The following is a 72,089-nucleotide window of genomic DNA, read 5'->3' on the forward strand; positions in this document are numbered from 1 at the left end:
GAGCCCCGCACACCAACCCTGGTGCCACAGCCAGACCAGCATCTTCAACGCTGGGCCTGGGAGTTGAGGGGGGGTTTCGGGCACCTCAGCCCCCCATGCTGGACCAGACAAGAAGTGGCATCTGCCAGCGCCTCGGCTGCAGAGCACCTTGATGCAGAGCAGGACTCCAGCTAAGGGCTTCCCAAACTGGGGCAAGCTGAGCTGCTGGTTGCTTGGGGAGACTGCCTGGCGCAGGGGCATAGTACTGAGCACCCATCAGACAGCTGCAGGGTGGAACCAGCACTGGGACACAACACAAAGGAAGTGCAGTCCTAGCTGGGCATGGACCACAGCGTTTGGTACAGGTGGGGCAACTTCGTAGCATGTCATACTTTCAGGAGGTGAGGGGGACTGTCGGAGCGAGAAGCTGCTCTCAGTTCACAGGGTGCTGACAGACACAGGGAGGACCACGGCACATAATACATCCACGCACAGCCACAAGGTGCAGTCTCTGGGGCTGCCGAGAGCGCCTAGATGTGGGGCTCGCCGATAGCCGCGTTCCTCTTCTCAAACCTCATTTTGAGCTCTGACACCAGGGCATTGTGGGCGCTGCTGTGACCTCGCTTCTTCAGCTGCTTATTGATGAACTTGGGGGTGAGGGAGCCGGACACGGTTGGCACCCGCCACCCTGGGGCATCCCCGCTGGAAGCCAGGGCAGGGGGTGGCGGGGGCATGGGGGCGGCTGGTGGCATGGGGGCAACCTGGACGTTGTTGTTGCTGTTCTCGTTCTGCAGGCTCTGTGCATCATCCTCGACGACAAACTTCTCTGCGGCATTGCTGGGCCTCTTGAACTTCAGCCACTCCATCCTCACCGTGCGGGATGGCTGGGGCTGCCTCTTTTTTATGATCCTTCTTACCGGCATGATTTTGTTGGAGCGCTTATTGCGCCAGAACATGGCAGTAGAGATCATGATAGTTATCAGCACCATTATGCCCATGACACCAGCTAGCACTCCTAAGGCTTTCATGGGGTTATCTTTAGTTTGCATCAAAAAGGCGGCCATAGGCCCTTTGTGAAGAGTCTGTAAAAGAGTACAAAGAAAACACATGACTTACTCTGTGGGACAGACAGCGACCTAGAAATTTCATTTGTCCAAAATATGTGACAAGCAGGGGCCACTACTGGAAGTTGTCTCTAAAGAAAAGTGAGAGTCAAAGAGCCAGTCCAGCTTTGCACAATTTGGAGCAGGAGATTGGGCAAGCACTGCAGTGTTGAGAGAAGGATGGTGGTCAAACACAAAAGCTTACAGGAGTTTTACTGCCAAATTAGGGCAGATTCCTGCTTATCACCACAGTGTTTGTTTAACTTGCAAGAACTGAGCAAGAAAATAATTGGCTCCGGGATCTGCAGCTGTATTGTTGTACTATATGTCAGAAATAATTTCCTAGGAATAATAGCATTGAACCCAAACAGAAGTTTATGAGTAGAAAATGATCTTTTGAAAACAGCCGCAGGTGATACGGTGATGCAGTTTATAGGACCATTACTGAAAATGGCATTTAAAAGATTATGAGAAAACTACGCTTTATAAAATTACAGTGTACAAATGAGTAGTTAGCAGGTATGTGCTGCATTCTGTTTTCAAGTACTCTTTTACAGACATAACAAAACTCTTTGAGGTAAGGGACATGATTAGAGCTAAAGAGCTTTGTTTTCAGAAATACGAAAAATAAGCAGTGACGTAAGCTACATATGGCATATTAAGGACAAATGAATGACCAGTTCACTATGCAGCTTAGCACACTGTGCGTCTCGGAGGTCCCCGTATAATTTTGCGGATTTTGCCCTGCGGGTAGAGCTTGGATCTTTTCACACTTTTCCAGTATATGATGGTGGAGATCACCATTGTTACAGAAATGGTGGAAAGGACGCCACTCATGCAAATTCCAAATATCGTCCATGGACGCTTCTTGAGGCCTAAAATATAGGATTTTACCCTGGACTTGATCTGGAAATGTCAAAAATAAGAGAAACGGTCAACCCATGCGTGGTTGTATTTGAAAGAGGTGAGTATCTGTTATATATACAACTAGGGAGCTAGGGTGAGACGCTTATGGAACGGATAGCATGGAAAATAAAGGGAGCTGAGTGTCTTCACTTCTGTATTTTCACAACCTACCTCAGGCACATTATACAAGACCGTTGTTCCCATAATCTGAATGTTTCCTATTGGCAAAGACAAATGGGCAAATACGTGCTATTGGAAGTCATGGACCACTTTACCTTACAAGTAGGGACCGATTTTTTTTTTGTTGTTGTGCAAAGTTTTCCCATTATTCAACGAGCAACAGACCTGAGCTAGAAAAAGCAAAGCAGCCCACGACTGTCAGAGTTTGGATTCAACATCAGCTTTGCTGTTGTGCATTACATAGATATTGTGTACTTAAATTCCATCAGATGGCAGAAATTCTATCCTAGCTTACCTTAACTTCATGTGAAAATCTGATGAATTAAGTGTCAGACAAACCCTGCTAAGTAGTACATGACCTGAAATGAGTCCACTTATAATTATGAGTGTTGTCGAGATCTATTCTGTAGCGTGCCACAGATGGCTACATAATATAGAACTGACATGAGAAAGATGACATATACTTAAGATGATGCTATATAGATCAGTAATAATTATTTGACTAGCTATTTGCAAATCTTGAATAAATGAGGTTAGACAGAAGTACGTGTCCCATGTTGTCAGTGTACAGCAGTTCCAGGTTTGAGAACTGATGAAGATCATATGGTGAGTTTCAGAACACGGTTTCATTCAACTGCCCCTCATCTAACTAAGTTTGATACTTGTTCAGAACTTCCAGGTATGAAGAGATGATTAATACTGAAGCTAAACCCATTAATAGTTAGCTGATTCAGCCTATGTTCTAATTACTGGGATGCTACTATACAAGCGTTGCCTAGAATAAGCCTTGAATGAGAACTGCTCAGTGATGTTTGCATAAAAACATGCGGCATTTTGTAAGCATACAGTGGTAAAATTGCTGTTTGTTGTGGGCATGACATTTGCAGGATAAATGGGAAGAGTGATTTGCAAAACAAGCCTGGAACGTCATCATCTTAGCTGTCCTGCAGACAGGCTTATGGTAAGTGCATTTGTCACCAAAAAGCTACAATATCCTGTGTCATCCCCGTGACCCAGTCAGGTAATGCAGAGTCCAGGTCTGAGAGCGGTTTGAGCACCCTCTTACAGTCAAAGCGTGGGAGCATTTGGACACTGAAGTTTAAGTACCTTGTCTCTGAGCACTTCCCTGCACAACCAACGCACCTCCAAGGCACTGCACCATTACCAGCAGTGCGTCAGAACTGGGCCATCAAATAGCGCTGCTTGGTAATTTATGTAGCCGGTATTTTTTCCCTAGGAGGCACGTTGCATTTTGGAAAGTGCTGATTTTTCTTGAACAGATTAAACAATGGCAGATGCACAATGAAATTAAAGCTGTAATGGGAAACACTGTCATATTTCTGGGCCTAAACACGGAAGAAATGCTCTGTTTCACAACAGCCATCAGAGGAGTTAAAAATACCACTGCTCACAACAGATAATGTTCTGATGGTTCTTCTGCTGCGATTTCACAGCTATAATGAGAACCAGAGAAGGGTTGGCAGACAGTTCAGAACTGTGGCAGAAGTTTGGAAGTAGCTAAGCTGTGTATCAGCTTTGAGAAAGGGGATGTCCAATCCTGGGACAAGAATGCAATTAAAGAGATTAAAGCAACCGTTTGGAATAAAACATGCCATGAGCTATTCATCATTTAACACACACGTGTGGTCCTGGGCTTCTCATGCAGAAGCCTTGCAGCCATCTGTCCCCTGCAGGGAAGCTCCTCAGCCAGCATCCCTTCAGTGTGATGATTTGCCCGGCTCTGCACCCCTGGGACTTGCCAGCTTTTGAGGGGCCGGTCTCCAACACTGACACGTGCCTTTGAAGCTGGTTTCATGGACTCTGCACTGTGCAGCTTCAGGACAGGTATGACTCTGTGACATGGACCTTATTCTCACCATCCTTCCTTCACAGTGGCTTTCTCCTCAAAACCCCAAGTTTACCGAAGAAGATGCTCGTGTCTCCTTTTGCTACTGAAAGGGCGACTTCCTTCCTTCACTTTTTACTCTTTGCTACAACAGCCTGCAGCGTGCAGACATCCACACCTTCTGGCAGCTTCTCAAGAGCCTTTCATAGTGCGTGGGCTGCAGCACGCAGAACGAGTGGGCAGTGCATCGTCCTGAAGTTGGACCCAACAGGAGCATGTGGCTGAGCTGTTTAAGCATGGGAGCAGCTAAGGCTCCTCAGCTATATTTAGAAGTCTCAGTAAGCAGGCGAAGCTGTTAAGAGCCCAAGCCATCACGGATTATAGACAAATCAGGTTGTGTCAACTTGAGCAAGTGCATCTGTAAAACAAACCACTGGTTGTGAGGAGCCCACTTCCACGTTTTTAGCGTTTCTTGGGTTTTGCCTCAGATTAGACCTAGCCTTGTTGCAGGGATGGTTGCAGAGTGTGTAAGAGAGAAGGAAATATACCTTCTGTGAGTTTGTTGAACCTTTAAATCAGGGGAATGTACTCATCAGGTATATTTAGAAGTCTAAATCAGTGGCCAAAGCTATTAAGAACCAAAGGTGTCACAGATTATACTCTCTAAATGTGGACTAAAGCTCTGGGCTGTGAAGAGCTGTAAATAAACGCCCCTCTATCCTAGCAGGACCTCAGCAGAGTCACGAGGAGGCAGGGGGATCCCCCATCAGGCCAACCCTCAGGATCAGGACTGGGGGATCAGCTACCAGTGAAAATTGCGTGCAGCAGGAATAGATTTTTTGAGTGACATTAGGGTGCAAAAACCATGGCTTTTTCAGCATATGCTTCTTACTCTGTTGAGAAAGGATAGGAGATTAACAAATGCCATTCAATACCAATTTCCATAAAAACAGACTCGGTTAAATTAAAAGGCCTCTGGAATTTTTTATTGCTATATTGTTCCAACAGCAAAAGGTCCTTTTGATGTGCAATACTGCTGAACTTAGCCACAAGGCATCTATCTCGAAGGGCACAGCCTCGCGCTAATTGCAGTGGTAAATGTTAATCAGAAAATATGCCTGTTTAATTACTTGGTGTGATTAACACTGCGGGAAACCTCTGGAGGATGCATTCAAAAATATCTTCCTTATCCAAAATCAGTAATACATAAATACCCACCAAACAGCTAACTAAGAGAGACTTTGTGCAGCTGGAGCATGAAGGATGACATGTAGATTCGTAACAGTCAGAGAGAGGGAGGGAAAGAGAGCGCACACAACGTGCCTCTACCAAGAGACTGCTTCCTGCACAGAGCGCTAGCAGTGGCTGTTGTGCCTGGGACACTGGGAACAAGCAAGAGCTTCCTGCACCACCACGGTAACTCACCCACACGGAAGCTGGAACTTCAGTGCTTTTTCAAGGAGGTGTGATGCTCTTGGGTAAAACAAACAAACAAAAAAACCACAATGCAAATCATTACAATCAATGAAAGAAGTAGTGGAGAATTGTGCAGAAGCTTACAGAGGACATGAAGTGAGATTAGTGCTGCAGGTCCTGCTGAAGAGACATACTCAAGTGCAGAGAGGATACTTTTGTTATTTCAGCATACGTGCTAGGAATTGGCAGGGAGAAGAGCATGGGAAGGAGGAATAGCTGTGTCTGAGAAGAATCCAGGTCTTCAGAGCCCTCTCTATTTCCCGTTTACACTTTATTAAGGGGGAGCTCCCTCACTTCATGCACACCCAGGACAAAAAGGAGCAGAGAGATGGAGAAGACAACTTCTTTTCATCATGTGCTTATGTTACTTCACACACTAGAAGGAAATCCAAGAAACTCTTCATCCCAATGCACAAGGTGCTCTTTTTTTTTTCTTCTAGATATCCTTCATCAGCCCGTATAGAAGGAGGAAGCCCCGGTTCAGGGACATAACTCCCGCAGCAGCAGAAGTGTGGGTACTCCCACTCTCCTTGACATCCCTCAGCCCTAGCCCCACACTAACAGATTGGTAAACAGCTCGTCTGTGTACCCCGGAGAGGGGAGGGAGAGCTGGGGGATATGGGGAACCTCCATTTCCATCTCACCTGCACTCTGGGGCCAACAGCTGGGGATAGTGCCTGAGGCCACCTGGTGCCCCTTGTGAGCCACTTATGGTGCAGGGCGAGCCTGGAAGGCAGGCAGTGAGGGTGTGCTTTCCTGCTGTTGGCTGCGAGTAGAGATTCTTATTTGTTGCATAAAACCCACCAAGACTTATGGTTTCCATTGGAGAAAGAGAAAAAAAGAGAGAAAGCCAGCTGCTGTCTGCAGGAAGAGATTTGCATCTTTGCCCAGTACGCATCTGGTCCAGAGACCATCACTCTAATGATGTGTTTCTCATCTACCATTTCCTTCCTGCTGGTACCTACTTAAAGGCATAGCAAGGCAGTTACGATAAATAAAAATCACACAAGCATGCACTGCTCAGCATAAATTGCTGCCTGTCCTTTGGTGGATGAAGAAGTTGGACTACCAGGACACTCTCAACATATGTTTGCTATCTTTTAGAGTGGTCTTTTGTCTGCTAATAATACTGCAATTATTAAACTCACATCCAAATTTCTATTTACTTAAAGCACTTCAATAAAGTTTGCTCACTTTTCCTATGTCACTCATTTGACTTGCAAAAAAAGGTCTAATATAGTTCACTCTGGCCCCAGTTACTTTCTATTAAATTTTGGCAAGGGGGAAAAAAAAGATTGTTTTCTCCTGAATGTAAACAAAAGATCAGAGATTTACCTCTACTCTCGGGAGCCTATAGTCCTTAATTCATATCTGTCTCCAACAACCAAATGCAAGAAACTCATCATTAAAGGTCTGCAAGGCATGTCCTGTGAGGAGCAGCTGAGGACACTGGGTTTGTTAAACTTAGAGAAGAGGAGGTTGAGGGGTGACCTCATTGCTCTCTATAACTTCCTGAAGAGGGGAAGTGGGGAGAGGGAGGTGCTCATCTTTTCTCCCTGGTATCTACTGAGAAGATGCACGTGAATGGCTCAAGGCTGCGTAGCAGAGGTTCAGACTAGACATTTAGAAAAATTTGTTTACCAAGAGGGCAGTTAGACGTGGGAACAGGTTTCCTAGAGAGGTGGTTGATGCCCTGTGGGTGTGTTTAAGATGCATTTTGATACTGCTTTTAATGATAGAGTTTAACATTGGGTCAGCCCCAAAGTACTCTGATAGCTGTTCTTGATCAAGAATCATCCCAGCACTGTTTAGGATTTTTCTAAAATATTTGCTTACCTCCTCTGTGATATCAATCTTCAGAACTGCTGTGGTACTGAAGGAAGGGGAGCCTCGGTCTTTGGCCTGCACCACCACTGACCATATACAGTCCTTGTTCTTTGTAATGTTGTGGATGATGTCCAGAGAACGGATATAGGATTTCAACTTGATTTCCCCAGTGCTTTGGTCTATATCAAACACGTTGGCTGGGTCTGCTTGCATGATGGAATAATCAACAATGTTGTTGGGTTCTTCTGCATCTTGATCTATAGCCTGGTTGGGGAAACGTAAAGAACAAAGATGTTATTGCTTTGCCTGAAGATAAAACTCTAAAAGTTTTTGAGCATTCACTTCTGACAACATCCATGTGGTAATTTTTACTGACTGTTTTTGTCTAGTCGTGGAAACAAACTACCCTTTCATGGTACCAGCTATGCACCATTTTCTAATGACAAATAGCAGGGCTAGAGTTCTTTTTGTATAAATGATTTCTATTCAAGATTAAAGGGAAGAAGATGAAAAGCAGAATCATAACCTATCTGGAGACCGTAAACAGCCTATCGCTAGGGACTTTCTCCCACAGCAGCGGGGACAAATGTTGAAATTAATAGAGAACAATGGGATTAGCTCCACACTCACTAAGCTATAGCTGCCTTAAGTTTTTTGCTGTGGTATTTATTCTGCTAGTGTTGGGTGTTGCATAATCAGGCTTGACTATATGCATTCAAATATGTGTAACATCGGATACATCGGATGTTCTGCTCCTTTGCCTGCAAATTGCTATTGCAATGTTTTTTAACCTCCTGTTCTGCACTGGATCGCTATATATAGTTCTACAAAGCGAAGGGAATGAAGTTGTGCGGTTGAGCAAAATGGCAGGAAGGTTAAGCATTCAAAACCCTGTACTTTCATTCATTCATCGTGCTTGGGCTTCTTATGATCACTGTATAATCCAGAATCCTCCACCAGTTAATGGTTCAAATACTGTAACGGAACTTTATCTTCTGCCTATAGAATTTATTTCTCTTTCTCAGCAGTCTGTAAATACTACTGTTCCATGCTTTAATCCATTTGTTACGTACAAATGGATGTGCAGAATAAAGCCTCAGGAAAAGCCAACTTTCAGGCATTCATCGTGTTCCCTGAGCAATAAACTGCATAGCTGGGGCTTTTCCAAAGCACTCTGCTTTGTGACACGCTGTGTTGTTTCTCACCTCTATCTTCACTGGTGACCCGATGATCATCGTCTTTTCCTGGATGTTTTCATTGAACTCTGGAGAGTGATCATTGACATCTAGCACAGTGATGAACACTTCAGCCAGGCTGTACTTCCCATCTGTGTCCTCTGCTTTCACATAGAAATTATACTTTGAGTTCACTTCAGCATCTAATACAGCCCAGGGCTGGGTGTAAATTATACCTGTTGATGGGTGGATTAGGAACCTGAAAAAAAAGAAGCACGGAGAGATTTTGAGGTTTATTTATTTATTTTTTTTTGGTAACCTAACATATGTTTATAGCCTGGGGCAAAAGGTGGGTTCTAAACACTGAAATACTGTGCTCAAAGATCAAAGACTGGTATTCTTCACCTTCCTTCTGTCAGGCTGATGTTTCTGAATCATTCACTCTACCTATCTTTGGTTTGTTCCTTTAGGCTTGAAAACCACAGACTGCGATGTGAACACCACACTGTCTGGTGTTTTTCTATTCATTGTGCACTAGCCATTTTAGCTGCATTTTCTGTTAAAGGCTTTGTCCTAAATAAATGCCCAGCTCGATGGCCTTCCTCCAGAATAATTTCTTCATGTTAAAAAATTAAGGAACTGCCTATTTGTTCAGTTTATAAGTACAACGTATTTGATAATGTCCTGAATAAATTAAAAACGATTGATATCTCCTCAACAGCTAAAGGAAGGTTGCTGAATATCATGTTTAAACTCTTTGCTTCTCAGAACGGGTAAGAAAAATGGCTGCTCTCAAATCCCCAGAAGTGCAGGGCACATTATGTCCTCCAAAACTAATCACTTTTCCACAGACTGGCACTGGGATGGAGAGGGTGTTCAGATTTATCTGTAGCAAATTCACTTCTACACATTTGTAATTACTGAGACACTATCAAAAGCGACGTGCGAAAGCTCAGATTTACAGAGAAGATACCAATGCAGTGTCTTTTGTTAAAGGACTACCAACATAGGCTCCAAACAGTAGGGTTTTTAACAAATGAGAGGTTTTGTATATCTCCTTTAATTAGTTTAAAGGATGACAAAATATTTTCTGTATCTCAACTGTGAGCGTAATTGAGAGTGATTATAAAACATGCACTTAGTAATCCAGAATCATCAATTGTTAGCATTACTCTGTTAAATACAAATACAAGTCTTGATGAAAGCCAGGACCTGGAGGTGGAAAGAGCTGTGCAAACTCTTGGTAGGAGGCAGTGCCTGTGCTGAGTGCCTCTTTAGTGCCCAACCCAGTCTCACCACACAGACAGAACTCTCATCATTGCCATTTTAGTGGAAGAACAGAAGCAGTGAGATGTGAAGAGACTGTAGCAGTGCACCCCACTCCCAGCGTCACTTTGGATGGAGAATTACTGACGTAATGGCTATGTCTTCAACAGCTAACACTATTCCTCTTACTCAGGTAAAACTCATCTTTCTGCTAATGCAACTGCATTTCCACTGATGCAACCCTGTGATGAAAAAACATGCTCCTAATTGAAAACCTCAAATCTATGTTCAGCATATCTGGAGGTTCAATGCTTAAGAAATCAATCCAGCCTTGGAGCGCCATGCCAATCTGGCACAAGCAAAAGAAAAAAAAAAATGTATTTAAGAAGGGAAAAAGTGCCTTTGCATCCTTATTTCCTCATTCAGTAGCATAAGAAGAGTGAGCCTGAACATCCTCACAACTCCAATCAGAAGAAAGTTGCACCTACTTTTTTTTTTTTTTTCTTCTTTAATCCTTTGTCAACAACCTTCACAAGCTTCTTTGCACCAGCAGCTACACTTTAAATCAGAGAGGTCTGTCTCTATGACATGACCTTTGCCTGCTTGCCTCTATGCAGTCTGCAGATAGCTTAAAGACTTACTGAGCAGCTCAGAATAATCCATCCTGGAAATGCTCCCCTATGTGTACCCTTCTAGCTACAGAAGAAGTTCACCCTTAACATCTTGGATTTTGGACTTTGATTGTGCCTCCTAAATGGCTTTCACCCTAACAAGAGGAGTTCAGCTTTAACTCCAGGGGATAATGTAAAGAGAAAAATAGATTCTGGAGCTGAGTGCCTGAACAGCTTATTCATTTCCAACTTCTGCCCTGCAGCCCCATCACGTCCAGGAGATGCAGCTTCCAGCAGCAATGTCTGTGATGGCTGGTGCTAGGCATGGCTGGGAGCCCCAACTGATGGACCACAGGAACTGCTGGGATGGAAGCAGTGTAGGCAAAAACAACACACCAGGAACTTCTTACCCCCACACTGTTCCCAAGGCAAGGAGAAGCCAGGCATCGTTACAAAATCAAACAAGTAATGGATTCCCTTCTTCTCTGATGTAGGGCTGCAAGTTTTACATATATATGATGCTTTGAACATCCAGTGCAACTGGCCTTGAAAACTAAAGTTTATATCTTTGGAAGTCTTGACGTCTTTGATTTATTTTGGCAAGAGTTCAAACCAAACTATTTGTACAACTGTATAGAATGGTAGGCGAAAGAGCAAGGAATTTTTTTTTCTCCCAGAATTGACTTTTGACAGCTAGACCAAAATCTCCCATTTCGCTTAGAAGCATTTTTCAGATGGTGATTGAACAGATCCTGTGTACTGGTACTTCAGCTGCCTTATATCTCTTTGGGGGCTTGTGGGTAAAATTCCATGGGTTGATGAAGCAGATGTTTAATGATCACATTTTTTCTGTTTTGTTCTTTTTTTTCTTTTTTTTCCTTTTTTTTTTTCCCCCCACAAAGCTCAAAGAACATGGCATAAACGTCCTTGGAAATGAGCAGATCAAGAACAAGCCTGCTCTTTTAAATTCTTTTTAATACTCTGCTTAAAGGTTATTTAATTTTATTTTTTACTCACAGATCTGCTCCTGTTCCATAGATAGAGTACTTGACTTCTCCCCAAAGCCCTGAATCTGGATCTGTAGCCTTAAGAAAAGAAAATAAGAGAGTCATCCTTTATGAAATTGCAAAAAGATGTGTGGCCATTTTTCTTTGAAAAACAAGTCACTTAAAAACCCAAGCTCCCTCCTTTTGTCAGAACATTTTTAGGGGGAAGCCACACAATTATGCACCTAGAAAACAGCAAAATCTAACACACAGAAATGTCACTGGGTGTCCCAATTAAGCTGCTAAGACGTTGCCAGTCTCCTGGCCAGGCTGGTGCCCAGAGGCTCTAGCAGGGAGAAAGCCACTAGATGGCTCTATTCATTGACATTTAACACATCTTTCCTTTAAAAGAAAAGGAGCCAATCCCAATGACACAAGCTGCCCACTCTCAAGCCTTCCTAATTATCAGTTTAGTATTAATGTATATTCCCTGGCCAAAATTACTTACTGTACATAGAGGATTTTTTTTAATATTCTGCTCTTTTAATCAATTCTGTTTAAAGTAACACGTAACAAATACTGAAAACTATCCATAATATTTTAGCTTTGCTTATAAGATAATCACTCTTGTTCCTGTGTGACTTTTAGTAATGCAGATGGCTACAACTGTTGATATCTTTGTTCAGGATTCTTGTTGGCTTCCAGTCTTAGCTCAGGATTTGGAAAGCTACTGATTTGGTGATAGTCATTGCCATAAGCCCGTTCCTTTGATAGCTCTGAGATGCTATACTGTACCATTGTATCTGGCCATCTAAATTCCTGGTGGTCGTGGTTAGCTCACTCATCTTTCTGATTAAACATTTGTTACTTCTTTTGAAAACTAGGACAATGTCTTTGATTCCTGCATGGCTATCAACCTTGCTGATAAGTGTTTTAAGTTTCTCTCACCCCATAATTTTGACCACAGTCTACGTTGGTACTGCCTAACTTTTCCTGAAACATTCTGTACACTTGGGATTTCTGCCAGAATAGTAGTTCTGGGTACTCGGAGAATCTCAGTTTGTGAAGTATATTTGTGAATCTGGGTCAAACACTGAGTTGTTATCACATGAAAGTAAATTTTACATGGAAACTTCAGCTACGCTATATATACCTTGGCTTAGAATGGTTAGTTTCACTGCTTTTTACAAAATTTTTGTAAATTTATTTTTTTTTCTGCCCACCTCATAGAAATTTTTTAATTCACCTTGTTGCGAAGACAGTGATGTTTGGAGTCTGTTCTCTACAGCATTCCTATTAATTTCCTCTAACAACCATTTTTGTAGTGTTTATATTCCTTTTCCTCTTTCATTCTTCCAGCTCTAATATTTGCCTTTTGCACTTTATTATGATAACTTCATTTCCTTTGTGATTTGCAGACAGCCTGTGCTGGAGATCTCTGGCAACCTGCCTCCATCACCCTTACCTCCAAGGCCTCTCTCTGCAAGGTGACTTGCATCACCCTCTGATCCCCATGTGGCCAGGAGCTTTGTGACATGAGACATGTTTCCAGTCCAAGCAGCTGCACTAATGGGGTACAGCTTGCATCTAATGGCTGGGAATGCTTCTCCAGCACAGGACCCATGCAACACTCTGATTTTCCCTGATCTTCTTTCTATGGAAATGTGAGCAGAGGAAAATCTGTAAGCGTATTCTTCCCAAAGTGAGAAGATACTTCAACAGGGATCTTTCTTTCCCAGCTCTAAGCATTTTAGTGTTATATTCTTGCCTTCATTAACTGTCTAATTATGCATTTAGCAGCCAGATTCCTCCCAGGAGGAGGAGACTTATACCTAACTAAGCAGGCATCTTGTTTTCTTTTTACTCGTACTTAAGCAAGCAAATCCAGTAAATCCAATTCCACTTAGCCAGAACCAAAGCTTTCTGCTGGACATTGATTTGACTGGGGCTTTCTTAGTACTCACAGAACATGTGATCTGTCTTAAAAGCAGATGGCCTTTAATTAAAAAAAAAAAAAGAAAAAGAAAAAGAAAAAAAAAGTAAATTTGTTGTTCTGAAGAATGCTTGCCTACAATTTTATTTTATTGGAACATGTTTTGTTGATTCTGGAAAGGAACTGGAGATGAATGGTAAGATTTGTGAGGTGCCATTGTCTACTATTTTTAAGGTATTTGAGCTGTCTCCATAAATAGCTAGAAAAGAGAGCATTTTCTTAACAGATAAATAAACTTACAGTTATAGCAACTACGTTTGAGCCTCCTGGGGAGTTCTCAGGGATCCTGGCAATGTAGTAGTCAGAAGAGAATTTCGGGACATTGTCATTGGTATCCAGTAAGCGTATCACTACGTCAGCTGTTGAGCTGAATCTCTCTGGTGTGTTCACCTCTATTGCAAGAAGCTAAGAAGAAAAACAAAACCAGAAAATTACTACAAAGCTGATACTACTACTTCTTAAAGGAGTTTCATAGTGGAAGCCTTGAGCTTCAGATGGTAGAGAAGGGCTGCCATGGTGTCTCCTGCTCGCTTCATGCAGCACCTGAGACAAAGGCTGTTGGAGCCCATCCTCCCTGTGCCACTTGCAGGGCACTCAGCCTTTCTCCTGCCGTATTACAGTTCCCCACTGAGGCAGGTGGTGTGTGAGGTCCGCCAGCGGTGGCACCGCTGACTGGCTGAGAGGCACATGCTGTGTTCAAGTCCTTTCCCTGCTGGACTGGGAGAAATTTGTGTCACCTACAGGTGACAGGGTTTGGAGGGGAACAGTTTAAGTAGTCAGGGAAAAGGCTATCTCAGTACCATCTTCTGGAACTCTTCCTACCTTATGGTTATAACAGTTGAAAACACAAAGTGACAGAGTTCTTGAAGAATTCAGCCCAAAGGATTGCTTAGAATCACTACAGATCACATCTGTTCTGAAAGAGGAGTTTGTTACTGCATCTCTGTGCTAACTTGTGTGCTTGGGAGTCTTGGGTGGTGTTTCATCAAATTACATTTTTGAAGTTAGTCATACAGACATCACCAAATCTGCTTGTGAGCAATCTCAGCTCTAAAATAGCACACAGATAAAGTCCGACTGCTTATCATGCATGTGTACCTATAACTAAACTATAGCATCCACAGCGAAATCTTTGCTGCTGGTATCAACCCCTGCTAAAGTATCTTACAAGGGCTTAGTATTTTCACTTTGTTTTCTACATTCATTTTTATTCCCTCTCCTTTCAGCAGTCACAGTCCAGCTATGTCAACATACTGACAACATCTTCCTTCCCTTGGGGAAGGATTTTTGTCAGATTACTTCTCTGCAATGTATTATGCAGCCATATATAGTTCATTATAAACAGAGAAAAGAAAAAAATAGGGGAAAACTATTTCTTCAGAGGACTACACAGCAACAATTAATACAACTGCCAGAAAAGCAGAGAGGTATAATCTTAAAAGTGGCAGGTGATTCGTTAAAATAGATCTGGTTTTGGCAACTGAAGATAATTGCAGCCTCATTTGGTCCCGGTCTGCAGAAGATGTGAGTGTCTGAAGAAGGCGAGGAGCAGGTCCAGGCCCTTGTCGAGGAGGGATGTACTGTGTGCTGATGGAGGAGGAGGGAGGTGGTTTGGCTTTCAGAGCAGGTCAGCCTGTGGCTACAAGTCCCAGCATAGTGGGACAGTAACACTTGGCCTCTCTGGCAGAGGGGCTTGAGCTCTAAAGGGCCAGGTTGGAGGGCACAGAGGTACAAATTATCACAGCTGCCAAAACTTGGGAACCCCCCTCTGGCTCTTGGACAGCTGAAAATGAAGAAGGTCATGCTGACCAAATGTATTTAAAAGCCAGCCCTAAACAGAAGACAGATTTTCTCAAGTAGCCTTTGCCTCAGGTAGTTCTTTAGGGCACCTCCCAGTCATATCAGCTTTAATCCCTCTCTGGCATTTTACTGTTAAATAATGAACCAGAGGAGCTGGACCACTGTTTACAGGGGAAAAAAATGACAATAGCTTCTCAAAGCTGCTGTAGGATATGTGTTAAATAGAAATAAGAACCTGTTTCACCCCAAAGTTTAACTAGAATGACTATTTTAGCAACTAAAACTGGGTAGGAAGTGATTTGAACTTTTCAGGGAAATGGAGAAGACAATGAAGTCTCTATAAAGTATTTGCTGTCATACATTATTATCGTATCATTCAGCTGCACCTTCTCCATTTGGAATCTAGACAAATGCTCTGCATTTTTAGCAAAGCTGTACACTCCTTCTTCTGTAGAAGGAATTTCACCCTCCTTTCCCACCCCCAAAAAACCAATAACTACTCAAGTTAAAAAGATGTATATTCTTTTTCCTAGTAATTAATTCTTTCAGTGTTCAGGCCAATCACATTAACTACTTCCATTTCTATTAGTATTCATGAGGAGGCCATGTGTAGCTTCTTTACTGGTCTTTTGGCAGTTTAACCTGAATAAATGTGTGCTTATTATAATTAGTTTCAGTAGCATTTTATAGCCCGTTCTGAATCTTTCATTTTGATACGATAATGATGCATCATATTTTTGTAGCATCTATAAGCTATGAAGCTCAAACTGAGCAACCAACTTTACAAGAAGAGACATGAAGCATTCTGCAGCGAAAGGACTTTTGGGTGGTTCTGTGCAGGGCCAAGAGTTGGACACAGGGATCCTTGTGGGTCCCTTCCAACTCAGGATATTCTGTGATTCTGTGACTTGCTAAGGACACAAAACAAACTATGTGGTAAGGGTGAGAACAAAATCCAGGAAGTCTGACTTCTGAACTGTGCTAAAAACACCTTTTTGTGTACAAAATGAAAATTGGCATGTTTGTACTCAGCTATACAGTTTTGACTTTTTTTTGTTTATGACTGCAGAGATTGCCTACACCATTTGATGCTTACAGAACCCAACATCTATACTCATGTTCACAGGCAGCTGACACAAACCGTACTACTTAATTATCTCATTGATGAACTGATGAATCCATTAGGGAAGGTGATAATACAAGTTTCCAGCCTTCAGATGAATGCTGGTTCTTGTATGGCTGGCTTGGAGCATGGGTGCAATAGCCCCAGATCAGTCTGCAAAAGGCCATATACATAGATATGCTCTGACAAAGAGAGTGAGCAATTTTGGGAAATAATTTTCCAGTCAGCTGGGACCTTCAGCCAGCCAATATTGAAAAGCATGATCATGAACAAAATTGCTTAGAACTAAGCAGGTGAATTTCTGGCTCCAGAGAAATTAGGATTTCACCCTGTGAATTTATCATTGTAAGAGAAGAAATAACACCCTTAGGGTTCTGCCTAGAATGACTCAGAGCCAGCAACATGTACAATTTTCACAGAGATAATAGTCAACAGTTTGCACTGACTGGACTAAATTGCATCCAGATGCATCCATTAAACCTTTTGGAAGTTGATGAACCAAGGGTGGAAAATGGGTGTTCTTTACATGGAATATAATGTCACTGACAAAGCATCAGACAGCTCCAGGTGGACTGAGAAGACAAATCCCATCAGATATGTAAGCCATCATACACATATCAGATACACAGGCAGAGAAGACACATAAAGCAGAAGTACCTTGAAGGTTAACACCTTGAATTTTTCATAGTCAATAGCAGCAGAATTTTCCACTATTATTGTAACCTGAGCCTCATTCAGGACAGTTTGGGGAACGACTCGGAAGATGCCACCAGGTCCAACAAGACGGAGGTTGAATTTAGCATTGGCTCCCTGTGAATAAAAGCAGATACTGCATTGTTTTTGGTGAACAATTCATTTCTTATAGCTTACATTAGTTCTGTTTCTTCAGGCTGTATAAAATTAGCATCAGTCTTACTGCTTAGAGACCTCTGTTCTCCATCCCCTGAGAAAGAGACCACTAAGAAGCTTAGTTATATAATCCCTCCAGCCCTGGTCACAAAACAGACGTAGCTTTTCTGTAAGTAGATTGACAGGCTTGGTTATTCTTCCAGTCATAATGGAAAAACCCTCCAGTAGAACTGGCTACGAGAGGCGCTTTTTTGGCAAGGAGCCTTGGGCTTTGTACTGCATGTTGCCAGCTAGTGCAGGTGAGCAGGACACCACCATGTGCAAGGAAGCCCTGCCTTCTCCTGGTTCCTGCCAAGGAAAGACAACTGTGCTGCTTGAGTCAGGACTGTTCTCAAAAACCCAACCTGTTACCTTTAATAACTCATTCTCGGGATGATGCAGAGCCATGAAGATGTGAAATTTCCAAACAGAGGTGGTACCTGACAGTTTGCACTGACTGGGTAAAGCCAGCCCAGAGTTACAGCCACCAAACCTACTAGAGGTTGGTGCACTTGGGAGCAGAAATGAGCCCCGCTTGTGCAGAATAAAATGTGGCAAACATCTGATAGCTCCAGGTGAGGTGAGAAGACAAATCCCATCACATAGATAAACCCAGCCAGAGAGGAAATGGGAAGCAGCAAAATCTAGAAGGTTACCACTACTGGTGTGTGAGCTGGGACCAGGGAGCCCCAGTGCCAGCCCAACTCTTTAAAATTAACTGGAGCATGGAAGAAAAAAGATGAAGTGGGGATTCTCACGTCTCTGTCTTACAGGGGAAGAAGGAAAATGAGCTGAGGCCATGTACCAAGCTCTCTGACTTCACCAATTTCTCCGACAATGTCATGATTACATTGTGACAACCAGCCACATTCAGTGCCTGGCTGTGCCATGTTTTGCCCCTAGCATGAATCTTGAGGTGAAGAATTTCTAATAGTAACTTTCAAACAGGAAAACTTTACTTGCAGCTGTATTCCCAAGGAGCTTGTTACGAGCAGTTCTTGCTGCAACTTTAGACCATGTCAAGAGGAAAAGTATTCAGTGGTGGACCCACAAGGAAACCGGAGTGATCTTGGATCTAAGCTCAGCGGTGTGCCTTAGCACAGCAGTTTGCACGGTTTGGCTACACAACCCCCCCCCAGCCACACAGGGGACAACAGGCTCTCTTCTTCTGGGCAGTAAAGCTGGGCATGCAAAAAAAGCCACAACAGCTGGACTATGGGGAAAGTTGAATATCTGACCACAAGAAGTCCTCTGTACTTGGGATGGTGGCACTGGTGAGGAGAGAACTGCCTCCCTCCAACAGCTGTGTGATTTCTGACAGTGATGCGCACTGACCCCTGATCAGCTCAGAGCAAGCTACTCTGCGTGTCTCATAGCAGACAGCCGCGGGACATGGGAATGACTGAAGGGACAACACAGCGAGCCCTTAGCTGCGTCTGTCAGATGAGGAGAGTAGAGGGAGAAATTTCTGAATGATATTCTTGCAAGATGGCATTTCCACTGAACTTTCGGCCTGAAACAGGCTATGCCCATAACTTCATTCTCACCTACGCAACCCATCCTCCTAAAGGGGCAACAGTGGCTGTGACAAACTGATTATGATTTGGATTTGCTTCCCTATATAGAACTCCTGTGCAGAAGAGAAACATTGCCTTCTATGCCTTAAAACAAAACCTAACTACTCTCGCTGGAGTGATGTCTTACACTGTACTAGGAAGCTTCTTGAGAAATCTATAGTGTACTTAGCAATGTTTTCTGCTTATTTTATAGCCTAACTTGCAGCCCTGAATATTTTGTCAGCCTACATATGATAAATATATGTTTTGTCTCTAAATAGAAGAGATGGGTTTTGTTTCTTTTCTTCTGCAGCAACATCCTCTGTGACAATAGCAGGATAGACGTAGCACTGCTTTGAAAGCAGTCATTTATCTGCTTGCTGCAGAGCAGCAGGAGGGAGGGGGAAGAAGCTAGTGGGTTTGATAGAGTACAATACAGTCAAAACAGCACAGTACTGAGCAGTTATATAAGAGCACTCTTTCCAATAGCAATACAGCTCTCAGATGCATTAAGCTTTCTCTTGTCACTACCTAACCTGAGGCTAACTCAGATGGATGCCATTCATACAGTATTTAGCTTAGGGATCCCTATAGCAACCATCACCATAGTACCTATGGGTATCAGAGGTCAGCTAGATATCTGGTGGAGATGAATGGAGCCTTCTTTTCTTTCCTTTGATCTGGTTAGTTAGTTTGGCTCTGGCATAATTTTTCAGATTACCTAAAAATATCACTCCAGTGGGAATGATTTATCGAAGTACGCACTGCAGACTCTGGTTCTAACAAAAGGGCCATAAGGATAATATGCTGTAATAAAAACAGTGTAAGGGTACAGACCATGTTGTTTCCACAGGGGCTAGAGAAGACACAGACAGCAACTGCACTTAAAGTTACTAAAGTGGTTGGGAGTCCTAAGTAAATCTCTACAGGGAATGTTCTTGGACATTACACAGCTGAATAGAACCAACAGAGGACTGCCGAACTTCAGTGGCCCCAAGAGCTGGACTGCAGCTTTAGGACCACCCTGCTCATTGCCATAATGGGATATGAAAGACTAAATATGCTTCTGGCTCCAAACTCTATGGTAATGGACCCCAAAAATACTTTGTCTACCCTGAACTTTCTGGGAATGCAGGTGAAACAGTTGAGGTCCTAAAAAGAAAAAAAAGGGGCCAGACATTTGCTAATCCTGACAGCCCTTACTCGTCTTTGGGAAATAGGGCAGGAAAACTCAAAAACCACGTAGTTTCCGCTTACCTGGTCTGAATCATTGACTGTAATCTTCAGTCCCCTCAAGATTTCACCCTCTGGGGGATGCTCATACATGGTCAGTTCAAATCTGTTCTGGGGACCGTTTTCTCCGTAAAATGTTGGAGGATGATTGTTGAGGTCAACCACCCTTATAGTCACCATGGCAAAAGCATACGCAGAGACGTCACCCTCTGGACTGACTTCGGATGCCTACAGAAGGTAGAGAGAAAAAAGATGAGGGAATATTCCCTTCTTAGCTGCAGCTGGTTTTCCTCAGCTCCACGTTCAGATATTGTTCTGCATGCAGAAATCACCCCGACACACACTGATTTTGTGCACAGATTCACAGGCTTACATTTCTCTAGAAACCTCAGTCCATTTCACAATGAAGTTTATGATGATTAGAAGGTTATGGTAATATACGAGTCTCAACAAAATCCTGATGAAAATATCTCCTCATTTTGTGAGCTCTGTACCTCACCCTAGATGAAAACAGCTCTCTAAAGACAGATAATCTAATAAAGACAAGATAATTGCTTGCCTGAAGTGCTGACAGAATAGAAAGGGAAGGTGAACTTTAAATTTGCTGGGGCATTACAGGTATTTGATTGTTGCATTGCTGGAAGGACAGCAGCTTTGAAACACTACAGGAAAAACTGTACTTGCTGCATTTAGGCAGCTGGAAATTTGAAAAAGCAGAATGACTTTTTTTTTTTTTTTTTTTTTTTTTTTAGATTTATTCTCTGATTTACAATTCTGCTTTCCTGCCTAGGTGAGCTTAATTTAAGTTGGATAGAGCTTGTACAGATGAGCAAGTTTAGCTAGCATTTTTCTGAACTGAATGATGAAATCAAAGTTAAACAATTCCAACACACAGTCTAATTCACTGGGTTGAACCTAAGATATTTCTTCTGTCAGCACAGAAACTCTGACTGGTGTTTTTGTAACAAAGCAGGTATCTCTAACAGACATTTTTGCATTCAAAGGGCTCAAAAACAAAGGCGCTAGACTGCTAAACTGCTCTGAAGAAGTAAAATTCAATTGTTTAAAGCATGTCATATGTAGAGTGGTGCTAAATTCCATCACATAATTTGTTGTCCCATCTATGAACAAATAGCATCCTCACTGATTTGATATTACAGTTCTGCAACATGCAACTAAGATTGAATTTACCTGAAAGATTGTTGTACCACTTTCTGAGGCTGGGGAAGAAGATCCTCAACTTGAAATAGATGCAGTTAGAACTGACAGCAATAGCCAAGGTGCAACACGACTTTGACTAGATGTTAGGGGAAATTTATTTGTAAATTATGCCTAAATTCCTGTATGTATCGCTGACTGTATTGCTATGCATCTGGTCAGAACAAGAAACTGCACCAACAGCAAGTGGAGAACATCCCTGTAAATGGGTCTGCCAGGAAGGGGTGGTAGACAGGGTGAGCCAGGCCCAGGCAGATCCAGCAGGCTTCATTCAGTGACCACAAAATTTGCCCTCCTGGCACACAGCCATTGCTCTCCTTCCATAACAGCTGCTCCCACTCATCCTCTCTGGTGTGCAAACCAATCTGGAGGTACTGCTGAGAAACAAGCAATTTTGCTGAATACAGCCAAAACAGAGGCTCATGCTTGCTACCCAGCCAGGTATTTTTATCTCTACTTTAACATTTGGCACTTTGCTTAGGAGACATGTTTTCCCAAGGTTATTGAAGGCTTCTCTAGGAGCATTTTGAAGTCTGAGTCAAGGTTTGATGTGTCTTGACTCTAAAGAATCTGACCCTTCTCAGTGATTTTATAGGCAACCCGAGGGTGCTTGTCTTGTCATAGAAGCACACGGCACTACCTCCACGGGGTTATACAACATCCTTTCAGTCCCACAGGCAGGTTTTATAGCCTGCACCAGCTCCAGGTTGCCACAGCTACAATTAGGAGGTTGGAAGAGCTTGAAAGGGCCTGACTAATCCTGAATCTGAGAAGTGCCAGCAGACTTTAGTAAAACACAGGGATTAGGGGAAGAAGTGGTGGATCAGTGTAACTTCAATGAGAGGAACCCTACAATCTCGCATGGTTAGCCAGCTGCTCAAGCCCACCAGCAGACAAAGTACCCTTGGACATGCTATATTTAAAACTGTCTTCAGACAATATTGTCCTTACCTTGGCGAACTCTCATGATTTTAATACACATTTGCTTGAGGAAAACTGATAGTCTTCACAATCTAACTCTACATTTTTAAATCCTTGCTCTTTAGAAACTGCTTAAATAATGAAGACTGTCACACTGATACCAGCTCATCAGGGTGTTAGCACTTATTTATTAGTACGTGGTTGATCAATGCTTCAGGAGTGGTTATTGACACGACACAGTGTGATCTACCCCAATCCTATTACTAATCACAGACTTTGCAGTTACCTCTCTCTTCACATAGCAGTTACAAGACGTCAATTCCCAGTCCAGCAATAACATTTGAAAATACAGAGAACAGTTATTTGCATATCGCAAAGGATTTTGATTCTCTAGGCTCAGACATGAAACTAGGACAAGATGACTTCACTTGAAAGAAGATATTTACGACACCAAATATCTCATGGAACAAAAGCAGTTTGTTCTGTTTTACAGTATCGAGCAGTCTGCTCAAATATAGCTCCTAAAACAGGTAAAGTGGGCTATAAATTGAGCTATTTTAGACAATCATGACTACTTAGGGCATTTAAGACCAACAGTCTTCAAGTGACCACAGAGCATACCTGAACTTTTAGTTCATACACTTCTTTCTTGAGCTGATTTGGGCTTTTTATAACAGAAATGGCTCCAGTTGTGTTGCTGATCTCAAAGGAACCTTCGCTTCCTGTAATAAACCAAGATGCCCTAGTTACAGGCCATTTTTCCTGTTTTCTGAACAAGCACAATCAATCAGCCATATACTTCATTAAGCATACCTTTGTTTGCATGTGTATCCATCCCCCATCCCTATCAGTAGCTCTGCCTCTGCCTTTCAAAAATGAAGTATTTTGATGCCTGGTCATGGTGTGGTGAAAACACAGATGGAGGCCAACAAGGGATTCCTCCCCTTGGAATGGCTTGGCAGAGCCCTACCCATATGGACAGCTGCCCTCATTCTCCTTTCACCCACCCTGGTCAGGTTCCCTTCTAGATTCAGCAGCCTGGCATGCAAATTTGGTAATCATTTCTGTTAGGCTGTCTTCTTCATATGCTGGTTTAGACAAAAATAGACAGTCCTCATTTTAATTAGCAAATTCATACATAGTTAAGTCTGAGAAACAAGAATATTTCTCTCAGTAATATCAGCTAAGGTGAGAAGTTTGACAATCTGAAACAGTCACTCTTTCTGCAAACAGTGTCTCTTGAGAAACATCTGCCCTTAGATGCTCAGCTGATAATAATAAAAAACACCTCTCAGCCTTCTGCAAGGCTGGCCTGAACTAAAAGGGATTTTGGAGAACCTCAGGTAAAGCTCAGGCTTTTTTCATTGAGCCTGAGTCTGATCCACAGACAGAACAGGGCTGTGGGCTGGCTTTGACCCCTGCAACCTAATTTTCATCTTTCTGAAAAGAATGTGAACAGGGCTGTGATCCCTTTAGACCTGGTGAATTTGTACTGAAGAAAATGTCAGCTTGCAAAGAGGCAGCAGCAACTCATCACAATGTCTGCGCCCTCTTCACCGTCACAGCCAAAAACAGGGAGTTGCCCAGGAAGGGACCAGCCGACAGCTCAGGGGGCCCTGCCCTGCTCTGCCACAGGGCTACGGGCACCCTTGCATGCTACCTCACTCATGGTATTGGCCTTAATGGCCAATGTGGCAGAGCATACCATTGAAAGGAGAAAAAGAAAAACCTTTAAAATAAAGGAGATTGAGGCTCAGAAATAAAGGATAATAATCTGAAAGCCAAGCCATTTTTCTTTTTTTTTTTAACTCAATTTCAGTGCTAATTTTTAAACCATCTGACAGTGTCCCATTTTGCTAATACCTGCAATAACTGCAACTTCATTACAGTATACTAGACACAACAATGAACAGCTATTGAATCCTGCTCTGGTCAATTATTAAGATACACTGGCCTGGAAAGAACATTCTGACTGAGAAGAAGCTGAAGCCAATAGTGGTTTCAAGCCACAATACCTAGCGTTATTGTCTAGGTACCACAGGGAAATTGGTAACTCAAGAGTACGTAGCACTATGTGTTCCTCCATATAGCACATTCAGAGGATTAGAGTGCTTTCTAAAGTGGTTTCACCCTCCTTAGATAAAAAAAAAAAAAAAAAAAGCTTGTAAAGAATAAATAATTTCCCATTTGCCGTTAGTCAGCCTGCAGTTATTGTAATAATGGCTTGTCATGACTCAGGTCAGGGTCTGAGGTGGAAGGGCAGGCACCTGCTGTAATCTCTTCTTTTCTATTTCATAACTTTCTATGCACTAAAATATTCCCTTCCTCTTTTCCATTTCATGCTACTAGTCTGTCATCCCCTTCCATCTTCATTTGCCACTCTTGCCTAATCGCTTACCCTTTTTATTCCATTTTCTCCCATAGCAGGTGGTCCTCTACTTTCTTTGGAAATATAGTATTTCTTCTCAATTTCTTCCTTTCATACACTGCCTGGTTCACCTGCCTCCACTTACTCTCCCTTCCTCAGTTTCCTCCCTTGTCTAGCTTCTTTTTGTTCCATTTCTTTGTTTTTACTCCTCATTCTCCACCTTTCTTACTTTCTTGCTTTCCATCTGTTTTTCTCTTCTGTTACCTTTTGTCTCAGTGCTTCTGCCTTTCTTTTCTCCTTGTATCAGGGGAGAAGGAACCTTAGCATGGGTCCCTTCCTACGTCAAGAAAAAACCTGAACTGCACCCCTCTCCGTCCGCTCTACCTTGCTTTTTAAATCACATAACACAATTAAGAAGTTTCTGCATAGCTCTCAATTAAGCCTCAAATTTCTTTCATTAAATTTTGGTTTCTCACTTCTGTGAGTCAGGGTGCCCAGTTGTCATGCAAGTCCTGCTTCGGAGGAAGAGAGAACCAAACAAAACTAAAATTATAGTTTGCAGTTTAGTTGATCTAAGTTGTTGACTTCACCAGTCATCAATTCAGCTAAGTCTGTTTTTTATGCTATTAAAAGACATGCTATGGACACTCTCCGAATTGCTGATGAAAAGCATTAATCTTTTGATAATACCTACTTCTAGTGCCCTGGACAGCCAGTCTCTCTTCACTAGTAAATATAATTTCTTCCAAGAAACCAGACATTTGAATGTTTAGCCACTTAAATGACAATATTAATAAAAATATACCTCTAAATATCATGTCTGGATCTCCCAATGCATTTTCTTGTCTCTCAGATTAAATGATGGAGATACTCAGTGGCAGTGAATGCATCTCCCTTTACATTTTTTTGAAGCAGCAAGGAGGCTACTGGTGCCTAACAAATCAGCCATGCTAACAACTCCATGCATAGTTCTGTGAAGCCGGTACTAAAACTCAGTGAATCGTAGCTTATTTTCTGGTAGACAGGGCCCTGGAGTTGTTTGAGATACCTGACGCTATTTCATGAGTCTGTCTCAGCTTTATTAAGCTCTAGCAATCCCCCTCTAATTTAATGTCACATCTAGTTTTGACTCCTCTTCAGATTTCTTACAAGTCAAGTCTACTCACCATTCACGAGGCAGTAACGAATACTGTTAGGTTTTCCTCTGTCTCCATCAAGAGCAACAACAGTGAGGACCTCAGAGCCCTGGGGAGAAATAGGAAATTACTTTGTGTGCTGAGATCAAAAAGCAATGAAATTGCAACTGTATTCGTAAACTGAACTTCAGCAAGTTTTTATGCAGTGAGGTGTGGATGGAAGAGCAGGTACTTTTGCTCATGCTGCACGGGAAACACACCGAGGACCACTGACTCCCAACTAGAAAAGTCTGTGCTTCGCTTTGCCGAGCACGTAGGATGCCACTCCTTGGACCAACTCTGTGTCATTCCTACACCGATGATTTTATTTGTTCCCAGTGATGTTACAGCCCATACATGGTACCTCACACAAAGTGGAGATGACCCTGCCACCACTTGTTCCCTGTGGAGCCCCTGTGCCACCTGCCCTCTCCAGCTTGCTGCCAGCACCATGCCACTGCGTGCACCAACAGCAGAGTATCCTGCTTCAGCACATGGGTCCCAGCTGCCCCGGGGAGGCCAGGGCTTGCTGCAGTCTCAGGGCATGCCATGTGCTTGCCAAGATACCGTGCCTGTTTCCCTGCATCCAGTCTCTTGTCCTTTTTCCAGTTCCCCTTTAGGTGAGCACCAGAGGACCAGCAGGCACACTGTGCCACTCCCCATGGGCTGCCCCTGCCCACTGCTGGGGCAGTGCTGGTGGCATGGGTGTGCAGCAGCTGCAGACCCCACACAGCCACAGGCTTGGGCAAAGGATTTGGAGTAACCCATCTGAGACCTGAGATTTATTTTGGTTCACTACCAAGACGCCCTTTGGTAGCTGCTGGACAGCTCCTGGTGTTGCTGTGCGCCCCATGGCATGCAGAGACCCAGGCAGCCACTGAGGAGTCATCAGATCATTTTTGTACTACCCGATCAAGTTCAGACAGGCAGCAAAAGCAAATCAAGGCATCACAAAGCAACTTGCCTCATGGAACATTTAGGGCATAAAATTGTGATGAAAATTATGATGATTTAACTGTCCTTAAAAGCCTTGCTGTCTGTCTGTGCAAGTAACATGGCCGTGGGCCATACGTACAGAGCTTGTACACTGGAGACCATTTGCTCATGTGACTGTTCCTATCAACTGCAAAGGATGATGACTGCCAGCACTGCAGTGCTCACCCAACTGACAATGAATTGCACAATTTAGGCCTCTGAATTCAAGTGCTACTGTTTTGGACTGCAAAAACAGGAACACTGAAGAAACTGTTAGTTAATCACAAATGGCAACAGGGAACAAACATTTTGATGACAACCCTTGAGTGAATTTTTCAGATGAGAGCAAGGTTCTGTTAGAGCAATTGGAAATACAAAACTGTACTTATTGTCATTCATGCTGGAAGCTGCAATAAAATCTGCCTATGGGGCAAAATGCAGTGCAGTCCCTTTGAAAGTGACATAGTACTTGTAAATCCTGACAACTTCACCAAGGAGCAAAGCAGCAAGCTTACAAAATTAACATCAAATGTGTAAACAACACAGGAATCTGCTAGCTTATCTCTCTATGGATTTCATTCTAATAGCAAAATTCACACTGGGAAGGACCTGTTTGTGCTTCCGTCATTATAACATCATAATGGTGTAAATTATGAGCTCAGGCTGGATGTAATTAACATTTATTGACTCCTGTTTCCATGGTAAACACTAACTCCCGTGTGCGTACTTGATAGTTATTTCAAGATCTACATGCAACTACACAGAATAAATCAATATACATAATATCATTCATTCCGAATTTCTTGAAAATACACAAGCAATACTCCTCTATGCTGCTGAAATGTAACAGCCTATGAACTGAACAGCAATAAACAGTCATGCAAGGGCTGAAGTGTACATCGGAGTTCTGGACAGAAAGTAAAGACACAATCTTTCCTGAAATTCAAGGGAAGATCAGGTGAACAGGGTGCTAAGACACCAACAATAGTCTAAGGTTGGGTATTTTCACAAGCAGATACCACTTCTCATCCTACATACAAAAAAAAATAAATAATCAAAACTTATGTATCAGGGTAAAAACTGATCCATATACAGTGTCATGCCATTGCGTAGATATAGGGACAATTCATTAGTTTGCAGCTTCTGGAATAATATATAGCTGGAAGCATCATCAACACCAAGAATAATATACAGCTGAAGGCACCATGGTGGATACAATGAATTAACTCTAAGCTCTATACTCTCCTTTAAGCAAGCCTGCCATTAGGTGAGGTGATGACACAGGCAGGAGCTCACTGTACTCCTTGGTTTGTCTGTGGTATATATGAAGTAGTATCTTCAGCAGCAGATATGTGCCAACAAACACAGTCTTAGGAGATCTCCTAAGTGGTTCTGCTAAGTATGTCCCTGCTTGCTTCATAATCTGGTGGATTTTAGGCCTGTGAGGACTTCCTGGCCCCTTCTGCCTATTTTGCCGCCACTGAGCAGAAAGTATTCTGCATTATGGGGATGTCAGGATTGCCTGTCATCAAGGGGACTGTACAAACAGCCTAGAGCATGGGTCTACCTTGACTGAGATGTGAAAGACTGCACTTCTCCTACAGGTTAAAACCAGCACTTACTGCGAGTGTATCCTCATAGACATATCCATAGTAGGGAGTCCCGATGAACATGGGAGGTGTGTCCTGAACATCCTCCACATTGACAGTAACCGTTGTTGTGGCTGAAAACACTTTGTTGTCTCCCCTGAGCTTCCCACCACCGTCCTAGAAGAGATGTCATCATCAAACATCTGCTGGAATATGCCTGCAAATCTGTTTATGGCACTGTACACTCCTCACGAGCCTTCAAAAGCACAGTCCCAGGAATCCCTTCTCTCTCTTAACACACAGACTCATCTCTGCTTTCCTATTCCCTTCTTTTTTCCATTTGTCCTGCTTCCTCTCTGATTAAGTAGACATCTTGCAACGTCTCAGAAGTAGTTTCTTTTATTAAGGTGGTTGTGCCAATATATGCAGTTATATACAATTTGTTGTCAACAACAGATGGGATAAGGAATTCAGCTTTTTTTTTTGAGAGAGAGAAAGGGGACAGCTAGAAACAGATGCAAAAAAATAGCAACCAAGATCTACAGCTTTTCATCCCACATATAGTCTTGCCATAAATTCAAGACAATGTGAGGTAGCAAAGTAGTGCATTTCCAGGGAAAAATTAAACAATGCAAGTGATCAAAGTCTCTTAGGGACTCCTACGTGTGAGTCTAAAGTGAAAGGATGGAGGAGCACAAAGTCAGAAACTGTTGGAGAGCCACGGTGTATAAACAGTGTCTGGGGACTTTACTGCAATCAACTCTGTGCTATCGATACAGCAGAGACAATTAGAAAAATTCCTCACAGTTTCAGAAGCTTTTAACAATCTCAGAGTATTGGCTGGATGTCAGTAGTCATGCTTGTATGAATTGTTTAGCATGTCTGCTGTGTCTGTTCTGCAACTTCCACTTTTTGGGGGAGAGACAGTTTTTTTTTCCTCCTCACTGCCCCAAAGGCAGCATTTAGACCAAATTTTGGTTATTTCTCTTCAAATGAACCTTGCCTAAATAAATAATATGATCCATATTTTTCATAAAACATAAGAAACTCAAAGTCACTGTAAGTAGCAGCAGAATCATTTTCTTTCCGCCAGTGTGACTCTGCCTGTGTGACAGCTCTGCACAGGATCCTGAGAGACTTTACTTCAGAATCCCATAAACTTTTAATGTCTGTTATGAATCCTCAGCTGTGCCACAGGCACAGCACTGCTGAGAATGATAGCGGAAAGAAGGGACATGCAGCAATATTTGCAGGATTCGAATAAGATCCTGCCACAAGGCAGCAGAGAGGTGAAAGAAAAGCATCCACAGACATTTCTATAAAAGTCACTTGTGTGCTGCCCTGGGTCCAGCTGTCTCCTCTGTCTTCCTGTGGCTGACAGCGATCCACACTGCCTGCCTGCCAGGGTTTGCCCCTTTGTTGTGGCAGGGCTGTGTGCTGGACAATAGGAGGGAGCCCAAGCACATGCACTTGCCCACAGAGGCTGACTTCTCAAAGCTGGGGCTGAAACACCAACTCTTTTGCTTCTAGGTGACTCTCAAAGTACACAGGTGACTTTCTGCAGCTGGACTTATTGCCCTGGCACTGAAGCCTGATCTAAATGTGGGAAACCCACCACCAAATGTCTCCAGATGTTACTCAGCTGGTCACTTTTCCTCCCTCACTTCTCCATGTTACCCATCATACTGCCAGATGTGGCAGATGGAGTGACTCTGCTGCCTCAGTGTTATGGTTATTTCAGAGACTGTTTAAGCCATCCCTCTATTTGACCTAAGCTGCCCTTCTCAAATGCAACCCTCCATCTCCTCTAGTTTTGAAAAAAGCTTCATACCTTGGCTACGACGATGACAAAATGTGTTCTTGATTTCTCATAGTCCAGGGTGACCCCTGTTTTGATGCGCAGGACACCACTGTGACGGTCTATTGTAAACTTATTAGCATGGATGTTCTAGAAGAAAAGGAGAAACAGCAGAAGATTACAGGTATGGAAATAAGATTGCTGTAGGGATTAATCTTCTATTTCATCTTCTAAGGGAAAAGACCAGAATAATGATATAGTTTGGGTGAATAATGTATTTGATGAATTTCACCTCTGTGTGTTTATGAACAATTCATGAACCAACCATGAGTCTCTCATTATTCAGAATAAATCAGTTAGCTTCAATGTAGATTTAAAAAAAACTTTTAGTATTTCATTGTGAAATCTTGAATTGGCTACCAGTTCATTGCACACAATGAGGTAGAGAGGCCTAACCAAGGTGGGGTGGGGGAGACAATGTGGGGAAAAAAAAGGAAGAAGAAAAATGGTGTTATCCCTTAGCATTTCAAAGTTCTGGCTTCAGAGAAGCAGGCATGTTGCATACATAGATTATTGCCAAGGACTTTAAATTAATGTTTAAGTGATTTTCCAAAAGAAACACCTAAAAGACATCCGATTTCCAGAAGAGACTAAAAATGTCACCCTCCCTTCTGCCTGACTGGAACAATCCAGTAACACAGCTCTGTTTGGGTTTCCGTACACAATTGCTACTGCTGGATAATCTTTGTCTTTTTGATGGACGTCACCACCTGCCCACACCAGACTTTCAAAGAATTTGTTTTTCTGCACAACTTGAGAATTCCCATAAATTGTGCCAAAAGTTATAGCTGCATTTTTTCAACAAATACACATATTTAGAAAGCTTTTTTGGTATACAAATATATTAGGTAGAGACAGAAGTTTAAAATAGCTGTTCCTTGGCTTCAGAGTCTATCAGCTTTCTGGAAAAAGCCCTGGGTAAAACTGAATCCTGCACATATTGCATTTTAATTGGATCATAATCAGTGAAATCAAAACTAGATTTCAACAAGGTGTTCTTCCACAGTAGGTCCAAGGTCTTAACAACATCAGCTTTAGTGCTATGCAAATATATTCCAACTTGTTTCTGTATTGTACCCAAGGTAAACACGGCAACAAATCGGTTTTTGTTTTGGTTTTTATTTTATTGTCTCCTGAATAAAGGGAACTGCAGCTCGTCTGGAAGAAGCTGCTTAAAGGAAGAAGGAAGTTGAAGAACATCATGCAAGATGTTGTATTTTGGCATGCAAGGGGTCTGTAACACAGAAGTTCAGCTTTACATACAGAGCCCTTTCTGTTCTTCACCAGTGGGCGATACCTGAAAGGCTGCTTTCAATCAGGCACTGGGCTTTTTCAGGGAGAAGACTTAGTACCCAATATTTTACAGTGATGCACCAGTCTGCTACATCCAAATGCAGATTTGGGTTTCCAATGCATTTTGCTTTCCAAAGAAAGCTATTCCATACTTTTGAAATCCCACGTGCACACAGGACTACAAATTAGACTTGCTATCCCTGTCACTCCAAAGGGGCCAATAGGAGCCGTGCTGCAAGGATTCCCACTGGCAAGCACAAGAGTGACAGTGGCAACCCCAGCACCAACCCCTGCCAGTTGGACTGCACTTGGCTGCTCGCCAGACAATATCCAATTTGTCAAAGCTTGTTTTCTGGTGCACAGTACAAAATTGGTCCTATAGACACTACTAGCAGTTCAATCCTCTGCATCTTAGGAGAGAGATGGTTTCTGAAGGTAGAGGCAATACCTTACCTGCAAGAAGTAGGTGATACTTCCCCCAGAACCAGTGTCTCTGTCCACTGCCTCGATCTTAAAGATACTGCTGCCAGAGGGAGTGTTCTGTGAGCAGAAAGAGGTACCAGACTCAGACAGAAGTGAAAAATCAGGGGAGTTACAAAAAAAAAAAAAGCAAAGTGAGCATGCAAAGAGGCAGAAAAAGGGAGCTAGTAGAAAGAATATAAATGAATGAAGGAACCAAAGAGCAGAAAGAAAAGAGGGAAGAGATTAAAATGGAAGAAACTGGAGAAGACCAAGAAACAAGAAAAACTTTCTGGAATAAGGGTGTCAGGAAATCTGCTAACTTGTTCCCTAAATTTGCAGTAAATACTAAATCCCTGCCCAAATCCCAAAACAAAACAATGCCAATTAGTCCTGCTGATCTTATTACTTGACTGAAAACAAACTAGCTCCTCTTTCCAATCTATTGAAATATAGTATGCAAAGAAACTTCACCAACCTCTGGGACTTGGACTATGTAAGGTGTATTGATGAACTCTGGGCTCTCATCATTAGCATCTGTTACAAGAATCCTAACTTTTTCCGAAACCTGGAGTAGAATATGAAGAACATGTTATATGTCAAGCTGATTTACAACAAAATCTGTTCATTTGTCTACTAAAGTGTAGCCAAAGGCAATGAAAAATTCGTAATAGGATGCCTTTGCACTACCAAAATTAAGTATATAAAAGAGAAAACAGAAAACCACAAAATCCAAAAGAATTTTGTGGATATCTGTGTGGAGAGCATGCAGATATCTCTAAATTAAATAAGGAGTCTTAGCATACTTTATAAAGTTATAGATCAGGGCTGATTTTCTTAAGTCTTCTTCTTTATGGCATTCAAGATACCATGATATCTTTTATGGGAATACACAAAAGACAGTATAAGGTTGGTACTGACAGCACAGGGCATTCATTAATGCCTCATTTGTATCATATTAGGTTAATAGCATGCTTAATTTGGATGTAACAAATGCATGTTTTTAATATTTAACAATCTACCTTGAAGAAAATGAATATTCTTTTTCTAAAAATATGGACACAAATATATTTGATGAACTTCCCAGTTGTCTACAAAGCGGGCCGGTGGATGTGATCCCATTACTAGCTATTTACGGAGATTGTGGGGGTAGTTGTGCCTGTAGGACGTGGGTGTCTCCCAAGCATGCGGTAATCTCATTTCATTTGATTGAGATGAGAAAAAGCTCTAGAGTTATCCAGTTCTGTGGATAGTAAGAGGGTCCCACTTTTGTTGCTCCTCTAGCAATGAAGCCCAGGTCCTCTTACCAGTAGACTAACATCCTGACTGTGAGAGCGTGTCTGTAAACTGGAAATGTCAAGGAAATTTGTAGAACTAGGACTGGATACTTGTGCAATGCCTCGGTTAAGCCCTTAATGATTAGACATGATCAAAGCTTTATTCAGCAGCAGACGAAAACCCTCACCACCTTAGCTAGCCTAGGCAAATCTTCTTAATGCCACACTAGAGAAACATTGTGGGGGTGGATGGACAGGCAGCTCTCATGCGTCTAACACTAGGTTGCTGTAATGTCACATATTTCTCCAAAAAGCCTTCAGCTCCTTCTTAGTTATGAATCCCACTGAGCTGACAGTGAAACTTCGTAGGAAGCTGCTGTTATTCTGCAGGCCACTAAGTCAAGCTTTCAGCTCACACTATGCTGTAATTATCCTCAAACAGCTGAGTAAGGAGCTGGAGTGAGACCTGAGTTACTGGCAGTTCAGTGGCTCTTGAAACAGGAGGTAAAACTCTAATGAGATTATGTTTTCTGATAAAATGAGATAGTCCCTGTAAGGTAATTTAATGGGAGGAGGTACAACTGCAGGGCGGACAGTTTGACAAGTTAGAGTATAATTAAATACTTACTGTACTCAGGCCATCTGAAATACTGACAATAACTTCAATCTCATCTTCTTTCTGTAAACCAATAAAATTCATTTGTTAGAGAGAAGGTTTTGCCCTTATTGGAAAATGAACTGCAGATTTAAACATATCTCAGCAGGTACATGAAAATAACAACTGATACCACAAAACCCTCACAGGAGAGACTAAAGAAACCCCTCAGGGGCTTCAGCTAAAGGGCTTCTTGGACTTTCTGGAGCTACTGTCAGGAGACAGGTGCTCTGGGAATTCATATTGTTCTATAAAGTGCTTGTGAAAAATCAGTCATTTTTGAAGAAACACTACCTAAAACAACATTATTTGTTAAAATTCTTCTTAGTATGCAGTATTTTGAAGGGTTTGCTAAGTATAGCGTACTCTTCACTGCAAAACATACATAATGGTTATGCCTGTGTTCCTGAAATAAGGTTGCCTTTAGGCTACTGTTGCTAGGAACAACTTTAACCCACGTGGTTATGGGCCAAAGGGCTATATGTAACTAGAAAAGCGTCCCGGAACACTGCTTTCATAAATCTCTACTTTCTCCTAAAGACAGGAGAGTCCTAAAGAAATACAGATTCTGTCTGAGGATTATAGAACTGTATGCGATGGGGTGTGGATGGGGGAAGATAAATATAAAATATAAACTTCTCTTTTGGCAAAAGCTGAAAAAAGCCCACAGCTGCCAACAAGTTAGATAGCAGTGTTAGTGGTGCAAATCAACTGGAAAACAACCTGATGGGTGAATTATCGTGTCTCAGAATTACGAAGTAAATTACATGTTTCATATGACGCAAATTGATGTTGCCCCTCACAGCCATTGATCAATGGAAACATAAGGAAAATCCATGCATACACAAAGTGGTGACATCTTGCTGTACTCTACCTCTCTGTCAAGTTCCTCAATTAGCGTAACATTTCCAAGGTTTCTGTCAACAGAAAAGTAGCGTCTTGATCCAGCTTCATAGGTCAGGCCATACGTCACAGGATCTCCTTCAGGATCGGTTCCATTCAGGGTATACACATGGGTACCTGAAAAATTGACCAGTGATGTAACCACAGGGAAATGTTCAGTCAGTTAATGTTTTGTTGATTTGCTCCCTAGGAACTCAGCCCTCCTTCAAAGCTTCTGTACATCAAAGCCACTTACTGGGAAATACAAGCGCATAGACTGTTTAATAGTACTGACAGCCAATTTTTAGCCTCATGGTTAAACTGAATTCATCAGTGATGGTTTCTCTCAGTTAGGACCCTTTGCTGCACAACTGCATCACAGTGATGACACTGATAAGTTCTTGACTAACTATCACCACAGGATAGCCTGAAGTGATGCTGTTGTAGGGCCCTCACACACCTTTTTCTATGGAAACAATGAAGTTGCAAACTAGCAGGTATGGAAGCCAGGAGCTGAAGGCAGCACTCACGCAGAACAGGGCCCAGGCTCTGGAGACACAAGGACATTTGCTGACTTTTCCACTTTCAGAACTAGATGCAAAAGTCTTCCTGCCCGCTTAGCTCCCCCTCATTAGCTCCCTCTCATTAGATTCTCTACTTAACACATCCACTCATGCACTTAACAATGAATAAATTCTCGAAATTCATCAATGTATTTCCTTCACAAGCTGGGGAAAGAGAGAATGTTATTTCTATTTTTAAGTATTTGAGAAGCTGGTGCCAGTTTTTGCAGTAAAGCGACTTTGTTTATCAGAAGTGATATTTTCTGGGGGAGTTATAACGCCCACATTTTCAAAACATGCTGCGGGTTTATTAGCATTATTTTTTTTAAAACTCAGATGTTTGTCATTCTAATGTGCATTAGTATCCTCACCCAAGTAACTTCAAGCACTTCACAATTATCAGTTAACTGAGCCTGATATATAAAACAGTCGTTTGCTTTTTCCTCCTAGCAGTCTGATGCAATGTGGATAACTTATCTGAGTTATCCAAGTTGTAGAGGTTCAGAACACAAGCTAACAAAGTTCTAACAAGCTTCTAACAAAGTTCTTTAAATTGGAAATACTGTGAATGACTGACTGGTTGGTGCTGTCTTTTGCTTTTTCACAGGACACAGAAGTATGATAGAATGACCACTGCTAACTAAGCTAACAAAGTTAGGGCAGAACACTGTCGAGGGGAGCCCAGAAGATTCCAGTTTTAACTACTCTGACCCTAAGTTTGATGGATTTTTAACTCTATGAGCAGAAGTCATAATCTTTTTCACATATCCTCACTGCAGTGGCAGTGGAGTTTTTCACTGACCAGCCCCATATATGTTTAACTCTAGAGCTTTGGCTGCAGTCCTGCCAATGCGCAGACAGGCAAGCTTCTTGCAGGTTTCTTTAGTTTTGTAATGCAACCTCATTTGCTTATTGCTTGACATGAAAAACGTGAAGCAGCAAACTGGCAAGCTTAATGGACACACAACATCCAGACATCAGCACTGATACTTAGAAAAGATAGCTGTTGTTTGCACAGCAAGAGATTGTGCCAAGCCACGCTGGATCTGTGCTCACTTGCAAGTGACCCCTCTTATGGTGATTATTAAGGCAATTACCTGGGCAACTTTGTACAGAAAAAGAAGTTCAAAAAACAACGAGCATGCAGAACACATACAACAGACTCTATTATGAGCTGGCTCAGCCAGCCAACAAATATTCAGGGTTTGCGAAACAGGTTTACAAAACTGCAAAAATGATTACCACGATTTTGGTGGGCTTATCCCACAGAACAGAGAAGGAAATTACAGGACATCGGTGTTGTTTTTAGGGAAAGACAATGAGCAGTACGATGAGACTTCTCTTACCATAACACCTGAACTATATACATAAAAAGAAAGGTAAGGAGAGGAACAAACTGGGATTGTTTTCAAACAGTGTTCTGAGAGGACACCCACATCTTGATATAGCCCCAGCATAGATCGCATTTGTTCTTGTTTTTCAAAAGCTCTCTCAGTACCACAGCTAGGGCCAAATGAAGAATTCAGGCATCAAATGTTTTCAGACCAACCCTTTTTCGTCCTTTTTCTGCCACTAGAAGTTTTTACTTCTTAGTTGCTTCTGTGCTCTGCTTTTTCACTTGTCCTGCCTGCTTCCAGCACTTGGAGGTGCCTGCAGCTGCTGAGCAGCACTGCCTGTCCAGAGGAGAAGCAGGATGGACACCATGACCTATGGCTGAGGTCATTCACAGCTTGTGGGTGACAACCAGGCACACGGTGCAGTGCTGGGATTGGGGCTGCCACGTGCCACCACCGCTGCCAAGTGCTCCTCAGGGATGGCCAGGCATGTGTTAGAGAAGAGCCGGACTGTGAAAGTTCAGGTGAACACACCTGAACCTGGACTCATCCTTCTAATCTTATAATTTTCTCTCCAGCGCCATCTAGGAATTTTCCTCTGAGAAAAACAGGAATTTTCCTGTTGCTAGAAGTGAGGAGAAACATCGATATTGATCCAGACTGAGATTACTGAGGTTTCTGAGCAAGTTTGCTTCCTAGCTAAAACTGGTATTTCATTTTTCATAACACAGGGTACTTGTGTGCCTTTCAAATTGGATTGTGGATCAAAATTTCTCTTCTACCTCATTACAGTTCCTAATTTTGTCTGAACTGCAATTTCACTGCACAATGCTCTCTATATCATTAACACCCTGGGAATGCTTCTCAGCACAGTGTTAAAGCCAATTAAAAATCTCCTCTCAGCGTGCTGCCTCCACTTGCTGAAAAGAAAATACATGAAACACCGAGCCAAAATCTTATCAGGGAGCACCAAGTAAACAGCCGTTCCCTGTCAGAAAGATAAGGGAATGGAAGAATCTTCAGCCAGAGACACGGCAAGTACAGTAAGGGCCCCATGGATGTGCTGCACGCCCTGAGCACCTGGGAATGGCACAGCAGGCTGGGTCGGGGATGTCCCGGGGAGCTGCATGCTGCTCCCTGCTACAGCTGCTTGCCAGGCACCACACCAGACTTTCACCCTATTTTTCTAGTCCATATTACAAGCGATTTGCTCTCTGCTCCTGCTGCTCAGGATGAATGTCTGTCCCCTGACATTATTTCTCCGCTTTCCTTCATTTCTAGCAAATTTATTCACGGCCAGCCTCTGTCCGTGTGCTCTGGGGCTGCTTCTGCCCTCTCGCTGAAGACACACACTCCCTCTCCACTATGCGATGCTCTGCAAACAAATCCCCTCCCTGCCAAGTTAAACGGGCCAGGCACATTTTGGACTCATGTTCACTCCCTATCTTCCTTTGCCACCACAGCTGACATCTGTTAAAAAGATCCTGGGAGGGATGTACACGGCCACGCTCCCAGGACAGGACACGTGTGCTCCCAGTGTCACAGCGAATACTATCTCACCTGGGGTTATTCGCCTGTTCTCCACCCGTCTCAGCCAAAAGCCCATCTATCTCCCTGCTAGAGGAGGCAACAACAGAGCCCACAGACACCTGTTTCAGACTGCGAGGTCACCCCAAGGAAAGCAGAGCTCCTGGATGACATGGACCAGTACAAAGACTACCCAAAAACCTGCTCCATACCCACTTGCTACCAGCTCCTGTTTCTTCCTGAGTGCCCCCAGCCGCTCCTGCTCCCCCCTGCCCCCAGCACACCGCAGTGGCTGGCAAAACAGAGACAAGACCAGGGAGGAGCAGCTCGAAGCCCCACAGCTGAGACCCTGTGGTGAGGAGACTGGAGTACAGCAGCAAGCATGCTGCTTTGTGTAGAGTTACCTCTGCTACAGTGAGGTAGGAGGCTGGCTGCATTTAACAAATTTGTTCTGGGAGCTCCTAATTTTCTTAATGAAAATTTGTGGGTTTTAGTTTTTGCAAAAAGTTGAATATTTTTGCACCTTCAGGCAATTTACCCTTTTTGGAGTAATCTGAATGTGAGGCCATGATGGGTCTCTGGATGTCAAGACACAACTTGGGCTAATTTGTCCATGTCTGCGTAGTCAGCAAAGAACTGTTATCGAAAAGAGAAGCATGCTAATTCTTTCACTCAGAGATTTTTTTGTGACAGGGGCAGGAAATAAATTGTGGGCAGGGTTCAGCTACTATGTTTGTGATGGATGAAGTACAAAAACACAGAAAGCACAGTGCCAGGGGGCGATTTCTGAGCATTGAAAGAAGTCTTGGGAGCAATAGCAGGAACTTTTGCCAGGTTGGGGACCATCAGGTGGAAGGAGGAATGATGGATTCCAGAGAGGACAAGACAGGCCTCTACCGCCAGCCATGAGTGATGGAAGAAACCAGATCAGGAGCCTGCAGGAACAACTTGGGAGGCTTGAAGGACAGAGGAACATGAGGTGGTCAGTCAGGTGGCAGGCAGCTGGGGGCTTTGATCACAAAGTGCCACCGCACATCGGCTTTTAATGGGGAGGGAGTGCATACGTGGGGCATGGGAGAAGACAGAAAGAAATGCAAGCATGAAAGGCATGCAAAAATCTCCAGGCATGATGCTTGGGCTTTGAGAAAGTAATGAACTTAGGCCTTATGAGTATGCTTCAATCCCTTGCTTTGCAAGTCTCGTCAATGTCCCACTGTGAAGGCTTACAGGATTAACGAGGTAAGATGAGGAAAACAACCTGATATAACATCTCACACATGCCGTAAGACCACGATTAGTGGCATTTTATATGTACAAAGAGAGCTCTTTGCAAACAGCTCATCACTGAACAACCCCACCTGCCCTGTGGGACAGTACCACAGACCACAACTGCTATGTCAGATCCTAACTTCTCCCATTCTTCCATGTGCCGCTGGAAGGGGCTGCTGTTCCGGCCCTTCTTACATTGTCTCACGCTCTCTGCAGCTTTAAATGGGATCTGGAAATGCACAGGCAATTTCAGGCTTTCACACAGAAACAGCAATTGCTTTCTTTATGATAACTTATGCCATAACGTATATAACCTGATAGACCACAACTACGTGCAAGTAGGCAAAACACCACAGGGGAAATGAAGGTCAAGTAAAAGATGGTTTGAGCATGAAAATGTGTTTTTCTTGAATTTGCTGCGTTCTTGCAGCAGTATCATTTCAATTTCTCTTTCTACAGTCACTCAGAGAAATCATCATCTCCTTTTGGTGCTCTGAAACACCGCATGCCCCCTGCCTACAGATGCTGGGGATCTTAACTAACACACAGCACCGCCAACTGCTTGTCATCTCAGCAGCGCCAGCCTATAAAATTTCTGGAGGCTTATTAAAGCCGCTGTTGATGGCATTGCTCACATCAGACGCTGGCTGCTGCTGAGGCACAGCCAAGAAAGCTTTTCCTGCCTATGCTCCAGCTTCTAGGTAAGCACAGAGAAGACCAAACACCAACCCACCCTGTTTTGCAGCACCCAAACCAATGCTGAGTGAAGCCATTCAGAACCAAACCTACAAAGGTTTTAATGCCCCTGCTTTGTCACCGATCGTCCTGCTCGGGACTGAAAGATGACTGGTGGAGCACGGATGCTTGGGATTGTGCACAGACATGGGAGACCAGAATCCTTCTCCTCCTTCCAGAGAAAGAACAAGGCAGAGGGAGGAAGAGCAACAGCGTGAGATCCCTCTCAAGGAGCAAAGCTAAATCACGGCAGGCACCAGAGCACTGAAGTGCCAGCACTCTTCATGCTCTGCTCTGGGAGCCCCCTGCCAAACCATCCCTGAGGACTGCCTGTGCTGACGTGGGCTGCGGGTAGCAGCAGTTTGTGTTGAACAAGCCCCAAGTAGCTGTGTCCCGAGGGCATTTCCCCAAGTGCTTTCAGCAGAGAGGATCCTGCAGTACTCAGAGCTTTTAGGCAAGGTGCCCTGAGAACTACAGGCCAAAAAAAATACTTGCAGCTGCATGGCAAAGTCAGCACACAGGGACTCCTCAAAAGCAAGCTCTTTTCTTCCTTTGGCAAAGGCTTCTCTAGGTCCTTTGCAAAAGTGTGAACTCAGCAACTCCTGATCCTTCACCTCAGCAAAACACTTCTGGTAGCACCTTTGGAGGTTTAATCCACAAGTTGCTTCTCTTGTCTCTTAAAGTACATTTATAAAGCAGACCAGAAGTACAGGCTAGCCAATGTAAATACACTCTGGCCAAAGCCAGCGAGCATGAGAACCAGCAGCATGACACATGGAGCAGCTTGAGCTTTACCACAGCTGCAACCAAAGCAGAAACACCCCGGGGAGCTCTGTGCACCTCGCCTGGTTGCTGTGTTACCACAGCACAGGTAGCAGCCCAGTGTGTATTTGCCTACCCTGCTCAGGCTAGCTGCCCGTATACTAACACGCTGCTGTTCTGCCATCTAGGCATGCACACGCTCCTCTTTTGCCCACCTGCAGCCCCGGACCAGCTGCACGGTGTCCCAGCACTAGAAAATCACCGACACAATCCACTGCTGCGGGGAGTGCTGCCACCTGAGCAGGACTGTGGCACTGCAGACCTGCTAGGAGGGACATCTCTGGCTGTGCCGCAGCTCTGTGCCATCTTCAGCTCCCCACCTCCACACAGGTGGCTGGAGGCCCCAGCAGTGGCAGGGCGAGGCTGATGCTCTGTAGGTGCCTGCGAGCTGGCATCACACCAGGGGATGGCAGGCAAAAGGCAAGTGACTCAAATTACTGCCCGCGGTTTGAGGGGCAGCAATGGCAAATGTCACCCCAAACAAACCGGATCAGGGGTCCCATTTTGTTTCAGCAAGTATCCAGCCTTACCAGCCTTATCTACACTAACAGACAGGCAATTCCATGGGCCATCCTTGGTCCAGCACACAGCAGAGCTGTCCTCAGTGCTAAGGTAGAGCAAGCGTGGCTTCCGGATGAATCCGGGCAAAGGTAGGGCGCTAATCACAGCCTCTGGCTTTTGCAGGTGCCACTACAACACTGTCGGCCTTCAGCCGAGGTTTCCACTTGAGCTTGACTGAGCTTATAGTGAAGCCCTGCTGCATCATAAGCAAGCTCGCCTCAAGTTAAGCCCCTAGATGCGTCATTTCTATGCTGTGTGCTGCTTTCTCCCCCTCCTCCTCTCTGGCTGAACAGCGAAAGAAGTCACTGCCTCCCAACCATCCCCTCCTCACCCCCCAACATGCCCAGCATGGATTGTGGCTGGCATTTACACCACTGGATCCAAAACAGAGGTCTGGAGCAAACCTCAAGCAGCCACTTCTCCAAGTGATGAGTGCCATGGTCATGTTTAGGATGACGAAGGCACTGGTGTTGGACTTCCAGGGGAGACTGTGCCCTCTGGATCCTGCCCTCTGGATCCTGCCTGAGACGGGAGGTTTGGGGGTACACCCCTTCCTGCATCTCTCTCATCTTTGCACAAGGCTGATAATAAATGGGTGCTTTGGTGCTCAATTTGCAATAGCTAAATACTTTTCTCTACCTGCAACAGCTACAGACAACCCAGGGAAAATACTACACAAAACCTCAGCATTACATTTGGAAAAAAGGTGGTCTTCATCACTGTGATATATTTTATATTAAATTTTTTTAGATGTTAGGAAATTGTTCTTTCCCCAAGGAAAATGTTGATTATAAATCATCTTTTTCTTTTTTTTTTTCCTTTCTTTCTTTTTTTTTTTTTTTGTTACAAAAGCATAAATACACCTGCCTTAAAATATTCAAAGTTGAAAAATGTACCAGTTTTCTAATTTTCAGTAAAACAAAACTATAGAAGTGATTTTTAAAAAAACAGATTTAGACAAAGCAATTTTCACTCCAAGTAGAAACATTTTCTACCATTTGTACTGTAAGCCTGAAAAATGTGATAACTTTAAAGAAAATCATGCTTCTGATACTTTTCAATGTATAGTTTGCTTTTATCAAGACTGATAAAATTATTAGCAACTATGCTTTCTTATAAACATTCACAGAATTGATGAGAAGATCCCAAAGGTCTGTGCTCTGATGCTGTGAATAGATTCATGGATCAAGAAAAGGGAAGCTAAATTTCATGCTTTAAATTACAGCTACAATTCAAACATGTCATTTTAAATTGAGACCAATTAAATGCTTGAGAAAAAAATATGCAAACCCACAGTATACAACAGTGCCTGCGACAAAACATACGTTGCTAATCAAAAGAGCAAACAGCTCCAGTTTCACAATATAAACATATTCATGTTAATACTGACCAACAGGTGTGTCCTCTGAAAGGCTGAGAAGTGCCATGTTCCCATTTGTGCTTCTGGCTCCATTGTCAAAGAAATAGGGGGCATAATTTGCCTGAACTGCAATCAAAACAAAACAGAAGCCAAAGAAAAGCATTTCATTGGTGGCAGTTATCTAGCTTTGTTAACTGACTTTCAGTAAACAAGAACTGACAAACACAAAACGATATCCAGTTGCTGCAGTGGACTTTCTGAATTGGATCTGTACAAATATTTCACATAACGTGACTTCTGCATGCTACTGTGCCAAAATTCACACAGCAGCAAAAAGAGAAGGAGAGCATATAAAAAAACACTACCATAAGCACATCAAGTAGCAGGATCTCTAAGAAATCTCAATCAGATCCAGACATTTTCATTGCAAAATTAACCTTTTCAGCTTGCAATGACTGTACGCCTCTCCCCTATGCTACACACATGAATCTGAAACTTTCCCAGTGCCTTGGTACTTCACACAGTATTCTAAACACATTCTGCCTTAATATTATGCCTACTGCAGGAGCAATTAGCCATAATTAAATTGTTACTTACTTGCTGCCAGACAACAGCAAAGTTTAAAAAACAAAACAAAACAAAACAAAAAGCATGTTAGTTGTCTGTCTACTGACTGACTGTAAGAGATTCAAAATAGCCCGTTTGAAATAAAAGTACAAGTACAAATATATAAGCACAGAGGGTATCAATTCACAGGGGTCAGCAGCTGCCACGGAAAATATTTCAGGACAACATGACCACATCAGTAAGGATCACTACAGGATTTAAGGTTATGCCCGTATCCTCCTATATTTTTATTTAAAGTGATTATTATACTCACCCAGGCACACGTGCACCAAACTGATGAATAAGGAGGGGGTGAAATGCCTTACATGCTTCATCCCACCGAAGAAAGGGCTAATTTCTTCTCTGTTTCAAGGGTTTTATTTATTTATTTTTTCTCTCAAAGGTCCAGGAAAGCGTCCTTCAGACTGTTGTAGTGGAGAAATGTGCAAGAGGCAGTAACAGATGCTAAGATGTTAAGCGGATGACACGTCTTAATTTCTGAGGAATTTAAAGCAGCTCCTTCCTACCACCTAATTAGACCAATTACTTTGCAGGGAGCTGTGGGACTCATTTCTAAGACAAGATTTGGAGGAATCAGTGTAACTCTCACAGGTTCTGCTGTTAGCTCTGTATTTATGCTGTCCAAATGCAAAAGTCAGAGAGAAAGCAAATCTGAAAGTTGTTTCCTTTCTGAACCCTATCTTTAATGCTCTAAGCCAGTCTTCTGTTTCTGAGAGCTAGAAGAGGTTCTCTTTACCTTAGATTTGGTAATTGTGAGAAACTACAGAAAAAGAAAATATAACACTAGCAGCAAAGAGTAAATACCTTTGTAACCATTTTAAAGGAAACAACCACATTTATGATAGCTAATCTGTTTTTTAAGATATAAAACAGACAAAATTGCATACTAAAAATGCAGAAGTCAAATGTTCCTTTTGCAAGCTGGCCTCATCAAAATGCATGTGTTTCTGAAAACATCTATTATATTCAGTAAACAATTTTTAACCAACACACCAAAAACATCTCACGGAAAAAACTTCATGCAATAGCTTTTCTGCACCACCTTGTTTTGGTTTTCTGCACATAAAAGGTGTCTGCACTAATTTAAAACATATTTATCATCCAATAAATAAGAGAGCTAAAGAAACACCCAGCCTAGGAAGTTGTTCACAGCAAAAGCTTTGGGCTGCTTAAAAGGAACTTGATCAGTGGTAATACCTCCAGTCAGGGGGATCTTTACACAGCGGTTTAGCTGTTGACCTGAGGAAAAGCACTTGCCCTTTAATGCTGCGTTATCTGAGTGCTTTTTTTTTTTTTTTTTTTTTTTTAATTGACAGCATTCATGAAAGAAACACTTGAGAAATGAGCCAAAGAGCGCCCCACTGCAGTCCTGGTTCAATGTAACAGGAGTTACCCTTTCTTCCTGGCACATTGGAAGGATTTACACTGGTGCTGGCTGCACCCAGTAGGACTGCTGACGTGATAGGTGCCAGCTCCAGTGGCCGGGCAGCCCTGTACCCGCAGGGAGGGCTGCAGCAGAGCCACTGCTGTTGCAGAGTACTGCAGGAGGATCTGATGGTGCTGCTGACCCCTCAGGGCCTTCTGATGGTCAGAGGCCAACCCTAAGCCCGCAGAGCCCCTTGGCCACGTCGAGTGTGTACGCCCCACGTAACTCTGTGGGCCTATGGTGCTCCTCGGATCTCTCTGCTGGCCAAACATGTCAACTATAAGGCTCCCAGAAAGGTAGAATTTAAAGTTTCATGAAAAATATTAACAGAACTCACCATCCATGGTTGAACTTGACAGAGAATGGCACAAAGAGCAAAAGCCTAGAAAAGCTCTAGAATATTTTAGACAGATTGATGAAGGCTAGGTACATCAGTGAGCTTCAACCATGACAATCCAGATACAAATCCTGGCTCAGTACAGCACTAAATTGCTGCCTGCCAGAAGCTTGAAAGTTAAACCAGTGGGAAAACAAAACAAAACAAAACAAAACACGGTTGCTCTGCCTTTGTCATCTTGCTCCTTTCCTAACTCCCTCTTACAAGATCAGACCTGTTGTGTGACTCTGTATGGCTACTCTTACACAGCAGCATTTGCAAGATCTCCACATCAAACCACTGTGTGACTTTTCCAGTGGTTTGCAAAGCTCAGTGCAACCTGCAGCAGGCAGCTAAGAAAAACAAATGTGTATTATCAGTGTATTTAAATTCACAATATGGTGACTCAAAGCTGAAAACTGTGTGGGAAGGGGTACACATAAAGAAGACACAAATCTAAGCCTGTTACAGATTTAACCATGCTGCACCACTGCGAACAATAATACTGAACCACTGATAAAAATAAAAAAAAAAAGCCATACTTGCACGGTGCCCCCAAAGAAATATCTCTTAAACTTCCTCTCAGCTGCCACCTCATTCTGGAATTGATAACACACCTTTTACTGCAATGTTTTCATAGGAAAAGTGATGGTGAGCCCTTGCCAAAGTTAGTAGCTGTCTGTTCCCCTGGCTGCATCCCCATGGGATCTAAATCTCTAGGGCCTGTATCTAAGGAAGCAAAATGTCTTGTTCCTCCTGAATTTCAATGAGTTTGAGCTCTTAAATCCTGTAGAATTTGAAAACTCAGCTAATATGTTTTTATACACATACAGATAATACAGCTGGGTAGCAACAATCAGATAATATTTTTTTTTTTCTTGTCAGAAAATACTCTTGCTTTAAGCTAGCACAAGGAACCAGGCTGATATTGATTAATTTATGCTTTGGGAAGAAAGGGTGCCAGAAGGAGTTTCAGGAGAATAATGTTTGTAGGAATGGCAGGATCCCACTCTATGTAGAATAAACCTTCCATTTCATATAGAGTACTGAGTAGCAAAAATCAAAACAGAAGAATGAAATGCACCCCTCTGATCTGAACCAGTCTGTTTCCCAAGCTGTTTTGTTTGTTTACTTCTCAGTAGGCAAATAAATCTAGAAAGGTTCAAAATTTTCAGAACCCAAGTTCTGGGTTTGGGTCACTGACCAGCAGTATCTACAAGCGCTTGTTGGACTACCTGAATTTTTACTAAAATAATTCAGGAAAAAAACTAACCACATACAAGCCCCTGCCTGCTCCTGCCCTCTTAACTTTCTGAGCTTTCAAGAATCCAGGGTACAAGAGGAGGGTACAGTTGTGCCCTTCATGGGTGCCGCTGTGGAAGACCAGGGGAAGAGACAGTAGAAGACACTGGGGACAACTGCTTCCAATGGCCTTCACTTGGAAAGAAACAGCACAGGACCACAACCCCTCACACTAGACAGCGATACCAACGCTGAGCTCAGTGGGACCTCTGGGTGCAGGAGGTGGCCAGTTCGCAGCTGGCAAAGAGCAAGTGCATCTCTCAGTCAGAAGCACCCAGCTGGCAATCACTGCCACCTGTGCTGGCAGCCTGAGCAGAGGGCAAAGACCAAGCAGGCATGGAGATAAATTACGCTTTCTGTATTGTGGGTGGCCCTTCCACCTCAGAGCAATCATCTCACTGCTGCTGACCTGGGAGCACCTGCTTGGCATATCAATGTGAGGTTTTCACTGAGTTGCCTTTCAGTCAGTTTTTGGATGCTTACATACGTACAGAATTTAAGAATGAGAGAAAAATAAAATAAAATTAAAAAAAAAATATTAAATTATAATCTGCTGCCTCACTTTGCTTTATATAAACTATGTACAGTCTTCAGATTTTATGCCTGCCTCCATTTGAGTTAACCCCCGTTATAAACTCTGGACAGTTTTGCTAAGTATTGAAGTCCACATTTTATGTAAGTCATGCTCCAGCTACTCTTTTTCCTACGCTTGTCCTCCTATGCTGGCTGCATACAACATTACGGGTTATCCTGGAAAGGAATATGTTGCATTTTGTGCATGTGTGTAAATAAATTCAACACAAAAGCACTGCGCACTTCATACAAACTTCAGCATGTGCAGAAAGAGTCCAAATTACACTCTGGCTTCCAGTCCCTAAATCAGATGCGATAAGGAGCTGTGGGAGTTATCAGTGATTTCTAGAGGCATTTTACAGAGAGTGATTCACTTAGAATTGCTCAATGAAATAGCTGTGAAGAAGACAAATGGAGCCTAAGTCATTTTCAAGACCTTTCTTAAAATTCTCCCTTTTTTCACATCTTCAGATGCGATAGGAGGGTTCTTAGCTATGAAAGCAAAGGAAGTGGAGAAGGGTGGGCCTGTGACACACACAACAGGTGAGGCAGACACCCTAACAGCCCTGAGTTTGACACAGCTATAACAACAGCTGGGCCATTTCTTGCACGCTGGAGGCTCAGTTCACTAGCAAGTCCCACAGTGCACTGTGAGCGAGAGTTGTTCAAACTGTTCTCAAAATGTATTAACAGCAGCAGAACTGCTAAGGAGAAGTAAGTGTAAGAGTTGCTTGGATCTTTTCTCTCTGGCTGGAACCTGAGCAAGTGGTGTGAGGGCTCTTTCTTTCAGCAGAGCTGATAGTGGATGGTTGAGAGCTCATAAGCAGATAGCTGAGAAAGTTAAACATGCAGCTCCCACTACACACAAAACAACGTTAAAAAGTCTTGCCTGGTTGAAACCACATTGCTTCTCCCCCTCAAAATCCACCCCCGAAGGACAGAGATAATTTAGATTGGGGCATCACCACTCTTCACCAACATGCATTACTACAGAGTACAAGTGACAGTGCTGGAAATACAGGAACAAGTGTTGATAACTATTTCTGATGAATGTTTTCAGCAGCAGAGAAGTTCACATTAACCAGCTTTGCATTCTCCTGGCACAGCATCAAGTTTTCTGTCTGGCTGCTGAAAGAAACCATGGGAAGTACACAGGGATCTTGCAGCAAAGGAACCTGAGCCACTCACGCTAGCGTTTCATAGTAAGAATAACAAAAGACAAGCAGTGCTGCCTTTATGGTAGTTAAATCTAATCAGATGCATGCTTTAGACCATGGTAATTGGAGAGCTTGGCTGTGATCACCAAACTCCAATCCTCCCTGTTGCCAGAACAAATTAGCCACTTCCTGTAAGAAGTTCAGGTTATTTTGATGCATCTCATATACATTTGACATATAAAGTAATAAATATAGCAAGAAACTTCCCACATTTTCCACATGGATAGCAAGTCTAAGAGCGCAGGTACACAATCTAACACCTGTGAAAATGACTTTATAATCCTGACCTAATCTGAGGGCAAGAGCTTTTTTCTATAAAGGTATTTATAAGGAACTAAAGCTGGAAGTCTGCTTGCAGTAAAACCATTTACTTGTGTTCACTGCTACTGAAAAGGTAGAAGGAGAAAGCTTGAAGTCTTGTTCCAGTAACTGACAGCAATGTGTTCTTAATGAGGTTACAAGCCAGAACTTGGAGGAGGAAATACTTGTGCTGTCCAAGCATGCACAGACCAAGATCAGGTTATGGAGGTTCTGTATGGTCAGTATTTCAGAAGGTATAAATAAGGACAGATTTGCCTGTCTCCTCGAATTGACTGATATGGTTGAGTCAGAACAGAATCTTTTCTTTCTGGGGGGCTGTTTTAAATGCCAACCTCTATATATACATCTAAATAGAACCTATTTTCATTCTCTGTACTTACTGGACATCTGATAGCATTTCTGCTTGGCACAAACTTTATAAAGTTTGAGAACTCACTGTACTGCATCAGGAACCAACAAAAGGTAACCAGGTAGCTGGGCAAACACACCAAGGTAGGAGATACTGGTGTAGGGACAGGCAGTACCCAGGGCTCCATAGGACAAAGTGGTCTTAAAAACAGTAATGCTATTCTGTGTGATCAGACAGTCCTCCTGTCTTGCATATCACAAGCAGTTAATTCCATGCTACAGTTTCATACAATGTAAGGAAAACAGAAAGAGAATAGTCACCAAACATCCAGCAGTGTTAGCATTTCCACAGTGACTTTCAAACAGGTATCAAAATGCTTCCTTCTCCCCTCCCTGGATAGATAAATGCAGGCATAAGGAGACTGTATTTTCATCCCCTAGGAAAAAATCTCACAGACATTTGCCTGCATAATTTATCACGAATTATAGTCATTGACTGTGTGCAAATTCCTAGGAAGAGGAAGCAACACTCCCAGAGCTTCATCTCAGATACGGCTCCTCCTGGCTGCAGTCTGCCAAGGGGTGTTTGTATGTTTGCAAAAATGGCACTGTAGATAACTGGGAAAGGAGAACAATTGTCATGGCTAAAGTTCCTGCTAAGCCATTTTAGTAGCTTAGAGGCTCTTAAAGAGCACTGAAAAATCCATTTACTATTCAGTAACCATGATCCTTTCCTCTCCTATCACTCTCCTCATTTTGTTTTGACAAGGATAAAAAAAGAACAATTAGGCCCTAGAATATCCAGGTATATTTAGATAGCCTGTATTCACTTCAGCAGCATGATCACTGATAGATGTGGTGCCAAGGAGCATGACAGATCTGTGTGAAGGATGCCATTTAGCAGCAGACAGAGAGTCCAAGTTATTTGCGGAAAAACTACAATTGTTCATTGTTTTGCCTGTAAAAAATGTAGATATATCCGAGTTTGTGCAGTTAGTGTGTGAATAATGAATGAATTAAGATTTTATAGTTTACTCAGTGTGGCTGAGAAAAATAACAAAACTTGTCAAGACAGAACAAGGAAATGCTTATGTTTGCTCCATAAATCTTCTGGCTGGTGTGCACGCCAAGGACATCGCTGTATGGATGCCCTGCTTACAAGGCAGTGCTATGACTAGCTGAATCAGAGGATTTATGAAAGTTAAATATATTTCTTTCATTGTCATGCATAACCAAAGTCTGCTGCTTACTATAGGAAATGCACAAACACAAAGACCACAGCTGAACTACAGCCCTGGCTAGGAAACATTTCTAGGCCGCAAGAGCACCTCAGCTACAGCAGCTGGGACAGTGCTTGGATCTTACTCAGGTAAGTGTGTGGCACCACGGTTGTAGACAGGTCTACCTGTGACCAGCTGGTGGGGACATTGGTATGTGCCTTTGCTGAGCTCAGTGGGGAATCCCACCGCTCAGCAACCCTTGAAATATACCATGTGCTGAGGTACCTACCTTGTTAGGGTCTGGGAGATCCAGCTGGCCAGGGGGCACCGCAGCCTTCACCTGCCATTGCTAACAAGAAGTAATCTGAGCAACCAGAGTCTTGCATCAAAGCTGTGCTTGTCCTTAACCTGAAAGACTAGAAAACAAGGTGTGTTTCAGAAGAGGCCTAAACACTCAACTTTGAAGCAATATACCTTACCTCAAAACCACACGTAACTATCACTCCATTTCCACGTACACTTTCTAGTAATTATCTAGCCTTTGGCTGGAGAGATTTCAGACAGTCTGTAGCTCTCTAAGTGTATTGGTTCTCAGAGTTTTCAAAGGAAGCAGTTACCCCTGGCGAGAGGCCAGAGGTTGGCTCTTCGTACTTACTAGCTCTACCTAAAAGCCCTGTGTTCTTACCTTTTCCTCCCACACCTTCAAGTACTTTATCTCAAAGCACTGTGGTTATCACTATTTTTTTTTTTTTACAACCTATTAGTAAAATCAATAGAACTATATAGCAACAATCTCAACAACAGATGTTAATTTGAGGAATAAATAATATATCTGGGAACAGGTTTCCACATCTGATAACTGAGATTACATTGATCCAAAGTTATTGCAGTGAAGGCTGAAATACAAATTAAATAATAGAAAAATCCCTACTCATCCCATGACTTTGAGACGATTACATGGTGCCTTGAAACAGAGATGCTCAAGTCCTGTAACAGAAGCTGTTTCTGGTACAAAAAATGATGCCTGGAAATAGTCAATGCAATGCTGCACCGTTTTATATCATCTTATTGACAATGTGCAGTTCTTTTGGTCTTGTGGACAGAAATTAATGGTGTCAAATTATAATAGTTCAGCACGAGGAAAAAAACTTGAGGAAGTTCAGACAACAAAACCATTCTGAGGTAAGATCCCACATAAATAAAGAACGGGTGGGTGACTATCAGCCCAAAGAGACAAAAGATGGCTTTTCCAGTTGTTGAGGTCAGTCAGTGAAGAAGTCCTGGTATCAGAAACTGTAAAATCATGTCTGGGAACAGAAAAAAGGCTAATATCAACCACATATCCTTCTTTGCTAGATATAACTTCAACTCAAATATTTTTTCTTTCATCATCCAATCATCTGATGATTTTTACAGAAAAAAGTTAAATATACACTAGTACTGCTTACTAAGACAAAGGAAGATGCTTAAGTGTTTAATCTTGGTATATTCAAACAACTTCAAGATAAGAGGCAAGTGACAACTATCATCATTTTTTTTTTCTCAAGTAATGAAAAGTTGATAACTGAAAAGTTAGTAAAAACAAAGGGAATGCTTTAATGAGGGACTTGCAGACACTGCTGCATGCTGTTGTGTTTCTCTGATAGCATCTGTAAACAGATGGACTTCACTTTTTAAAATTTTTTTCATGAAAACATCTTTATTCCCAGGCCTATCTATCTCTTAGGCAAAATTCTGTGATACAAATGGGTTTTAGCATTACTCAGTGAACATGCCACACAGCTAGCCATATGACACGGGGCTCTGCAACAAGACAAATGGGAAGCTTTGTCTTGAGAACCTGCCTAGCGAAGACAATATTTTCCAGTGCACTCCAGCTTAGAATGCCAAGGGTCTGATTCTAAGAGCATCTAGGATTTGATCCTAAGGTTGGGGTCAGTGCTGATGACCAAACATCATAGAAACCAGCAGAAAAGCACTCTTCTGCCAGTGACAGATCTTAAATGTCATCTTGCCCATCAGCTGAGGGAAACCCTATTGCTGTTTAGCATTTGGATTATTGTTTGATCTTATTAACCAAGATCTGTTATTTGCTTTGAGCGTGCTACACTTATCACAAATGTGATAACATAGTTAGAAGGTTGTACATGTGCCTTGTAGTAGACAGTTGATCACAATCATCTGTTGAGCAGGCATTTTTCTGCACATAGACTTCCATACATATGATAATGAATGCCTCCTGTGAGGTCTAAATTCTGTCCTGCGAGCACCTGTGCCGTACTGCCAGCTGCAACTAAACAGCTCTTGAACTTAGTGTGCCCAATGCAGTTAGAGTCTGACTGTCGCCAAACTGAACTGTTGGTTTGTCAGTGTCTTGCAATTACAGGGATTTTTGTGGGTGTGCCAGGCTGCACAAGACAGACAAGTCATGTTCAGATCAGGATCTCTCGCAGGCACGAAGTGACCTGATTTCTCTGATTATGCTTTCAGAGACTGACCAGATGGCACTGAGACAGTAAGGTGCTTATCCTACAGCAAATCTCTGGCCTTAGTCATTCCCTTGTGGACCATCAACCTGAAAATATGGAATTAAATCCCCAACACCTGAAAATATTCATAGCCATGTCTCTGAAACACAGATAAACAAGGAGTAACTGAAGGGCTGAATGATGGCAAACCACACCAAGACACTCTTTCTAGCAGAGACTCAGAACAGAAACAATTTTGGTGAATTTCTTCATGGCCTGCTCTAAGATTAAAGGAAAGTATGATGACTGTAGTGGACCTGAAAGCAACTCAGACAACCATCCAATGCCCAACATAAGCCTTACCATGCTAAATGGCTACTGGGAACCAAAGACACACATTGATTGGAATCAACACTCTTGTGCACATCATTTAATGTGTTTTGAAGTAGGGCTCTGCGTTCCCCACCAGCATTTAAACAAATAAATGCTCGAGTCCTACAGAGAAGTTAGTGACAGAGACAACTGCTCAGATCTAACGAAGAAAAGCTCATTTGATGCAAAAGAAAAAAACAAGACTGATGTGTAAGAAGGTCTTCCTCTCACCTTAACTGAGAAGAAGTAGTCATGGCTAAACTTAAGCCCAACTCTTCTTTAAGCAAAATTCAGTCAAAAGTAGGTAGAATCCAATCTGCATTCACCATCTGGCAACACTGCTAGATCTGCCTTGGAGGTTGCAGTTGCTGGACAAACCTGAATCAAGTGACAGATTTTCAGATTTGATTCAATGAACACTTAAATCACCAGGAGTCTTCCACTCAGCTCTATCAAGCATTTCTTCATAAGAGTATGCAAACCCGCAAGAGCAAAAGTTTATCCCTCTGTTTTCATGTGTCAGATGACTTTATTATCCACAGTGACATTGTCCATACAGGATTTTGGTTTTCCTTAGCAGATGCAATCACAAAAAGTTGCGAGTGTCCCATACTTCAGATTAACAGAAATTCTCCAGAGCTAAAATCCTGAATTCAGCTACACCCGGACCCTTATAGCATTTGTGGGCCAGACAGTCTAGAGGGCTGAAGAGCCAACAGCAATAGTCCCATTACACTTTTGAGGGTCATAAAATTTTATGTTATTTGTACAAATTACACCTTCTGATATGCACTTTGAAGGAAAAACCCATGAACTGCCTGTGGCCCCACATTCCCCCTGTCAGGGTGATCATTTCTCCTGTGCCCTGACAATTCAGTCACAGTACTATAGAAGACAGACTGATTTGGTGTCAGCTGAGGGTATTAATCTCAAAACAAAGCGAGGGGCCACCTGGCTCACTTAGTTGACAAGGTCAGACCAGGATCCAACATCTATTCTGGCAGGCACAGAGATATGTCAAAATATCTTTATTGGAACTTGAAGGCTGTGCAATTTTCATGCTTGACAGCCAAACAAACACAGAAAACCACAAGATACAGACAAATGCATTTGTCAGCTTGGGCAAGCTGAATTTACTACTTGATGTAAGCATACAGCCTGTGTACTTTGAAAAGCCACTGAGTAATATGTTTCTCCTCTGGTAATGCCAAACAAATATACATAGTAGTGAAAGAAAAGCAAGATGAAGAACAGGGGCCTGTAAACAAAGCCATGATCAGATGGTAGCTCTGTTCTACCACACAGGGAAAAAGGTTCAGGAAATAAAAGTCCAATGTTGCTGAGGAAGTACCTGCAGGAGGCTGATGCATGACCTCCTGATACTTGTAGGCCAGGCAAAGAGCCTGTTTGGGCAACAGTCACAATGAGTGGTGAAATAGCTTGAGGAATCCTGCTTTAGTTTGTTCAGTCAGGACTAGGACCTCACAGAAGTAACTTACTTTTGAGTTTGAATAGCCCTCAACCTTACCTTGAGGCTAGTTTGAGAAACTAGGTGAGCAAAAATATTCAAGTACATAGGATGATGTCCCTGCATCCCTCTAAAGACAAAGTATTTCTGTAATAGTGTTGGTGGTCTTTGGGACTTTATGCTTTTGCTGTCAGAACATTTTGCTTGAAGGAGGATTGGAGTGTGGAGCAGACTGTTTGGAGGGTGTGGGGCCAAGATGCAAACATTTAATATCCAAAATACTTTTCACATCTGCTCATCATTCGTGTTCCTGAGATACTTTCTGTGAGCTACAAAAGACAAAAATATGAAACAAATGGGCTTAAGTTCATGTTAGAGAACAGAATCCTCACACCTCTTAGTAATGCTTCGTAAGATATGGCCGTGTTTACAGCTCTGTGTAAACTCCTGATGCAAACATTTAATATCCAAAATACTTTTCACATCTGCTCATCGTTCGTGTTCCTGAGATACTTTCTGTGAGCTACAAAAGACATAAATAAAGTTTGCCCAGAGATTGGCAGCAGAATTATCAAACAGCTCATTCACCAACCTCTTGGCTCAGATCTTGTGAGGATTGGAGGATCCTTTTTAGTCTTGATATGAAAATGCTGTGCATGGTCAGCTCAAAACTAGGAAGATGAGGGTCAGATCTACTTAATCACAAGAGCAAGTAATAACAAGCATGTAGGAGTCCTAGAAATTGCTTCAATTGTTCAGTACAATAGAAACACTAACCATGAGAAAGCACAGCCATATGTAAGTGCCCATTAATTTGACTCACAGGAAACACATTTACCTGAAGGTGGTTACAACAGGCATATGACCATCCCCATTCAACTCCCCCAGATTACTAAAGGGCACTGAGACCATCTTTATCATACAGGAAATTACCTTAGGGAAATAGCATTATTCTAAGTATTGAGAGTAAAATTACTATTTTCAAAGTGCTATTTGCCCAAGAGCAGAAAAAGCTTTCCACACCTTGTCACATTCATTAGAAGGAAAGCCAAATTCATAAACCTCCAATTAATTCTGGCTTAAGGACTCACCCTGGGCATAGAAATAGCAGCATATGCAGGAGACAGCTAGAAAAAGGACAGGAGATACCAGAGAAAAGACCCCAGTGACTGCTAATTGTATTAGCAGGGAACATTTCTCTTTCTCTTTTATTCAGCCCTTTGGTATTATTCTTAACATTTGTTTAATTTCATACTCCAGTGAGTTTTGCTTATTGGCATGATCACACAACTCAAGTGCCTTGAAAGAACAATTGCGTTCTGGCTTCAGGAGGAAAAAAAAATAATCTGACTAGCCTTACACCTTTCCAGAATGCCTTTTAATAACCAGCCGATGACATTCTTCTGGGAAGTTAAAGAACAGGTATTTTTCCCTCCCCCACCCCAGACATTAAAATACTTGCCACTGTAGTTGAATCTGGTCCTCTGGTCCTTCCCAACTATTGGAATCTAGTTTTTCAACCCTTTCTAAATCATAAGTTCATTCTCGCTTGATAGAAATCCACTTCCAAGTGGATTTTAAGCACTGAGAGCAAATGTTGCAGGAACAAATTCATCATGTGCCTAGCTACAAAGAAAATCCATTTGTCTATATAAAAGAAGTTATTCATATAAAAGGTTAAATATATATATATACTGATAACTAGAGACAGTAACTTCAGCCCTTCCCCATCTAAAAATGCAGTCCAAAGCAATACAGCCAGCTCTCATCTATCTTGTTTGGGGAGCTAAATCCCTGTTTGGTACAGAGGAACATGCAACTGAAAAAATCCAGTAGCAGCCAGACAGCTTTACCTGTCTCTTTAGACAGCAGGTTAATGTTAACAAGATGAAGGAGCCTGGGGGACTGAGTAAGCATTATTGACTGAAGCCCTCCCAACTAAAAGAAGAATAGCATACATTCAGGCCCTATCTGTAAAAGGAAGACCCTCAACCAAGTGAAGCACTGTGAGATGTGCTGGCAGGCAGATGCTCTTCTTCACCCTGCTCAGTCTTATTTTAACCGCGGAAGGGGTCCAGGAATCCGCAGAGGGTCTGGCTGAGCACAAGGCTTGCAGTATTTCCTTGTTTGCACTGGCGCCATCTTGGAAGGCACACCTGTAAAACAAAGATGGAAAGAGAAAATGGGAAGAGATGTTTAATTGGAAGTATGTAGAAAGGTACAAAACATTAGTACCAGAAGCTGAACCATTTATATGGCCAGGCTTCGATTATCAGCAATCTGGAGGGGGCAGAAAAAAGGGGAGGGAGGCATGTAAAAGCAATATTTTTTCTTCATTACATTGCTGGAGATCACCCATTACTTGCAGCCTTTTTTTCCTGTACAGGGAGCACAATCACTGGAAGTATGAATCCTGCTGCTTTTGCAGGAAGCTTCCACAAAGCAGATGTCTTCAGACAGTACTACTCCAGAGCTCAAGTCCCACAGCCAACACATTGCACACCTAGTTGTATTACACTGTTGTCCCCTTACTATCATCACACTTACCTGCTTTCCTGAGAAGCCACAAGCCAACGCTGGCTTGAAACATTTGCTTATTGGGACAGTAATTCTTTATGTTAAAAGGGCATAGATCTAGGAAAGCAGGGAGGTTGCCTCAAAGATAAGTAGCCAGTAGGGTTAAATTATCCCCCTTCCTTCAGCCACACTCAGCCTTTGAGTGGCTTTGCAACTTCCCCTAGGCATATGCCTAGCACAGACAGCAGAGTGGAGTAATGCTGAAAAGCAGGTAGTGTGCTTGCCTACAGACTGTGTAAAGCAAGTCATATTCCCCTAGAAAAGAAAGCAATGTGAAAGCACAAGTGACCCAGAAATCTCCTGATAATTAATAATAATAATCATAGAATATCCTGAATTGAAAGGGACCCACAAGGATCATCAAGTTCAATTCCTGGCACCACACTGATCTACCCAAAAATTCAGACCATGTGACTAAGTGCACAGTCCAAACGCTTCTTAAACTCCGACAGGCTTGGTGCCGTGACTACTTTGCCATGACACTGGGAAGCCTGTTCCAGTATGTGACCACCCTCCCAGTGAAGAACTTCTTCCTGATGTCCGGCTGGAACCTCCCCTGCCTCAACTTGACACCATTCCTGTGGGTCCTATCACTGGTCACTAAAGAGAAGAAATCGGCACCTGCCCCTTCATGCCCCTTGGGAGGAAGCTGTAAGACTGCAATGAGGAAGAAATAGCTATAATAATACCAAACCAAGTCAACATTGTGCATTTCCAGTCCAGAACTGAATATGAAAGAAAACTCTGCTACCTTTAGCTTTGGGCAGCTGCTGTGTTAGGCCTAAGCTTTTATGTTTGTGTCTCAGTAAGAATCAAAACACACTCAGATCAAGCATTGACATATAAGCAGATCTGTAACAGACAAGCAATTGCATGCAACAGACAGGTGGACACTGTATGGAAACAAACATCATTCCTTGACCTAAAAAAGGTTTGGCTGCAGCTTGGGACAGGAGGCGGTTACAGTAAGCAGGCTTGAGAGCTCAGCGAACTAAGGACAGTCTAACAGGGGACAAGTAAAGGGAGGTATTACTGGGTTTGCAGCAGAAGGCGGCATTTCAGATTCCCATACTCACGTGTACGGAAAAATCAGTTACATCACAGGAATTTTTATCTATAATGATTATTTAATTACTACAATTAAAATGTAGATATTGTTACCTTTAGTTGCCTTTTTGTTGACTTTGGCTAGTTTTGAACAGCAGACTTTTTTAACCTTCCGACCTAAGGGTGAAAAAATTATACATTACCAATGGAGACAGAGGATGCAACACACATGCATGCCAAATGGCTTAAGAGTCCAGACATGTTGGTTACTGTATTTACCATTGAAATCCTTGAACAGAGAGATCTGCGAAAGAAAACATCAGCATGACTAATTTTTTACACCCACGTGTAGCCTTGTTCCTAGCATAGAACACGAATTAATTTGTTCTCTTCTATCATTACTAGTAGACACAATATGCCAGATGCATTGTGAAGACTTTTACCCTTTGAAATGTTACATGTTAGCTGGCAATATAACCAGCAAATTCCAGCTGTCTTAACATAACAAACAGACTTTGCACTGTTTTTACGGTTATGTTGCTTAATGAAAGTATAAAAGATTACCAAGAGAACAAAAAGAGCATCTCTGTATCCATATGGGTACACAGAGGTGTAGAACAAATTGCTTTGGACAGGCAAAGCCGTTTAGTCACTCCCTGCCTACTAGACCTAAATACATGAGCTGCTGATTCCACTTGAATGTTTGGTACAGAGTGCTGGATAGGGAGAACAAAGATGACACTGCAGTGAGCTTGGAGCAGAGGTAGAGCAGGAAGAACAGAGGTCGTCGAATTCTCAACAAAATCTCACATATGCTCAGTGTTTCCAGAAATCCCTGTGGCATGGTTCTACAGCCAAGGCAAGTGATGGTCACTCCTCTAGCATCCAAGAGGTTTGAGGTGTCACGGCATCATTTCATTCTGATCTAACAAAAAACATGCCTTCATTTTGTACATCCAGGTAATTCTACCTCAGCTAGAATGAGTAAAGCTGCTCTGGGGTAAGAACAAACTACAGCCAGGAACTGAGCAGAAAAAACACAGATACAGTTCACTCTAGACTGCTCCTCACACTTCTGTACCAGCTGCTGCACTCAAGCATGTTAACACGTATACATGCTTTGACAACCTCAGGCACATTACTGACAGCCTTTCCAATCCATGTGTTTATGGATAAGGATCAGTATAACCCCTTCTCTGCCCTTTCTGACCCAGCAAAGGCATCAACCCCCTAGGAAACATGCTAAGAGAAAGGAACATTATTACAAGGCAAGTCTTCAGTTATTTTTACTGGGTGTTGCCATTTCCTCAGACATATTTCTGCCATGTTCCTAAAGACCCATCTCAATATTCTCCAACTCCCTTTGAGTTCAGGTAAACACACAATGATACTGCTCTAGCATTCACTCACCCTCTCCACAGCTCTGGCAAACAGATTTACAGCTCAGAACAGGCTACAGTAAGTGAGAAAACCAGGCTACTCGAACAGCTTTAAAGAGCTTTCAGTGTTTCTCCACACCCATATTCACACAAGATGATTTTTTATGAGGTTTCTAAAAAATATGAAGCCTGGCAGATCTGCTGCTTCTGACCTTTGGAAACTTAGCTTATTTGTTTTTCCTTATCTCATATTCATTCACTATATCTTGCATTGAAAAAATAAACACCATGGAACATGGTAGGTCTCCAAGTTTTCCAATATCAAGCACCAAATCCGAACAGATAACTAAGAGCTACACCTTTTAAGTTTAAATTCCAACTATACTGCTTCTCTTGCAAACCCAGAATGACATCTACAGGTATGTGGGTGTGGACAAAGAAACACACTTTTAAGGCTTAAACTGCTCTGAGTTTGTGTGCTTTGGAATGCTGCAAAATGGTAAATGGGTGCCACAGGGTAATACAGTATGTAATATCTGTGGTTAAAAAATTAAAATCAAGACTGACTGAAGGTCAGGAGAGCTAGTCATCTGTTTCACTGTTCTGTACAAAACTTATTTACTCCAGTTCTGGGGAACTGTTTCACACTCCCTTGTTGCATAAGGGTAGAAACTTTTTCCATTAACGTTTTTCTCACCATGCAGAAAATCTGTAAATCTTATAGTGCCTGATAGTTATCTACTGGAAAATATAAGAAGGATTTTTTTTTTTTCAAGATTGGAGATGGGGAGCAGGTTTCAGAACACAGATGAAGGTAAAAGTTAATCACGCCGTATGATGTGCCACAGACAGTAACAAAGGAAAAGCTACAAACCTAACAAAGCACTGATACACATTCTGCAGCTCTAAATTCTTTCCTAAATTTATTCTGTCCTTTCCAGTTGTCAAGCTCTGTTTGTTTTCTTTAATTAAGATCAACATACAATTAGAGAATAAGCTGTTTTTTTTTTTAAAGTCACAAGGAAAAAAAAAGCATCGGAAAAGAAAGAAGACAGTTGTATTAGAAGAACATACGGTACCTTCTGCAGTAAAGGCATTGAGGCACAAAAGTAAGACAAACAAAAAGCCATAGAGTGCCAGGAGCTTCATCCTTACAACAAGTTAGGAGGTGTCTTCAAGTAGGCTGAAGTAGTGTTCTGGTCTGCCTCCAGCGTAACCTCACATTTTTATAAGGTGGATTGGAAGGAATGCTATGTTCAGAATGGGTGGAGATTTGGCCTTTGTATTGCACTTAAGGGTATGAAAAGAAAGAGCCCTTCCTACTAGGAAGAATAGTTACTCATAAATCAGGCAGCAATTAGCTGCATTAGAGAACGTCCTAACAGTTAGAAGGGAGCACCTGGCTTTGAGTACCAGGGTATACAGGGATGCTCTGAGGCAGGATTCGTCCTGTGGTTCACAGCAGCCTCCTGAGGTGACTCTGTGTGTTCCTTTGGATGCTTAGAAAGGCAGAGTGCCCAGCTGAAATAAAGCTGTGTGGGCTGGGAACTGAAAAGGCAAACAAAATCTAGAGCATTTAAATCAAAGCAAATGTCAATGTGGCGTTAGCATAATTAACAAGACATCTGGTTAAACAGCATATTTCTGAGTTTATTATTAACTTCTCAGTATCTATTATAACTGGATAATTAAGTCCCTTACAGAGATTCCAGTTAACAATCAAGATTAAGGAGTCCATCAAATTCAACACAGTATCAAGGTTCACAGAGCATGCATTTAAAAAAAAAAAAAAAAAAAAAAGCAGAGATTAACTGCAGATTTAAGTCTCTTATGTAAGGCAGAAGTTTATGTTTGGCAGCACCTACTTCTCGCAGCTTGACACAAAAAGATTTGTCTGAAACACCTGAACATGCTGTAAGCCATGTAGCCTTCTGAGCTGTGAATGTACCTACAGGCTGGCTGGACTTGGAATTGCAGCAGGACAGAAGGCACATGCTCGCTGGTGCACATGCAACGTGCATAAGCATCCCTATTCCCCCAACCTTGAATTTCAGAGGTTTCATATTCCAGGTATTGGATGTGGCTTATTTCTTGTGCTGGATCAATGGCCTTCCAAATCAGGGTCACCCCTTCATCTACCAACTTTAGCCCCAAAAGCTTATTTCTTCCCTCCTACCTTGTAATATCCAAATATTGTGAGAACTGCTAATGCCTCAGTCTTTTTTGTTACCAAGTTAACAAGTTCTAAGATAAAAACCACTACCAACATTTGTTACAGACAGCATTTTCTTCTGATTCTCTTTTACAAGCAGCCCCTTCTTACCACTGGCACACCTCAGTCATTCACATCACTGCTAAACTTCTCAGAAAGTACTTTTACAGTTCAGCCAATGACACATAAATATGCATGGGACAACAGAACTTTGGTGTTGTTTTTATGATCCTGGGCTTATGCATTGTTTAAACATATGTATGTAAACCTTGATCTTGCACTTTAAAAGTCAACAGCATTTTTGCCTGTTAGTATAGAATCAATCTTTTAATTGGTAGAGAAGCCCTATATTCCCCTCTAAAAACAGTTATTAGAATTACCAAAGTACAGTTTGTCTGCTAAGTGTTTTATTAAAAAACAAAATAAAACAAAACAAATTCGTTTGAAACATGACAGGAAACACTTGACTTGGAAACATCTCTGCAGTCCACTTTCTTAACAATTGAATGTTTCCACTGGTACACTGAAGCCCTGCATTACATTGCTCTGAAGGAACTCTAAACCGAGAAGAAAGTCTGGCCTGTATAGGTTAGAGCACAGAATGAAATCTAAGCTGGTAACAGCACAATCTCTTCAGACCTATTTTCATTGAACAATCTTTTCCATTCCATCAGCAGCCTTCCATTTTAGCAGACCGAGGTCTATTTGTTACCAAATAGTTTCAAAGGTGAATTTATGCAAGTGGCACAGTCCATCCTATCCCAATTCAGGAAAAGCCTTGAATGCCTTTTTTTTTGCTCAGGAAAATATTTGATTTTAACAATACAAGTTTCCTACACCAACATCAAGACTTAAATTCTTAGTTTTCTAGGCTAAAGCAACGTTCTCAAAGGTAGTGGTAGCTACCCCTTACCTCCTGTACCACCTGACAGCAAAGCTGAGAATGAGAGGGGAAGTGGGAAAGAAGTCTACAAGACATTAATTGTTCTAGGTTTTTAAGCCTATGAGAAACGTAATTAACGTTACCCTAAATTTTCATCTTGTTAAAGTCAGCGAGGATTTTTCTACCAAGATGACTCCAATACAAGTCTTGTTTTGTTATGTTTTTTAGACTCCTAGACCTTACTGAAACACCTGGGGAAAATGGGGCAATGGGGGATGCCTCTGTGATGTCTGAAAGCAATAAAATAACAGCTTATTTCCTCTGCAACACGTTTTAACATAAATCACTATACATGCTTCTAGCTGAATTCAGACAAAGAGACAAAAATTGTACATAGAATATTATTGAAAGATTTTTCCAAAAGCTGTATTACTTTGGTTTTCCTGGAAGAAAAAGAAAGAATTTGGTTTACTGGCAAAGAGTCAGTTTTGTGACTTCACATAACCATTTATACGTAGTAACTGAGTGAGCAGAATGTTTCAGTGGTAACCCAGAAGATAACTAGTTTGTAATCAAAACCTGTAGTGTCTCTAACATCAAATAGTTGCAATTCTTAAATCAAAATCCTTGTACCTATTTTGAACATTAAAACTTTTTACTTATTAAAACTATTTCAATTTCACTGAGAATACAGTTATTTCTAAAACCTCACACTCAATCTTCTCATGCTTCTCTCAAAGAACCATCATCATTCCCCATACTTTCCCCAATAAGGATGACTTCGTTTATATCAGGAAGACAACAGAAAAATAAAAAAGGAAAAAAATCACATTTCAGTTCTGCCTCTTAAAACAGTGACTGACTCACCCAACTGTCCTTCTTCCTTAAATATAAAGGTAAAGTTTAAACAAAAAACCACCTCATAAAAGACATACATTAACTTAAGCCTACCGAGACTTTATAACCCAAGAATCTTTCATGTCTTTATAGCACTGAACACCTTTGCCATTTATTTCTGTGTGCACAGTAAGAAATAAAAAAACTGAATACAGAAGGGTAAGTAACTAGGTAAGAAGGGACCAAATTGCACAATAGAACCTTATCACAGAATGTATACTAACATTTCCAGCTACCTTCATGTAATTAATCTGGAAGAGAATTGGAAGAGCACTGGAATGTTAAATGCAGTTACAGCTGCTGCCAACACCTACCTCAAAAAAAACCAAACATTTTTCTTATGAAATATTTACAACAGAATATTGGCAGTGGGAGTGTTTACAATGACTTGTTTTCCTGAACACAGTGACAAGACTGACTTTACCATCCACCCTGAGCAAGAAAGAAGTGTGTGTGTACTACCTGGATGCCTCACTCATTCTCTGCTTGGAAGAGGCAGGCTGCTACTAGGCCTCCTCTTACAGCAATCCAAGCCTGCCGGCTACTTGGATTGGAAATGAGGCAAATCTGCATACTTTCCTTATCACTGCATCACCCCACAGTGGGAAAATGGTGCAGGTGGGAGAAAGCTGTGGTGTGTTCTTTCAGACTGCTCTTGTATTTCTCATTCTGAGTGGGAAGAAGCCAAACTATTTGCTTAAAAGCTATTAAACCAGACTACAAAGGACTCTGGCAGATGACTCTGAAGCACTGCCCACAAACCTCAGAGGCTGCTCACTACCTCTGCAACTTTGGTTAACACAAAAGCAAATAGGGAAGTGTTACCTGCAGGGTATTTTTGGCCCTCAAACCAGGGAGGATCAGTGATCTTTGCTCTGGAGCATGGCAGAACAGTTGATTTCTGTGTTTCACTTCTCCAATGTTCACAGCATCTGCATGCTGCTCTCATCCATTAACGGAAAACGCATCACCTTCTGTAAGACAAACTATATTTAGTCTTTTATTCTTTGATTTGTAATCTTTATTTCACATAACCTGCCTGTAACCTTTGCCACAGTTGGCTACTTGTGTCCCCTACTCAGACAGCGCACCTGTATCAGCAATACTGCTCATCTATGTTAGCTTTTTAAATGTCTTCTCACTTGGAAATTGGAAATTGAAAAAAGGGCAACTTCTGCCCTTCAACCTGTCCTCCACTTGCATTACTTTCTTCTCTTCTTCTGTCACTACCTTTTTCCTTGCTCTGCCATCCAATCCCCCATCTCCTCCTTCTGTTATTATGACCTGCTTATAGATGAACAGTATTTTTGCTGCAAAGGTTTCTTTCTTTTTCTTTTTTTTTTTTTTCATTTTAACTACTTTTTCAAAGGCATAAGTGTACTTTTATGGCAGAAATATTTTGATTTTTCAATAAAATAAAAATGCATGAAAACCTAGGATTCACTTTAAATAGTCTCCAAAACCTAAAACATGCTTAAACTCTACTATAATTCCTCATGGGAGAGAAAGTTCAAGGATTAGATTTCCCACTTGTCATGTGGGCCAAACTGTCTGTTCAGGATAGCTTCCATAGTACACTGTGGTTAGAAATCTACTGATGCATACACCATACTGATGGCCTATCCATCACAACACTCACTCATCTTGCTTTAGTCACACCAATTCCCATCATCTGCCTTCCCAACAAGCAGGTATGCTAAGACTACATTCCCATCCCTCTGCATGAGTGCAGTTTTTCCTTTCCCTTCCTTTTTTGGTATTAACAAGCCTTGTGTTTGTTCTGCATACACCAACAAATACATCCACGTACTTCAGAATGACATGACTAATTATAGCTGGAAGGCTAAAAATGCTTCAAGAAAGCTTTTGGCTTTGTTTTTAAAAACTTGATATCTAATTAAGTGTTTGTTAAAAACCTCTGCTTTTCAAAGGAACTTCCACTCTGACACTTAAACTAATAAACACTACAGCTACAGCAAAAGTTGAGCCTGTAATTAAATTAGCATCTCATTGCAGACTTGGACCACAATGGACTGTAGTATGTCCCCATGCATTATGGAAGACACCCATTTAAAGTGCTTCACATAATTTTAAATCATAATTTAAAGCAGAAGATTTTGATACCCACTGTTGATCTTGTTTCTTATTTGTTTACATTCACTAATGTCATAAGGAGAGGCTCATCACAGTTGCCTGATATAACTGTCATGTCAGTTTATCCTGCAATTAAAACCTCATCCTCAATATTGGCTACAACAAATGTTTCTGAGGATTCCCACGATGCTTCAAGTAATTCTACTTTAAACCATGATCTAAATAAGAACTTGCATTATTTTTAGTATTTCAACTTTTTTTTTTTAAACTTTTTTTTTTTAAGTTTTTTTTTTTTTGTTATTTTGTGAAGAAAACGTTCTTCAGTGTTAGCTGGTATAAGCAATAAGGTCAGAACTAACTCATGCACATATTTTCAGTCTACAAAGCAGAATACATGATGTAATTTAAGTATTTTCATAAAGTAAGATAAAATGTAATTAGTTTTGTAATTTTCATCTGAATTGCCCCAGATCCGATACCACTGGAAGGTAAATATGCTTTGAACTTTATGAAACCTACATAAGTAACACTTAGTATGTGAGCTGCCTTGTTTTAATATTTTAAATAAATTTGTTAAAACAGCTTACTTTTTAACTGATCTTCAGTTTATAGCAAACAATTAAAAAATGGTTGCTGTAACTTCAAATTGGACTCAGTTTGAAAATAGAAAAATGCATTTTAAGTAACCCCTCCACATAGTATTTAAGAAAGAATTGGATTTCTATTTCAACACTCAATGATCTCAGTGACTTTCAGTCATAACAATGAAGCAGAGATGAGCTCATAAAACACAGGAAACTGAGTGCATCAGTCTGTGGCAATTCTCAGTGAGGATAGCTGCTCAGACCTGTAATCCTGCACTGGAATTCCAGGTGCTATGAAGGCAAGTAACCTGCCAGCACAAGACCCTGAGATCAGTCACTAACCCACCATTTGCCCACCCCTGCCTTACCAAGCGAGAGCAGCCTATGAACACGAGTAAAACACAGAGCTTACACACTCTAGAAAGGCATGTCTTGTTTGCAGATTCACCCACTGTGTATCACAGGGCTGACTAAGACCTAACGATCTCTCCTTTGCAACACTACTTTCATAGCCTAAGACAAATGGGAAGAGTTGCAGAAAGACATGCTATTTTTAATTTCTTCATTCCTCAATTCTGATACCGTTTCCTTTGCTGTTGCTGACATCTGTATTAAGCTTCTGAACAATTATTTACCCCTACTGTAAAGCATTTATTTTCAGTAACTTGCACACAGGAGGCTAAGCTTTAACTGAAAGATAGCTCATTCATTAAAAAAAAAAAAACGAAAAACAAAAAACTATCTTGTAATATGTTGTGTTTCCACTTCTTGCTAGTAGCTTTAACACCAAAAAGAATTACTGCAAATTGTTTTTAATTACTGCACTGTCATTGAGAGAAATAGCATGACAACATGGTCTTCCTGGAGTTGGCCAACAAGGAATTTGCAAACCACAGAAGAAAAATAGAGCTTTTGAACACTATCAGAAATAAACACTACCAGAAAAAAAGCATTATCAGAAAAATAAATGCATTAAGTATTTATCTGGAAGAACCTTAACGACTAAAACGTGTACCTAGTATGTTTCATGGAAATTACATTTACAAGTTGTATGGTGATCTAGGTATCTACAGAAGCACCATGTTTCTTCCTATGCACTAAACTCACAAATTGTACACTGGTGGGGTAGCAGAATCATGATAATTTATTTGTATCAAGGTAACTGCTTTCAAGTTGTGGGTCCTAATTTATTGAGTACAAGCCTAACGTCTCCGTACCACAGCTAGAGCAAACACAGGAGAGCATAAACCTACTGTTGCTACAAACTCACCTTGTTCCTTTTTGCAGTGATGATCAGTCCAGAGATGACGTTCGCTTTTTCCTCCTAAAAGGTACAACACATCCTCATCCATCACAATCAAAGAAAGAAAAAACACATCACAAAATGTAACAAACAAGCAAAAACAAACAAACAAAAAAACCACACACTCCAAAACCCACCACCCAACACACACACAACTGCAAAGCCAAGCAACAACTACTGCATTTCTTTAAGCAGTACTTTCATTCAGGATTTTTGAACAATTTACAAGAGCAAGTAATTTAGCAGATTTTTCTTCTTCCAATATAATTTAAGAAAACAAAATTCCAGAGACATTGGCAAATTATTTGTTTGAGCCCCAACAGAACGAGAGAAATACAAGCTCAACTGAAATAGAGGAAGTTCACTTTCTAACCATTGATGTTGCTTACGTAGATGGATTCAGACAAAACTCTGGCTCAAAGTAGAAGTTTCAGCAGAGTTCTCCTATTCCATCAAATTTCTGGCTAAAAGTAAAACCATTGTTCATGAAGCATGTTTTTTCTTCCTTCCCAGTCACATAAATACAACTGAAGTGACCATAAATGCTTTGAGGAACAGATTGTGCTCATTACATTGAAATGGTGCCCAGTGAACAGGATCATGGGGTTTTAGTTTGTGCAAGCTGACACAAGTAATCGAAACTAAATCAGATGATGGAACATTATTCTCAGACAACTGTCTGTGTAGGAGCTGGCAGGAACAAGTTGAAATTCACATTGTTACAGAAATATAGACAGTCTTAGCCTGTGGCTCTGAGTGCCTTCGTTTAAATTCTGGATTTCAAATCATCAAAACAAGAAAAGAGAAAGTGTTTACTTGTTTTGGTTGTGTTTAACGATCACCATACCTACAATGTGCAGAACCACCAGGAAGATGCCACAGTGGTTGAGGAACATCATTTATACCCATTCCGAAGGGGAAACTCCCTCTGTCAGCCCTACAACCAGCTTCTGTCTGATCAGTAAGACAAGGTTTATCTGTGCTTTAAAGAAAGAGATCAATATGCAGATTAATCACAAAATCTTTCCGGAAGCCCTAGAGGCTAACAGCTGCACGGTGTTTTCTGCTTTCGAGACTTGCCAGCTAATTAAATGCCTTATCTATTCAGGAAAAAGAACAAGATGACTGCCCAGACATTTGTCATTGTACCACTTCATTTCCTCATAGTAAGTCCTCTGGAACTAAGCATTGGGCAACCAGATTAGGTACTTCACACACAAAGACCCAGTGAAGTGTCCTGCATTCTTCTACCATCTTTCTGAAAGAAGAAAGAGGCAATTTTTTGTTTTTTTTTTTTTCTCACTGCAACAGCAGCTGTAAGTGAAACAAGGTGGAATCTCTTACAGATGAAGTAACTGGAAAGATGGATAATCCCCTTCCACCCCCCATTCCATATAGGCACTCATGTTTTTCCTTACTCTGGGGGAAAGGAGGGAGGCACTGTGGGAACTGAGCTGCTTCAGTACAGTAACCAGGTTACACAGCTCCTCTTACCACCCTCTAACAGAGGTACAAGCTCTGGCAGGTTAGCTATCAAAACTCAGCTTCCTAAATTACATCTTGCTTAAACCAGAGCACCACAGGAAAACATTTTTCTTGTGCGCAGAACAGTTATGACTGCATCCAGTATAAGCCTTTGAGGACCAAAGCCTTGCTTCATTGTGATATGCACTTTGTTTAGAAGCCTACAGCTACCATAGTAAGCTGGGCCTCATCATGCCTGAGACCTCAAAAGACTACAAAAAGAGCTGAAATCACGTCAGAAATCAGAGGGAAAGTGGACATCTGTTATTTCACCTTCCTTAGGTTGCCTGCAGAGTGAAGTTAAAAAAAACAAGTGAAATAAATAGAGGTATAAGCCTCAACTAACAGAACAAAACTATCCAAAAGAGTGACGCGTGAAGAGACAGAAAAGTGAAAGCACAGAGCTTAGAGACCATGAATGACACACACGGGACTCACAGGCAGCTGCTAGCACTGCAGAGGCATTAGATGCAGGATACAAACTGAGGAGTCACAGGAGACTTGCTGAAAAAGCTCTGTGAATGAGACAAAGATGTTTTAAACCCTGCTCCAGGACAATCTCCCAAGTGATTCTCAACTTACCATAAACTGCTGGGAGAAATAACTGTTGTCTTGCTCTTTATTCTAGTCCTAGCTAGCTTCTGTATCCCAGACACCATCATTGCTCTTTTTAATACAATGTATAAAACTACAGGCTATGGTTTCTACAATACATACCTTCTCCCTGGGAAATGGAGGTCAGCATATGTTCCCTGAGAACTACACTGCCTCACAGTAACAGGTCAGGTTGAATTAAATTAACTTTGCTCCCTGAAAGTTCTTAATTCTCCCTGTTTCTTCCAGCCCAAAAGTTAGTTTAACTTATGTTAAAATTTAAACAAGGCCATTTACTCCAACTGTTTTGTTCTCCTTATGCCACCAGCAGCTGTTTCAACCTGGATAGAACTCTTGCATACAAAATGCAGATTCTTAGAATGTCAGCAGCGTTTAGTAAAACATTCATAAACCTTACAGTATTTTAGCATACCACCTCCAGAATACTGACTACATGAAGACTGCAATTTCAAGAGTTTACCCAGTTTTCTTCTCGAAAAGCATCAAAAACACTCTGGAGGGTGCCTTAATTTAACCATAAGAAGTTACATTGTTTTTTCACCATTTTGAGCGACATCTTTTATGACTATTGAACGTGAGGTATTAGTAATGTGAATTTGAGGAAGCATCCCTTATTTCCCTGGATGATTCAGAAACAGTTACCTCTGCACTCAGGTTCTTTCCCAGTCCAACTCACCTTGGCAAAAAGCAACAATCTTTTTCCCATTGCAGAGACTTAATACATTTTCTGATTCTTTTGTAAAGTTAATGCTTTAAAGATGACTTTTTTTTTTTTTTTTTTTTATAAATGCCTCAAACATCTAGCTGACAGACTCTACAGTCACAGGTCTGCAAGCTGTACAGTAATTTGTATATTCTCTCTACCTCCATTTTCCAACTGCTTCCCCGACCTTTTTGTCTTACAGATTATGTTCTTGGATCTTATCTGTTAGAGACTTTTCTTTCTTCTGGGCAAATCTGGAGATGACACTAGCTTCTAATCTTCCATTTCCAGTTTCCTTAAGAAGATCCTTGCCTTCCCACTCTTAGATGTCATTTACAATGAACTTCAGCCCTCCAACACCCACCTCTGTTCCACTGCCCCAGATAAGCATCACAAACAAGCACATTCCAATGCCAAAAGGCAGACACATGCCATGCATATGGACGAGTCCTCCGCTAAGTGCACAGCACGACAGCAGGTAGCTATTGACAAATTTTTTGCAGGATTGGAATGTAACACTTAAATACCTCGCAGACAGAATTCACTCAAACCGATGTCCTGAAAGCAGTCTGCCCACAAGTGTCCACCTGCCTTTGAAATGTGAAGATCGATTGTCCAGACATCTTTTTCAACCGATGTCTCCAAATGGAGGTTGTCATCCTCATTTCAATGTAGCAATGGGCTGCTCAGGTGCCACCATCGACAGTGGAACTAAGGATGAGAAACTACAGCCAATCTATCCATAAACCCCACATCAGAGTACGCTAAGAGTAAGATAACATGCAAAAAGACAAACCATGATGCTCTTGAAGGAATTCTTACAGCCCTGGACTACCTGACCAACCAGTTGGGAAACATGGCATGCATCTCTATCCACCTTTGCCAGCTGGAGTTACTGACGTGACTGAGAGTCTTGGATTTGGTGGCTGCAGTGGATTCAATTTTACTGCCTGTAAAATAAACAAAAAAACAAGTCTCCTTCTCCTTGCCCCATCCCATTTCCCCTTTTGTAATTAATGGACAACTTCAGTCCAAAAGAATAAAGTGTTTTCAACAGACTGGTCTCTACTGTGCAAAGACTAAACAGACTTTTACATTTCAAGCCTGAGAAAGGCTGTAACTTGACCATCTAGCCCAACCTTCATCGAATCATCCTGAAGCAATCCAATTGCTCCCAGTACTTACTGCACTTAAGTCAGTTTTGGAACTTATACTAAAGATTAAGAAAAAGAACCAACTGCATTCCCCATTAACCTGAGAAGTGAGTTTTGAAATCTCTCCCCTTGAACTGTTTTTTGGTTCTATGCTATTTTGAATCATGACTTTAATAAGACCCTATTTCTGGCTAATAAAACTTAAAATTCCTTTCTGCTATGCTCACACACAAACACCTATTCCTCCCATATTTATTGGCAGTCAAGCTGCTGATTAAACTTCCCACTAAACTACATGAATCTTCTTAAATCTCAAAGGCATGAGAATTGTGTTTTCCTTAAATACAAGTTTATTTACTCACAACAGAGGAAACTATGAAAGCTTCTGATAATAAACAGGGGAACACCTGTTTACATGTGTGATGTACAAGTGATAGGACAAGGGGGAATGGTTTTAAACTAAGACAGGAGATTTAGGCTGAAAATTAGGAGAAAGTTTTTTACTCAGAGGGTGGTGAGGCACTGGAACAGGTTGCCCAGAGGGCTGGTGGATGCCCCATCCCTGGAGGCATTCAAGGCCCGGCTGGATGTGGCTCTGGGCAGCCTGCTC

At 41.9% G+C, this 72,089-nt stretch overlaps 1 protein-coding gene across 1 annotated transcript; it reads right to left on the reverse strand.

The window, feature by feature from the left end:
* Positions 1-509: 509 nt before the first annotated feature.
* Positions 510-43,730, reverse strand: CDHR1 (cadherin related family member 1; the record flags this gene model as incomplete). Its single annotated transcript, XM_084289941.1, has 17 exons — positions 510-1,061; positions 7,327-7,581; positions 8,523-8,751; positions 11,387-11,454; positions 13,589-13,753; positions 16,929-17,081; positions 19,973-20,176; positions 22,709-22,809; positions 25,622-25,700; positions 28,228-28,371; positions 30,026-30,142; positions 31,799-31,885; positions 32,283-32,372; positions 33,710-33,760; positions 34,611-34,756; positions 42,820-42,915; positions 43,670-43,730. 17 exons carry the CDS (start codon positions 43,728-43,730, stop codon positions 510-512), a joined length of 2,598 nt encoding a protein of 865 aa, XP_084146067.1.
* Between the last annotated feature and the right edge of the window lie 28,359 nt (positions 43,731-72,089).

The sequence above is a fragment of the Netta rufina genome, assembly GCF_964035555.1.
Source record: "Netta rufina genome assembly, chromosome: 7".
Classification (NCBI taxonomy): Eukaryota; Metazoa; Chordata; class Aves; order Anseriformes; family Anatidae; genus Netta; species Netta rufina.